Source organism: Dromiciops gliroides, chromosome 6 (genome assembly GCF_019393635.1).
Source record: "Dromiciops gliroides isolate mDroGli1 chromosome 6, mDroGli1.pri, whole genome shotgun sequence".
Taxonomy (NCBI): domain Eukaryota; kingdom Metazoa; phylum Chordata; class Mammalia; order Microbiotheria; family Microbiotheriidae; genus Dromiciops; species Dromiciops gliroides.
The window spans coordinates 272,047,495-272,119,583 of record NC_057866.1 but is presented as its reverse complement, the minus strand read 5'-3'; the positions used below and the strand labels follow the sequence as shown (position 1 = coordinate 272,119,583).

The following is a 72,089-nucleotide window of genomic DNA, read 5'->3' as shown; positions in this document are numbered from 1 at the left end:
CCTCCTCCTCCTCCTCCTTTTCCTTCTCTTTCTCCTCCTTCTTCTCCTCTTCCTTCTCCTCTTCCTCCCCCTTTTGTGTGTTGTCATCACTCTTTAGAACTGGTCTCTTCAAGAGCAGGGATTGTATTTTTTTTCTGTTTCTATTTGTATCCCCAAAATTTAGTCCAGTGCCAAGCACATAGTGGGGGCGTAATAAATGTTTGTTGCTTGGCTACTTACAAGGTAAAGATGATTCCAAAGCAGGATATGGCAGTCAAGCAGGCTAATGAATTAATGGAAAAAAGAAAATCATGCATTAAAGTTTTATACAATTACAGAGAAAGAGAGAGACAGAGAGAAGAGAGACAGAGACAGAGAACTAATCTCAAGGAGCAACAATTCTAGAAGGGAAAGAAAGAACATATAGGGGAGTAGTGGACAAGGATTGGGTGGCTTGGACTTAATGCATTCTGATCCAATCCAATCCAGGAAACATATAACTGCCTACAGGTAGGTGACATAGTAACTAGTGTGCTGGGCAGGGAGTCAAGAAACCTAATCATCCTGAGTTCCAACCTAGCCTCAGACACTTACTATCTATGTGACCCTGGACAACTCCTTTGTCCCAGTTTTCCCATCTGTAAAATAAGCTGGAGAAGGAAATGGCAAACTAGTATCTTTGCCAAGAAATCGCCAAACGGGGTCATGAAAAGTCAGATGTGACTGAAATGACTGAACAGCAATATGTGCTAAGCACCATGCTAAGTGCAGGGGATACCAAAGAAAAAGAATTCCTGCCCTTGAGAAGCTTGTAATCAAATGAAGGGGGAAATAACACACACAAAAGACAGGAAATGGGGGCATGAAAGTGGGTAATTAGTATGGGGCCATCTTGTCCTGTGGAGTTGAAACCAGGCAGGATAGCAAATGCAGAATAGAGTGAACCCAAAAGCCCAGTTTCTCTTGTCTATAAAGCAAGGCATTGAGATGAATTTCATACTCCACCCCCAGCCCTCCAATCAGAAGTTGCATTATGAATAAGGAGATAGTCCTTCTGTATTATTATGAATAAGGAGATAGTTCACTTCTGAGTATCACTGTTTAGGAACAACACTGATGAGCTAGAGACCATTCAGAGGAGAGCAACCAGATTGGTAAAGGGTCTTGAGTCCATGGCTTAAGGAACTCAGTTTATTTATCCTGGAAAGAAAAGGCACAGAGGGTGGCATAAGAGATCTGCCTGTAGTTATTTAAAGGTATGTTATATCCCCCAAAAGAGAAAAGGACCTATTTATACAAAAAGATTTATAGCAGCTCTTTTTGTGGTAGCTAGGAATTGTAAATCAAAGGAATGCCCATCAATTGGGGAAAGGCTAAACAAGCTGTGGTGTATGATGGTGATGGACTATTATTGTGCTATAAGAAATGACAAGCAGGATTTCAGAAAGACCTGGAAAGACTCTTATGAACTGATGTATAGTAAAGTGAGCAGAACCAAGAGAACATTGTGCACAGTGACAGCAATATTGTTTGATGAAGAACTATGAATGACTTAATTATTCTCAACCATACAATGATCCAAGACAATCCCAAAGGACTAATGATGAAAATGCTATTCACCTACAAAGACTGAAGCATGCTATTTTTCACTTTTTTTCTATTATTCAAGTTTTCTTATACAAAATGACTAATATAGTAATATTTTACATAATTGCATATGCATAACCTATACCTGGATGCTTACCACCTCAGGGAGGGTTAAGGGGAGGGAGCAAAGGAGGGATAGAATTTGGAACTCAAAATTTTAAATAGAAGTGTGTTTTTTTTAATTTCTAAAAATAAAAATAAAGAAATGTCATGTCCAGGTTAGAGAAATTCAACCTCCTATGCTTGGCAGCAGAGGGATGAACTGGTAGTAATGGGTAGAAGTTGCAAAGAGATATTTAGATTTGATATTGGGGGGATATTACAACCTCCCAAAGAAGAAAAGTAACCCATAAAGGAAATGGGCTTCCCCATAGGTTAATGGGTTCCCCTCACTTGAAGATGTCACATAGAGGAAAAATGACCAATTATTTTATGTGTTGTATTGAGAATTTCTTTTCATGTATGAGTTAAATGAGCTCACCTCTGAAGTCTGTTCTAATTCTAAATTTCTGAGATTCTGTTGTAACCTGTGAAACAAGGCCCCAAGGCTCTGGGCTCATGCTGACTAGGTCCAATCCAAGAGGACTAATACCAAGCAGGTCAATCTCCCCTCTTTAGTTTCTTTCTTTCTCTTGAAGTCTCATGAACAAAATGTCCTAATATGTGGGCCTCGGTTTCCCTAAATATGGGTAAAAGAAGTCTCTAGCTCCCACATAGCACTCAGGAAACAAAATGCATATTAGGTACAGGAAAGGCTTTATTTTACACACACACACACACACACACACACACACACACACACACACACACACACACACACAAACCAGCATGCCAAAGATGCATTGGATTCATAGACATACATAAACCAAGTAAAGTATAAAGCATTCAAATGGCTCATTGGCTCTGTCTGGAAGGAAGCTAGGCTTGAGGTTGGTTCCCAGGAGGGCAATCCCCTGGTATTCTGGTGAAACCCCTCTCCTTCATATGGTCAGTAACACTTCCTCCAAGACTCATAAGACAAATCTGTGGTTTAGACTTCCCCTAGAAGGTAAGTATAATTTGGGAGGTGCTGAAAAAGCAATTTTTTCCCCATCATACTTAAAGTGAGTAATTTCCTGTCTTTATTTTCCAATTAGGGTATTATATATGAATATAGGAAGAACAGAGATGATTTTTCATCTTTCTCCAGGAAGCAATGTATGGGTAAATTCATGTTGCTGTCTTTTTCATTCAAAGGTCCAATCCTAGAATTCTCAAATTTGGGAACTCTTCAATTTGGTCCCAGCATACATATTCATATCTGCTTCTGCTATGTCCCTCTACAAGAAATCTCATAGTGGCCCAGTTGTTATTGTCTCTTGAGCTGGGGAAATAGACTAACAGGCTTCCGATTTTCAACTTGTGCTTAGAAAAGGAAAAAGAAAAGCAGAAGGAAGCCAGGAGCCTATGATCCAATAACTCCCCTCTCTGAACACCTGGGCAAATGTAAGTTATTTGTTATGTGCTTCTGCAGCAAATTACTATTACTTGCTCCTGGGCATGGGGACAAGTCAGAATGCATCTCTTTACTGCTGTAAACCTTTTGTGGAAAAGGAAGTCTGCAAGTTCATTTTATAGGGGAATGGAGAAAACGGAAGCTATATCCTAGGAAGCTAAGCATAGGAAGATAGCCCTAATCTCTGAAAACCTATTAGTATAAAAGCAGTCAGCACGCTTTGTGAAGAGGCACACCTTAGATGCTACTAGACAAAGATCTATAACCAGTAATCTCATTAATTTGATTTGAGAGTTGTTCTGTTTGCTCAGGGACTACCTTAACTTACCCTTATCCGTGATGCACATTGAAACCTACATCCACTGATGTATATTTCCAGATGGATTTTGTGAATTCCAGTGGCTGAAAAAAATACCGTATGCCCAAATTTGGGGTAATGAACCTTTCCAAACAAAACTAGACTGGGCCCCAAATGAAAATGTACAGTCTCTCCCTAGATCTGTACTCTTAGTCCTTCACACTGTGTGGAACTGCCCAAAGCCTGTGCTCTGCTGGCATGTCTTTGAGAACTCTGGGTGACTTCTGTGCCATGGAGAAGGATTTCAGTAGAAGAGCAAAGTGTATAGACTTGAAAAAGGGAGCATTAATCACCACTCTGGTGACACCCTTTGCAGTGAGTTTTGTTTAGCATCATCTTTCTTGTCTCAATAGCACATTAGCTGAAGGCATCTGCTTTGGTCCCCAAATTCAGAATGTTCTGAGAAAACAACCTCACAGCCAAAAGAGCCCAGTGAAAGGCTTTCCAAAGGACAAGTCTAAACAATGTTCCAATGGGAATGAAAACCCAAAGGAATAAGGAAGTGTTGTGAAAGGGGTGCTTTCTCTTCTCTCCATAGGGGCCTTAATTACAGGGTAATCAACAGCCATGGCAGGGTAGCGCAGGAGTGCTGCCCATACAAAATAACACCTTGGACGGGAATGAATTAGAAAGCAATGGACTGGAAATGGTGGCTTTCCAAGCAATCAACAACAACTTGAAAACAAAATAAAAGAACACAAGAGCCTTTCATTTGGTTTAATTTTTTTAAAGTTCTGACCCCCCAAGTCAGTATCTGGGTGCCAGCATTGGTGGTTATTGTGTAGATGGGATTTGTATTTTTCCAATTGAAAGGAGGAAATGATCCATGCCAATGAGTAAGTTGGGCTTTATCTGAGAGATGATCAAGAGAGTCCCTGGGTATACAGGATGGAGAAACAACCTTCTACCATGAAACATTATAAACCATTGTGTACTTATGTACATTATAAACATTATAAACCATTATGTAACAGAGAGTATAAGACTTGCTCAACTCTCCATTGCTTTGAAGGATATTTTAGGGAATTAGATTTTTTTCTGAATGGTGTCGAAGAATGAACCCTGGTGGAGGAGTTGGAAGAACTGAGCACAAGTTCTAACTCTTAACTTACTGGTTAAGATACTAGGATGGTCACTCATCCTCTCTGAGGTTCACTTTCAATACATATTTAAAGTAAAGGGGGAAAAGAGTAATAATACTTGAACTACCTTCCAATTTCCAAAGTCAGTCCAATCTGTTGTCTTCTTCCTCTTCAACCTCATAGTTGCCCCACATGCATATTATCCCCCAATTGCATTTCCAGTTGAGTGATGATGGATCTCATTTAGTGGTATCCACAAGGTTTCATGATTTGATTGAAATAAGCAAAATGTCTTTGGCAAAGAGGAACTTCTAGAGGTTTCAAGAATTCCTCTTGGGGAAGCCAGTGGATAGAGCACTGGTGCTGGTGTCAGAAGTACCTGAGTTCAAGTCCAGCCTCAGACACTTACTAGCTATGTGACTCTGGGTAAGTCACTTAACCCCGACTGCCTCAAAAAAAAAAAATCCATGTTATATTCCAAACATCCTCCATGAAAGTTAGGAAATCTAAATTACCTTAGGAAATCATATATTGTCTGCTTTTATGCTTTGTTTGATTTTAATAATTATTGAATTTCTTTGGAGACCCACATGTATTTCTTCATCATCAATAGTCACTCTAGTCACACAAATCATAGTCCTTCTGTACCTTAGCACAAAGTCTCTGGGAGTCCTTATAACTATAAAATGTACTATTCTGTAGCTAATCTGGAGAGAAACTTCTTTAAGTTAAGGCAGCTAGGTGGTGCAGTGGGTAGAACACTGGGCCTGGAGTCAGGAAGACCTGAGTTCAAATCTGACCTCAGATACTTCCTAACTGTCTAACCCAGAGCAAGTCACTTAACCCTGTTTGCCTCATCTCCAAAATGAACTGGAGACAGAAATGGCAAGCCACTCCTATATCTTTGCCCCAAAAAATCCCAAATGGGTCACAAAGAGTCAGATATGACTGAAATAACTAAATGATAGTCTTCAAATTCAATTCATGGTCTTCAGATGACAGACATAGGTCCTTGAGCTCATACTTAAAACTTTGAGTAAGTCTACTACTATCCATGTGACTATTGAGAACCACTCAGCTTCATTGGTCCTCAGTTTTGTTTTGTTTTGTTTTTGTTTTTTGTTTGTCTGTTTGTTTGTTTTTGTGGGGCAATGGGAGTTAAGTGACTTGCCGAGGGTCACACAGCTAGTAAGTGTAAAGTGTCTGAGGCCGGATTTGAACTCAGGTCCCCCTAAATCCAGGGCCGGTGCTTTATCCACTGCGCCACCTAGCTGCCCCCTCGGTCCTCAGTTTTTTCATCTGTAAAATGAAAGGGCTGGGCTAGATCATTGCTCAGGTCCCCTCTTCTTCTAACTCTATGATTCTATAATTATATGACATACCAGAACTTGCCATTTACTGGCTTAGCCTCTGAAAGTAATGTCAACTCCACACAGTGATGAGGCATCAATCCATAATTATGAAGGCTCTAAAATCCCTAAAAGAAATAGTGTATGGTATTTTTTTCAGAGTAAGGGGTGGAAAAGGTCTGGGTCCTCTACTGAATTACAGAATTATAGCAGTACCAGAGACCTCTGAGGAGGAATTCTCTCAACAGTATTTCTAATAAATGGCCATTCAGCCTTTGATTAAAGGCTTCCAGTGATGAACAACTTATTGAATCCTATATTACACTTTTGAATAGCAAAAAAATGTTATGAAGCCAAATATGCTTCTCTGAAATAATATTCCTCCTCCCCTCTGTCTTTCCATTAGAATATGCACTCCTGGAGCAGCTAGGTGGTGCAATAGATAGAGCACTTACTAATACTACTATAATATCATATAATTATATTATATATAATATAATATAAAACTATACCCCAAACAAATCAAAGAAAGAGGTAAAGCATCTATATTTTTTAAAAAATTGTTTTTAGTTGTTCTTTTCGTGGTAGCCAAACATTGGCAGCCAGGGGGCTGGAGAATGGCTAAGCAGATTGTCATATATGAATGTAATGGAATATGAATGTGCCATACTAAATGATAAAATAGACAATTTCAAAGGAAACTAGGACGACCTCTATAAACTTATGCAAAGCTAAATGAACAGAGCTAAGAGAACAATGGTAATATCAGAGAGGGGGAAAAACAACTTTGAAAGACATTAGGAATATGATCAATGTAGTGATAAACCACAAGTCCAGTAAAGGTGAAACATGCCTCTCATGACAGAGCCATGGTGAACTCAAAAAGCAGAAAAAGACATACATTTTTGGACATGGCTAATGTGGGAATTTGTTTTGCTAAGCTTTGTGACTATGCACTGAGGGATTTTTTTTAATTTGCTCAGTGGGGGAGTAGAAAGGGACAGGTTAATTAAAAATGCTTAGTAATTAAAATTACAATAATAAGCTATTTTAAAAAATAATACAGGAGAGTTACTGAGAGACTCTCAAAACAAGTGATTTATGAAGTAGAATATATCAGAGCACTTTGTCACTCTCCAGAGACATTCAGAACAGAACTCCTTGTTCTGTTGAGAATCCCAGCACAGGAACAAAACCATTTTGTTTTGCTTTTGTACCACAACTCTTATACAGTATTTTCTGTACCTAATGTACTAGTAATTTATTGGGATGTTTATATGTCATTTATGCATTCACTATGAAATTACAAAAAAAAGAAAATAGAAAACAGAAAGAAAAGAAAAGATCTCATGGTCAATAGTTGTATAGCTCTAGCTCACAAAGTTGTCATGGGGCCATGAAATGAAGCGAGTAACTATGGTATCTGAGCATTTTTTTTTTAACCCGGAATTCATAAAACCCCTGATACTAAACTTTTCATTGTGGAGGCAACAAGGAGAGGGATTCTATCTCTTATTACTGGGAGATGAGACAAGGAGAAAGCTGCAGTAGTCACATTGGGGCCAGATCCACATCCTAGGCCACTCAAACAGGGATTTGGGTAAGAACTCACACCTGTGCCTCAGGATTGGCTGTATTGCAGTCCAAGTAGGGATGCCAGCAAAGATGCAAATATTGTAATATGGTGGTGGAAGCAGCAGATTTTGGATCAAGTTCTGAGTAGAATATACCAAGTACCTCACACCATTCTTCCCTTTTATAATGTCACAATTTGTGGGTGAACAACTCTCCATCATCTGTCCAAGTTTCCTTTTCTGATGCCCCAGTTGTTCACTTTCCATACATTGCCTATGTATGCATTCCTATTGATCTAAAGAAAAGTCAAACATCATTAATCCTAAGTGGCATGGTTAATGATGACAGAGTTAGAAAGAGAGAAAAGAAAAGATTTTTCTCTTTAAAGAAATAGGAATCATTTTCCCCCTTTTTTGGAAACTGAGGTGGAAGGCAAGTACAATTAAGTCCTCTCCAATTCTTTGTCTTTGTTAATATGAAGAAAGTTTGGGGGTGTTTTGGGGGGAGGGTAACTATTTAAATAATTTCTTTGTATGGCCTATTAAGTGAACTCCTAGATATTTTAAACATTTCATACTGATTTGAAATGGAATTCCTTTTGTCATCTAATGTAATGTTACTCCATTAACTATCCCATCCCACCTAAAGTAAAACCACTTCTTGATTGAACCAATCAATCAGAGCTGAATATGAACAGGATCTGTACACCTTCTTGAATGGGTCAAAGTCATTGTTTGAGGGACTTATTCATGCCCTGAGAAACAGGTATTTTTTTTTAAAAGAGTTATTTCAGAACCAGACGGAGATTCTGAGTTTCTGGAAGCTGAGAGGAAAAGTAATATAACTATATAATTATATTATACTGAGGTGATATATTATACTGAGCCAGAAAAATTCAGTAGTCCAGGAGTAAACAGAGAAAGGAGAAAGAAAAGGCAAAATTTTAAAATAAGGGAGATATCAAGGAGATACATTGGCTATAAATATCTTAGAGCAGAAGATTCAGGCCAATGCTGCCAGTGGATCAACACACTTAAGAACTGAGGGCAGTCCAGAAAAAACAATCTGCTCTGTCAGAACCCCCTTCCTGGTGTCTGTCTATTCTCAGATACTATAATATATAATCTTTTTTTTTTTTTTTTGCTACCCAAACATTTCCAGTAATCTGATTTTTGCCTCAACTACTGATGTCAGAGCTTAATTGGAAATAAATATAAATGTAAATGAAGGAACTGAATCCAACGTCTTCTGACACATTAGGCATTTTCTTAACAATGAGGACTCAGCAGTAAAAAGTAGTAACAAATCTTTATATAGTGCCTACTGTGTGCCTGGTACTGTGCAAAGTACAACTAGGTGCTATTGTTATCCCTCAATTTACAGTTAAGGAAACTGAGGCAAATATAGGTTAAATGACTTACCCAATGTCACATAACTAACAAATGTCTAAGGCAGATTTTAAACTAAGTTCTTCCTGATTCTAGGCTTTGAATTCTATGCACTGAACCACCTCACAGTCTTTGGTAAGTGAACTCATAGCTTTTCATCTAAAATAAACGTGAAGCCTCAAAGGAAGAAAGCATGTGAATCCTAGGGGCCATTATATTGCTTCGAGTTTAGAACAAGCTAATTATAGTAATAAGGTGATGCATAGCTCCTCTTTGGTTTGTTGATAAGGCACAGAAAGATTAGTGATGTTTGTGGGATTATTTTGTGTCCTGCTACTTTACTAAAGTGAGTATTTATGTTTTTTGAGTTAGAAACCAACAAAGAGGTGGAGGGATTTAGCAGTTTATCAGTAAAATTAATATTTCTAAGGAAATCTGAAAGAAACTTTAAAATGTTTGCTTAAAATCCTAAATCATATGAAATATAGTCTTTTTTAAAGAAATTGTTAAGAGAAATTAAGATATAAATAATCCCTTCCCCTTCAAATAATTGTATTAATATCCCTGTTAAGAGCTAATTTGGGATTCTAAGGTCTCAGGACTTCATATATGTGTGTATACATGTGTATGTATATGTATGTGTATGTGTATATGTATGTGTATGTGTATGTGTATGTGTATGTGTATGTGTATGTGTATGTGTATGTGTATGTGTATGTGTATGTGTATGTGTATGTGTATATGTATATGTATATGTAAATGTATATGTATATGTAAATGTAAATGTAAATGTATATGTATATGTATATGTGTATGTGTATGTATATGTATATGTATATGTATATGTATATGTATATGTATATGTATATGTATATGTATATGTATATGTATATGTATATGTATATGTATATGTATATGTATATGTATATGTATATATAACTTTTCTACTGGCCATCTTGCATTCCAATTCTAAGCTAAGGAGAAATTAGAATGTCAGTTTCTTTTCCAGGTTTGGTGCAGGTCTCTAAAGGATTTCTAAAATCTCATTGCACAGTACTAAATTAGAGATAAACTTGATAGCCATTTTTTTTCATTATCAATATGCTATTGATTTCCTTTCTTTTTTCTTTCTTTCTTTTTTTTCCTTTTTTTTTTCTTGTGGGATAATGAGGGTTATGTGACTTGCCCAGGGTCACACAGCAAGTAAATGTCAAGTGTCTGAGGCCAGATTTGAACTCAGGTCCTCCTGAATCCAGGGCCAGTGCTTTATCCACTGCACCACCTAGCTGCCCTCCATGCTATTGATCTTCAAAGAATTTGAGGAAAAAAAGTTAATGGTTTTGTGAAAAATCATCTGGGTTTATCCACATGGTGTTTACAAATCTCCAAAGAAGTCTTATTTTTTTCTGTTGTTTAACCATGTTTAGGAGGTGCCCTTGTGTACTCAAAAGCCCTCCCAAATTCTGTCTAATCCAACCCAGTGGGAAAGACTCATGTTCAGACATGGGAATAGTCCGGATGTTATCTAAGGAGAAGTGGATTGTATTTGTAAACTTTCACTTCTAGGTTGGCTGAATAAAGTAATGGTAAAGTACTGAAAGACCTGGGTTTGAATCATCCCTCAGATACTCATTAGCTTCATGATCATGAACAAGTCATTTAAACATTCTTAGCCTCAGTTTCTTCATCTGTAAAACTGAGGTATCAATGGACCAGTATTTCAGAAAAAGCCCTAGTACATTCCACTATACTTATGATGGTCTGGTCCTTGTCTCCTCCTTTCCAAATATTTTTTTCAGTACTTCCACACCCCATTGTCCCTTCACTTATAATATTCAAACCCTGTTTGCAGGAGCACTTGGTGGGTATATTGTAAAGGGGATTCTAAGTTGGGCATAGATTAGATCATATGAGCTCTGAGGTCTCTTCTAACTCCGAGCTTCTATTACTCTGTAATAAGATTTTCCACACTTAGCAAAACTGTTCTTTGGGTGGCAGGTATAAATTTAACCAACTTAATGTTTAGTGTAGATTTATGGAGTCAGTGTGAGATGAGGACTAGGAAGCATGGAGCAAGGCAGTGAGGATTTCATTAGTGAAGCCAATGAAATGTGTTTACAAATGGTGAAGCAAATAGGAAACAAATGGGAAAAGAAATGTTAACTAAAATATTGATGAACTTTTTCAACATGATTTGTTTCCATTGAGTAATTGCCCAAAACTAGAATTTTCAGGTATGAGATGTGTTTATATAAGATATGGCCACTAAACATATATTTTAACAAAAAGCACTGAGACACAATGACACTTTTTAGTAAATGATGTATGGGATGTTCAGGGAGGACTAGCACCTCCGGGATAAGGGATGCTGAGCACTCTTCAGGGTTGCTTATCCTTTAGTGTCTACCTGTCCCCCAACTTTCACCTGTGTTTCCAAGAAGGTGGAGCATGCACAGTGGCCACACCTTGGTAAAAGTATCTCAGCATATGAGCTAAATCAAATTGAGAATAACCAAGAGGCCCCAAACTTCTCAGTAATTTAGGGGTATGTTTACCCCAAATATGTGAAGTCTTCCCCTCAGGTAAAATGGGCAAATGAGAACAATTTGTTCCAATGGCCATGAAAGAGGCTGAAGCAGGCACCGTGGAGTGCTTAGAGCCTGGAAAGGCATCAAAGATGCAAACACCATCCACCACATCCTGGGTCACCTCCAGTTGTCCTGACTTTTGTCTTACCACTGGACTTCAATGGCTCTAGAATAGAGAGTGAGGCTGCTGGCTTTGTGGAACTCTGCCCTGTTCAAATCCAATTTGTGAACAAGTCAAGACATCACCCCATGATGGCATTGGTCCTCTTCAAAATGAAGGGTGAACAACAGCCAGTTCTGGAACCATGAATTGTAAACAAACAACTATATTATTGTTCCTATGCCAACCTCAATGGCCCCATTCACCATTCCTTTGACAGCAAAATTTTCTTCCCTGAACACTACTCTTCTTTGTGTCTTGTTTCTCCCATTAAAGTGTAAACTACTTGAAGGCAAAATTCTTTTTAGTTTTTATAATTAAAACACTTAGGATAATATTTAAAACATGGTAAGTACTTAATAAATGTTTTTATTCATTCATTTTCCCCATTCATTCATTATCCATCCATCCATCCATCCACCCATTCAGCAGTAGTATCTAGCACTGAGTTGACATGAAGATCAAATTATATATGGTATGTACAATGTTTTGCAAGCCCTAAGTGATTTTGGACATGTGAATCTTCATCATTATCACCATCACCACCACAACTAAATTATGCCTCTATAAAACAATTCAGAATCTCACTCTGATGGACAATGATGGACAATGGCTTGTTTCTGAGAAAATTCTTAGAGCTAAATTATCAACATGTAGAGTAAATAGCTGGAGTCAAGTCTTCTGCATTTTCGGCTCCTATGATATAGAATTCTAGAATTCAGGAACTAGAAGGGACCATGATCATCATGGCCAACTCATTCATTTCACAAAGGAGAAAAATGGCCTTGGCCTTCTCACTGTACTTCTTGGGCTGCTAAGGACCAGCTAGTAGTAGAGCATGGGCTAGAACTCAGAGGGCAAGAGCTTATTCCATTCCCAGGAAATGATAGGTCCAAAAGTTCAGACTGGGGAAAAAGAAATCTGATTCTCAAAAAGTTTATTATACCTAGAAAAGGCTCCTGGGACAAGGTGGGAGAGCATAGATCATAGATCTAGAAATGGAAGGGTTCTCTGGGGTCATCTACTCTGATTGTCATATTTTACAAGCAAAGAAACTGGGCTTAGAAGAATTAAGTGACTTGCCCAGTGATATATAGTTTCAGAAGTAGGATTTAAGTTCAAGTCCTCTAATTCCAAAGCTGTTCTCTTTTTACTGCTCTTCAGTGTGAGGTAGAGAGACAATGAAAGGCATTAAAATTCATCTTTCTCAAATAATTTCTTCTATGTTTATATGTTTTGGTAGTGCTGTCCTAATGCTGCTCCAATTCAATAAATTCATTTCCAAGGTCGCCAAGTATTTCAAACTCTTCATGAGAATAAAGTTCATTAAAAGTGAAACCAATCATGGCTCTTATTTTCATTATGAAGTATGACACTGACAGAAGTATCATGGACTTTGGGTATAGATTGCTGGTCAATTATTTCGATCGTGTCCAACTGTTTGTGACCCTTTGTGGGGTTTTCTTGGCAAAGATCCTGGACTTATTTGTTACTTGACCCTTCTCCAGGTCATTTTACAGATGAGGAAAACAAGACACATGGTTAACAGATTTTCCCAGGGTCACATAGCTTATAAGTATCTGAGATCAGATTGGAACTCAGGAAGATCAGTATTACTGACTTCAGGCCCTGAATTCTATCCATTGCTCCACCTAAGGACCTCTAAAGATGATATACATAGTCAAGAATTATCTGAAGACCACCTTCGGTAGTTTATCATTTAGTTTAGCTTGAGTTCCATTTGGTGTCACAGGATTAAGAAGACAGGATTTTGGGGGAAGCTAGGTGGTGCAGTGGATAGAGCACTGGCCCTGGATTCAGGAGGACCTGAGTTCAAATCCGGCCTCAGACACTTGGCACTTACTAGCTGTGTGACCTTGAGCAAGTCACTTAACCCTCATTGCCCAGCAAAAAAAAAAAAGAAGAAGAAGAAGAGGATTTTGGGGAGCTGAAAGGGACTTTGGAGATGAAACAAGCCTGTAATTTAATAAATAAAATGTGAAACAGGGAGGTGGAATGAATTGTTTGTTATAATGGGGCACTAGTAAGTAAGAGAGCAGCAGGAATTATTAACACAGTTCATTTGACATGAAATCATTAGGGAAATAAATATTCACTCATGCAGTAAAATGGTTGATGCTACCTTGTGAGATCCAAGCTTTCAGACTATTTCTTTTAACAGATGAAGAAACTGAGGCCCAGTGAAGTTAAAAGACTTACCCAATATCACACAAGTATCATAGTGTCAGGTCCTATTTACTTAATAAATCCATGAAAGACACCTAATTTGTTGTTGTTTTCCATAGCTTATCTTTAGGAAATGCTATCTTTTTAGAGGTTTTTGTTTTTTTTTTTATTTCCTTCTCAGAAATATGTCCAGATTTGTTCGCAAAGTCTCTCTAAAGTCACTAGTGTTTTGGACAATGTTGAACAACTTAATGACCCACTTTTAAACAGTTTATTATAACCTCATGAGGCTGCATGGAGCCCCATCACGATTACCCTTATACATAGTGGAGGAATCTTTATTTATTTGACTCCATAACTTCCTTACTCAAAAGTTTTCAATGTCTCCTGTTAGAATAAGAACTTAAATTAAAAAACCTCAGCCTGACATGGCTCCCAACTACCTCCCAATTCTTATATTGTATTCTTACCCTTCCTACCCTAGCTTTCTATTGCAGTCAGACTAACCTACTTCCTGTTCTTAGACATTCCATTCCATTTCTTACCTCCATGTTTCTGAACAGGTGGTGCCCCAGGTCGGGTGTGCCCTCCATCCTCACCTTCACCTTGTAGACTTTCCTTCAAAACATAGTGTAGGCACCATCTCCAACACAAAATATCTCTTCATCTCCCCAGATTTTGAGTGCTCTTTTCCTCTTGGAATTACAATGATTACCTTATAGTTACTCATCTATATAGATATTCTATCCTTTCCAATCCCCCAAACCCCAAAATTCAATGAAGCCCCTTGACAAAAAAGGGCCATTTAAAAAAATCTTCACTCCTAGAGAAAAAAATTGTTTTGCACATAGTGGGGCTTTAACAGATGGTTCCTCAATTGAATCAATCAAAGTTTCATAGCTGAGCTACATGACAGAGCCCAGATTCAAAATCATTTTTTTTATTCTGAAGGCTAAGGTCTTTTCCACTTTCCACACCATTTTGCTTCCTTTGAATGAAAGTGATGAATGGCATTAATGATGATGTGTTTTGTTTTGTTTATTTATCTTGGACAAGTACGGAAGGTAAACTATCTCAAATTTGCTACCTCTCTCACAGTGTGTATGTAGGTTGGGAACCAAACCTGAAGGCACTGAGATATTCTCACTCTACCATATAATATGGCATCTGGTGGTACCATAGGATGTTCAATCTACCATCTGTGACTTGAAGGTTACATAAAATACTCTTTCCATGGCCAGTACTATAAAATAATCTACCATGAAGGGATTGTACAATTAAAGAAAACCATTCAATTACAATGATTCAGCATTTGGAATCAAACAATATTAGAACTGGGGGAGACCTTAAAAAATATGTAGTCTAGCTACTTCATTTTACAGAGCTAGAAATTGAGTCCTAGAGATTGAAAGACTTGTTTAAGGTCCAACAGCTAGATAATGACAAGACTGAGGCTATAACCCAGGCAGCTATGTGGCACAGCAGGTAGAGCTCTAGATTTGTAGTTAGAAACAATTGAGTTCAAATCCAGCTTTAGAAACTTCCTACCTGTGTAACCCTGGGTAAGTCACTGCCAATCTGTCTGTTTCAGTTTCCTCATCTGTAAAATGGAGATAAAATAGCCTTTACTTTCAAGGGGTGTTGTGAAGATTAAATGAAATATTTGCCAAGTGTTTTTCAAACCTTAAAGTAATATTAATGTTTTGTTATTCAGTTGTTTTTTGGTAATATGCAACTCTTTGTGACCCCATTTGGGGTTTCTTGGCAAAGATTCTATAGTGGTTTGGCATTTCCCTATCCAGCTCATTTTATAGCTGAGGAAACTGAGGCAAATACGGTTAAGTGATATCTCCAAGTAAGCATCTGAGGCCAGATTGGAACTCAGGAAGATGAATCTTCTTGACTCTGCGTCAAGCACGTTATCCCACTGTGCCACTTAGCTGCCCCAAATTAATGCCCCGTATTAATGTCAACTATTGTTAACTCCCAGTCTAGTGTTATTTTAGGGTTCCTTATATTCAGGGAATCAACTGTGTGATTCCAGAATTTTCTTTCTCTATTGTAAGGGCCCAAATATTGCTCTCATCCTAATCTATCTTCTTCTTCTTCTTTTTTTTTTGTGGGGCAATGGAGGTTAAGTGACTTGCCCAGGGTCACACAGCTAGCAAGTGTCAAGTGTCTGAGGCCGGATTTGAACTCAGGTCCTCCTGAATCCAGGGCCAGTGCTTTATCCACTGTGCCACCTAGCTGCCTCCTCCTAATCTATCTTCTAAAAAGTCACTCCAGAATTACAATAAAATGCTATTTAAAAATAAAAGTAATACTAATTACTGTAATTTTTCCCCATTATTTAGCACAGGCTCAATTGGAAGTGACTAAATTGTTTTATCCAGAAATCACAAAAATCATTTTGGCTAATATTTAATTAAGTAAATGGAAATGCCTTTGAACTTTTATACATTGTCCTTAAAGACAGATGTTTAGGGTGGGACCCATTTTAAGTCCTGAGCGATATTTGTTTAATGTTTGTTGAGCTATGGTGTCTGGCTGACAGGTCCGGTCCTTTTAACAATTATTTGGGAGAGTTCTCAACTTCCACAGCAGCTGGCTTCTGTTCAACGTCAAATTACACATCTTAACAGCTTTCATTAATGCATCCTTAACTTGAGGGAGACTTTACATGCCTTCTTAACTAAAAGGAAAAGCCCTTTGAGGTGCCACATTACCGAAAGGGCCAGAGTAGAACTTTCATTCTGCCAGGAGGCTCTTTCTCCTGCCTAGAACACAATGAGAGGAGGAGGAATGTATAATCTAAGATTTTTAATTTTATGTACAGGAATATAAGATATGTCAGCTTTGTACATAGTATAGCATTTAAACATTGAACTCAGCCAGACTGGAATTTGGAATTGTGATGAAGGCTACCAGAGTACAGGCTGATTATTAGGTGGGTAATTAGACATGGCAAGAATTCAATACTTTACAATCATCGAAACACTGACATTTCAAACGAGACTTTATAAAATAATTTACAGACAACCTAGGCTCTACAGAGAGTGTTTGCAATTGTGTGTGTGTGTATGTGTGTGTGTTTATGCACCTAATGAATGACATCTTTCAGAGTTTGAAGTAATAACATAATTTAGAAGCAGTTCATGCAATGTGAGAGCAAAGGATGGCAGGAGATTCCTTCCACATTTCCTGCAGCTGTTGATGTAAACCAAGAGTCCAGTGGGGAGCTGGACCACCCTGTAATACATCTTCCAGATGCCATCCAGGAGCACCTGGCCCAGTCCCATATGACAATGGCATAGGTAAACATAAATATACAAGTTGATATCTTGTCTTACACAGTACAAATATGAGCCACAACTTCCCTCAGCTGTGCGATAGTCAATTGTTTACACATAAAGTAGGATAGTGTTCACCTTGAACTTTCCCAAAGTTTCTTTCTCAAGGCAAAGTCACTAGCAGAATTTCCTTGTTTTCACGACTTTACTCATATATTTCACTGAGTGCCCCCCGTGCCCAATGACATAAACATCAATAAGGTAAGATCGGCCAGGTTGGAGGCCTTTAATTGTTTCAGTGGTCACTGCCTTCTGTAAGTTCTGACTGTGGAAATACTTACAGAGAACCTTCTCTGATTTCTTTCTTGTTTCTGGTCCTAGGCACTGGTTCTGTTCTCTTTTCTTTTGGTTTTCATTGTAGTTATCGTCAACTTCCTTTCTATAGATGCAAAACTTGTTTCTTTCCTGAGTGCCCAGCCAGGCCACTGTGGCTGAAGAACATGTGCGGAGTTTGTCAAAGGCCTTGATTCTGGTATCTTCCGGGAGGGAGGGAAATGACTGCTTATGGAGCCGAGTGGTAGCCAGGATCTTCAGCATGGAGGCCCCCTTCTTGTTTCCTTTCAGTCTAATGAGATACTTCGCTTTTGGTTTCCCCCTAATCTGAAACTGATGGACACCTTCCACGTTTTGGGACAACAGAAGTTTCCCATCTCGCCTGACTTGGATCTGAATAACGTCCAGGCAGGAGTGGACAAAGAAGGTGACTTTTTGATGGGACGAGACAGGAGCAAATCGGAGAAACTTGGTGCCCTTTCTCTTGATGAACACATCTGTGACTTTCCCATCTTTGAGGTCCACTGTCTTCTGTTTGGCTTCCTCCTTGGTTCTGGCAAAGGTGCCAATGTAAGCAGTGCTTGTGTTGCTGGGCACTTTGACCACAAACACATCAAAATAATACTGTGTGTCGGGCTTCAGGTCAGAAACTGTATAGATATTCTTGTTCCCAATGCAGATCTTTTGAATGTCCACCTTGGTTTTGGAGTAGATATGTCTCCCCAGCTTGGGAACTGGCTTGCTGGAGAAGCCCCGCTCTCTGCCAGGACCATTTTCTGAAGGAAATCCAAAATGGGCAAAGTCAAATGGGCTGAAATCCAGGCCAGGCTTAGGAGCCATCATAAAGGCATCATCAGCAGTCATCTTGGCCTCCACAGCACAGAGACTTTTGAAGTTGTGCTCTCTGTTGATGACCACACAATACTGAATGGGCTGTTTGAGCAGGGAGGCTGTGGGGCTGGGTTTCCATACCAAAGTCACCGTGGTGTGTCCTAGAGAGGTAACATCCACTCGTGGGTCATAGGGCAATTCAGGGTAGGGCTGGTCTGACTCTGGTGTTGTAGTGGCATAGACTTTAAAATGGGTATCCTTCTCAGTGGAGAGAAGCTCCAACTGGTACAAGCCAGATGGTGAACTTGAAGACAGAAACGATTCCACATCATTTCCCTTGTAGGAGAATAACTCAGTGCCATCCTCATTAATTATCTGCTGCTTCTGCTGCTCAAGTGGCTCTGGTTCACCTAGAAAAGACAAGCAGAGACATTCATCCATTTATTTATTTGGTTCTTTATTTGTTTTTGCTTACTCCCTCAGTTATTTATTTATTTTGCATGTGAAAGCAATTTTAATATTTCTTTTTAAAACATGAAGTTCCAAATTCTCACCCTTCCTCCCTCCCCATCACTATCAATGAGAAGGCAAGCAATTTGATATAGGTTATACATGTGTAGTCTTGCAAAATATATTTCCATGTAACTCACTTTAGGAAAGATAACAGACGCCAAAAAACAAAGCAAAACAAAACAGAGACATTTTATAAGGCAAGTTGTCTCATGCCTCTTACAGGACAAGTTAAATTGTCCATCTTTGGCAGCTAATAGAAAGACAAATATATTTTAAAAATAGCTAGAGCCTAATACAATAAACTTGAGTTTAGACCCCAGCTCTGGGACTAATGGACTGAGTGACTTTAACCAAGTCACTTGACTTTTATTTTACTCAATTCCCTGCTCTTCAAAATGAAGGGAGTTGGGGGCAACTAGGTGGTGCAGTAGATAGAGCACTGGCCCTGGATTCAGGAGAACCTGAGTTCAAATCCAGCCTCAGACACTTAACACTTACTAGCTGTGTAACCCTGGGCAAGTCACTTAATCCCAATTGCCTCACCAAAAAAAATAAATAAATAAAAAGTTATCAAAATGAAAGGAGTTGAACAAAATGATCCTTACCACCCCTTTCCAATTTTAAATTCTTAATGATTTATGCCAAATGTTGACAAACTATAACTCACAGGCCAAATCTGGCCCACAGACTCTTTTTTTTGTATGGCCTGTAAGTTAAGAATATTTTTATGCTGACACCTGATATATACATCAGTTTCTATGGGAAAGACTTCAACAAGAACTAATAAGAGAAAGAAACAATGGTTTGAAGTTGTGGCTTAGGCATTTTTTTCCAATGAAAACTGATTTATTTATTAAGATAGATGATTGATAGATATTGTTTTCCAGTCATGTATAACTCTTTATAAGCCCATTGAGGGGTTTTCTTGGCAAAGATACTAGAGTGGTTTGTCAGATCCTTCTCTATCTCCTTTTACAGATGAGGAAACTGAGGCAAAAAGGTTAAGAGACTTTGCCCAGGGTCACACATTTAGTAAGTGTCTGATGCTGTATTGAACTCACAAAGATGAGTCTTCTTGATTCCAAGGCTTGTGCTCTATCAACTGTACCACCTTGGTACCCCGGATCAGAAAGAGAGAGAGAGAGAGCGGTAGCGGGAGAAAGGAATGAGGCAGCTAGGTAGCACAGTAAATAAAGCACTGGATTTGGAGTCAAGAAAACCTAAGTTTGAATTCTGACTCCAACATTTCCTCAGCTGTATGAATCTTGGAAGGTCATTTGACTTCTCTCAGCCTCACTTTCCTCATCTGTAAAATGGCAGGGGCGGGGGGGGGGGGGATGATAGCACCAACCTCACAGAATCAAATGAAAAAAAACTATGTAAAGTACTTTGTAAGCCTTAAGTTGCTATTTCAGTACTATTTATTAAGCAATTATTTAGTGCAGTGCATGAAACTTCTCTGGGTTAGACTTGAAGATAAAATCCAAATCATAAAATCTCTGATTTCAAAGGATCTCAGAAGAGATCTTGTCACACTTGTACATGAAACAGATTTGCCTCCCAGATAAGTGGTCAGTCAGGGGCTATGATGCAAATGATCACTAACAAGGAGACATCAGACAGGTAGGTGGATAACCAGGAGAGAGAAGGGCCATGAACACTGAGAGGAGAGAAGATATCCAGAATGAGAAGATGATAAACAGTGTCCAATGCCCCAGAGAGGTCAAGAAGGTTGAGGATTGTGCAAAAGCCATTGGCTTGGTAATGAAGAGATCCCTGGTTATTTGGGAGGGAGTCATTTCAGCCAAACAACAAGGTCAGAGGCCAAAGCTCAAAGAGTTTAGAAGAGACTGAGAAGAGATTAAGTGGAGACAGCTTTCTTAAGAAGGAAAAAGAAGGGAATATGCTAATTTCCATGGATGCTTGGATCAAGTGAGGGCTTTGGTTTTTGTTTTTGTTTATTTTTTGTTTGTTTTTTTAAGGATAGAGGAAATATGGCTGTGTTTGTAAGAAGGAGAGAAATGGAAGATGGTGGGGGTGATAGAAAGAGCAATATGCTGGAAAGGATGAGCCACCTCTTCAAGTGATATATGAATGAAGGAGAAGTGAAGTAGGATGTCTGAGTGATGTGACATGAGGAGGAGGGGGGAGGGCCTCTTGGAGAATGGACTCAATTTTGACAGGGAGGTAGGGGTTGTAGTCCTTAGCTCTGAGGGTAGTAGGAGAGGTATCATAGGAAACCTGAAGAAAACAAGATGTTTTAGAACAGTCACCATGGTGTTGGGGGAGTGAATGGATTAGGAATGAGGGGAAGAGTTGTCTTGTTGCAGTGAGGGCCCATTTGAGATTAGAAATCATAAATTTGTCATCAACTCAGCATACACACACACATACATATACACACGTACTCACACACACACGTACACACACAAACTCATCCTTGTAGGGTAATATACAGCAGAGTTGCATGGTTAGAGAAGGAAATAATCTAATATGGAAATTAGGGAAGTAATCTAATAAGGAAATAATCTTCATTTGTGTGAAATGGCCCTATGAATACCTACTCTCCACCCTGGAGAACTAGTTTCTATGAGTTGATAGTATAAGTCTATAGGGTATGAAACACATAAATTTATATAATTAATACAAGAATTTACTGAAATAATAAAGGAATAGCAGATAGATACTGGACTTATGATTTCAATGAGAAAGATAACTCAGATGAAGGAATGCCTTCAACTAAGGGTGGTTGGTGTTGACTCTACATGAATCACACAGCTAATATGTGTCAGAAGCAGTATTTCTAATCAACAATGAGGACAATGAAAATAACCAATTGAAAAGGGCCCCTCTCTTTCAGAAAGACAGACATCATACTACCCTGCTAGAGCTGCAAATTGGTCCAAACATTCTGCAACATCACTTGGAATTGGGTAAACAAAGTGAATAAAATGTCAATTTTTAACTCAGGGATTTCACAGCTAAGCATAAGCTATAGGAAGAGCAAAGAGATATAAAGGTCCCACATATATCAAAATAGGGAGAGCTGGGTGGTGCAGTGGGTGGAGTGTGAGGCTGGAGTCAGGAAAACTCTTCTTCCCAAGTTCAAATTTGACCTCAGACACTTACTGGCTCTGTGACTCTGAAACAGTCACTTAACCCCATTTGCTTCAGTTTCCTCATCTGTAAAATGAGTTAGAGAAGGAAATGGCAAACTGCTCTACTATTTTTGCCAAGAAAATTCCAAATTGAATCACAAAGAGTTGCATGTGACTGAACAACAAATATAGCAAAATATTCATAACAACATTTTTTGTGGTAGCAAAGAACGAGAAACAAGATAGATGTTCCTAGATTGAGAATATCAAAACAAATGTGGTAGACAAATATAATAGAATATCTTTGTGCTTTAAGAAATTATGGAAACAGAACAAACTCTTGCCGTAGCTGGAGGGAGGTCTGAATACTAATAGGAACATGAATGACCTCGAGGAAGAAAAACAACAGAGCTGGGCTCAATGCAGAAGGGGTCTACAAGGCAGAAGCCAAAGTCACAGCCAAAGCCAAGGCAGAGGAAGGAGCCTTTGAGGCAGAAGCCAAGGTCTGTGAGGTCAAGGGCACCCCTATGCCACAAGATCCAGGCAGCACATAGTGTGCCACTGGATCGGAGTTAAATAGGTTCCCTTATTGTCTCGGGGTTGAACCATAAGGAGACTGAGCAGCTCACCAGCATACATGTAAGCATTAAAGCAGAAGGAAATCAATATTCCAGTTACATGCACAGAATCTAAGAAAGGTGTAGAAGAGGACAAAATGGGATGGTATGTGCATTTGGTTGGTTCCAGCCTGCCCTCAAATAATATGTACTTGTCTGATGTTAAGGAAGAGAAAATACAGCTGCCACCAGACAAATAAGGACTATCTCACATTTTGTCCCAAGTTGCTCCATCCCACTAGCCATTCCATTTCAATCTTTTTCAATTTCAAGAAATGTCCCTTAATGACCTACTCAATGCTGGGCACTACTGGACTTGCAAAGATGGACACCTCACATCGACTTTGCTCCTAATCAATGCCATGACCAACTTTGATCCCAGAAGACTAGAGGTGAAGAATGTTGCCTACCATTGACAGAAGGGGGTGGGAGCTAAATATGAACACTGAAACTTTTTGTGTCATGAACTAAGTGGGCATTTTGTCCAATTAGGTATATTGGTTTTAAAGGGATTGTTTCCTTTTTTTCCCCTCTTAAAGAGAGGGGGGTTGGGAAAGGGAGATAGAAGGGAGAACAAAATTTGGTTCATTAAAAAAAAAAATGAAATCTATTTCTTAAAATGATCCAAACAGGGGCAGCTAGGTGGTGCAATGGATAGAGCACCGGTCCTGGAGTCAGGAGGACCTGAGTTCAAATCCAGCCTCAGATACTTAACACTTACTAGCTGTGTGACCCTGGGCAAGTCACTTAACCGATTTGCCTCAAAAAAAAAATGATCCAAAGAAAAAGGTTATCAGTGAAGAACACGGAGAACTGTATTGTCTTTTAGATTCATAGAAGCATGGGAAGACTTCTATGAAATGGCAAAGATTGAAGTAAGCAGAACCAGGAAAAAAGATGCAGTATAAATGAGAGAAAACTAAAATAGAGGAAACAGAAAACCAGGTAATTAGAATTAGCGAGCTTATCCCCAATAAAAAGACAATAATAGGCATATCCCTCCATTCTTTGCATGATGGCTAGGACTATTGGTGGGGAATACTGATTAAGTTGTCAGTCTTGCTTGGTACATTGGTTAGTTTTGATTATTGGCTCCCCTCTCTTTTTTTTTTCTTTCGTGTTATAAGGAATGTCTCTCTGGATGGGTGAGATACATGTGGGAATGATAGTAATATAAAGACATATACATATTTACACACATTTATGCATATAATGCAATGAAAATGCACATGTGGATATGCATGCTCCTTCCCTCCCTCTCCTTTCTTCCTTCCTTCCTTTCTTTTTTATTTCTTTTTTCTTCCTTTCTTTTTAAATAGAGAACAGAAAGTCCCTCCTTATCCCTGGAGCGCTGACTGGAATTTTTCAAATTCAGTGGTCCCTGACATCTGGGAGCCAAGTACACTGTCCTCTTTTTAATGGGATGCTGGTGGCCCAAGGTCCATCCAGGGGGATAACAGTAGCAACATGGCTCTTCTTAATCACCTGAGCTTTCTCCACTGGCTTCCTCAGGTAGTTCTTGCAGGCTCAGCTTCCATTCCAAAGGTGCATCGCATGGTGTTACTGTAACAGATAGAGGGGTGTTGTCTTCTTCAACCACAAAGAAATACCTGGGGAGGGATAAAATAATAAGAATTTATTAAGTATCTACTATTAGACAGGGACTATATATCAATACAATAAAAGAAACCATTTCCTACTTGCAAGAAACATACACTGTAAGACATATATTTTGCTAACACTCACAAGGAAAAGGGATTACAGATACAACTGGTATGACACTGACAGCTTCAGCCTAGAGGTAACATGCCTGCCTTCTGCCAACAGGTTGACTGAATTCTGGGAGCTAAATCAAGCATAGTGAGAAGCTCAACTATTTCTAAATAACTGGCGAGTTAGACAAAGTAGATTTTGTATTTGCAAATTGATCCTATGTTAAGAGTTCAACCAGGGCCAGGACTCATTATCAAAGGCATTGGTCAGCAGAGTCAACATAGTGCAGTGGAGAGATCACTGGATCCGGTTTCAAATTCAACTTAATTTAAGCTGTGTGAGAACGGACACGTCACAAGCTCTCAGAGCCTCATTGGCTTATCTAAGATGACTATGATAGCATCTACTACTATTTAACTTGTTTAAAGGATGAAATTAATATGTATAGATAGCACTTTGTAAACCTTAAAATGCTATAAAATTGTCACCTTATTATATTAGGCTGTTGCTTCTTCATAAAAGTGGTAAGGCTAGCTAGAAGGTATTCTAAGAGAATGCTGCCATTGAAATTTTTTATGCTACCCAGTTGGAAAATAGTGTTATTCTAACAACATAGTTCTTAAAATTATTGTTTCTTTTTGACAAAAGGCAAAAGACAAAACAACCCAAAGCAAAAACAACTTAAATTATGTGTTAACAATTTTTTAAAATATATTTACAAGTGATTTTCTCAGTGTGGAAACTCCCTTCATTGATGCAGATAGCAACCCCTCTCCAAACTAAATCATCGCTGTTTAGAGCTGGAAGGGACCTTAAAGTTTATCTAGTCCAATCCCCCCATTTTGGAGATGAACATAAGCCCTCAGAGATGAAATGGGACTTTTGTTCAATGTCACACAGGCAGGAAGCATCAGAGTTGGGCAATGTGGTATAATGAAGTACTGAACTTGTAGTCAAGAAGGCCTAGGTACAAATTTCAACTGAGACACAAGCTGTGTGACCTTAAGCAAGTTGCTTAACTTTTCTGTATCTCAGTTTTCACAGCTGCAGAATACTGGACCTGATGATCTCTAAGTTCTTTTCAGCTCCACACCTATGTTCCTGTCTTGCCTGAGTAATATATCAGAGAGTATCACAATAGTGCTTTTGAAAAATATAAAACTGTAGGGGCAGCTAGGTGGCGCTATAGTGGATAAAGCACCAGCTCTGGAGTCAGGAGGACCTGAGTTCAAATCCGACCCCAGACACTTGACACTTAACTAGCTGTGTGACCCTGGGCAAGTCACTTAACCCTCATTGCCCTGAAAAGAAAAAAAAAGAAGGAAAAAAAATATAAAACTGTTCTCTGAATTCATCTTTAAATTAGGCTAAGAATATGCATATTTGTTACATGGGTTGGGCTTTTCTTTTATAATTTGGGAAGGGCTGGAGGGGGAGAAAATGTGTGTATTAATTGAAAACAATCAAATTTAAAATATTAAATAATAAGCAATGAGTCTTTGTATTCTTATGCCCAGTTCTCAGATGGCAAAACTAAGGAAGAAGAGTTTTCAATTCTAGCCTTATTTGATGCCAATTCAATAGAAATGGTAGTAGAATACCCAGACCCTGTTTCTACCTTCAGCCTTAAAGCCCATTAACTCTATGAAAACACAGTTTCTAGGCAGTAACAATGGTACTGCGACTTTTTTTTTCTTGCAGGCTAGAGGCAATTTTGTTGTTGTTGTTGTTGTTGTTGAGGCCATTGGGGCCAAGTGACTTGCCCAGGGTCACACAGCTAGTAAGTGTCAAATGTCTGAGGGTAGATTTGAACTCAGGTCCTCCTGAATCCAGGGCTGGTGCTCTATCCACTGTGCCACATAGCTGCCCCACTAGAGGTAAATTTAACAAAGAAACTGGTTAAATGTCGTCCCCACTGACATTCCAACCTTCACTCCAAGCCTTTCTAGCTTAGTCAGAAGTTGAACAATCTTTGAATTATCTTTGAGGCTTCAAAGTCAAGTTTATGATGCTAAGGGTTAAGGCATTATGGGCTAAGGGCTATGATATTTTTGCTAAGGCACTGGCAAAGTAACTTTGAGGATTTCAAAAGAGAGACCCTTATAGGCCAAAGGGACATATTTAGTCAAATCAGAAACTGCTATAAGTCTTACTGCTCCAGACCATCTATTTTATCCTTGACTAGCATCATGTTTAGAAAAAAAAAAAAAGAGCGAGGAACGAAGAAACTGTAGCCCTCCAAGTTCATTTTTTGCAATGGGACCCTATAGCAGGATGCCATTAATCCTGTCAAGCAAAGAACTCCTGGGCTTTTCACAGCTTGGTGTCCAAGATCATACCACTCCATAAATTTAAATATACCATCACATTTCATTATAGAACTACTAAGAAAGAAGCATTTTCTTCCGTTTTTCAATAAAGAGGTTCATCCTACTCATAGGCATCATGTATCAATAGTAATAACAGCTAACATCCTATAAGTTTAAGATTTTCAAAGTACTATTAGATAGATAGATAGACAGACAGACAGACAGACAGACAGACAGACAGACAGACAGACAGACAGACAGATAGATAGATAGATAGATAGATAGATAGATAGATAGATAGATAGATAGATAGATAAAATTTAGGCCTCAGAACAACCCTAGGAGGTGGGAATTATTATTATTCTTCCCATTTTGTAGATGAAGAAACTGAGGCTGAGGGAGAAATTATTTGCCTATGGTCATATAGTTGGCAAGTATCTGAGGCTGGATTGAACTCAGATCTTCAAGACCATGAGTGCCAATGCCCTTTCTGCCATGCAATTATGCTACCTCAATCAGTCAGTCAACAAGCAAGATAGATGAGAAATTATAGATGTGAATATATGTAAATTACAAATGAGTTATATCTGTAAATTATAGCTAGATGAATAAGTAGATGTTTAGATGGATAGATAGGTGAGAGATAAATAGGTAGATAGAGATGATATAGGTATAGACAGAAGAGATAAAATGAGAAACAGATAGGTGATGCAGCAAGCATTTTTATTAAATTGTTTGCCAGGCACTGTGCTAAGCTCTAATGATACAAAAAAGGCAAACGCAGTCTATGTCCATTCAAACCAAAGACAACTAGGCAGCCCAGTTGATAGGGCTCTGGACCTAGAGTCAGGAAGACCTGAGTTCAAATCTTGCTTCAGATACTTACTAGCTATGTCACCCTGGCATCACTTGACCTCTGCCTGCCTCAATTTCCTCATCTGTAAAATGGGGGTTATAATAGCACCTTCCTGTGAAGATCAAAAGAAGTAGCATGGAAAAGAGGTTTTCAAACTTTAAAGCACAAATGCTAGCTGTTATTATTAATATTAGATCAAATTTCAAGTGCAGTATCTTATGGGTGCTTTATGAAGCTACAAGGACAGAGAGAACCATAGGGACAATACCTTTTTGATGTGTCTCTAAAGAGATAGCTGCTGATCTCAGCTCCATCTGGTAACATTGACGAATCATGAAACTGGGCTTTATCCTGGATCTGCATCTGGAACAGCTCCTCATCACGAGTTGGTAACTTCTGAGCCCAAGCAGTAAGGGGTAATAGCAGCCAGAACACACCCCAGTGAAAGAGCACCATCCTGCAAAGAGAGAGGGATTTCTGTTGTTCAGACCCCATTTGGGGTTTTCCTGGCAAAGACACTGGAGTGATTTGTCATTTCCTTCTCCAGCTTATTTGATAGATGAGGGAATTGAGGCAAATAGATTTAAGCAAATTGCCCAGGGTCACACAGCTAATAAGTGTCTGCAGCTAGATTTGAACTTAAGACAATGAATCTTCCTGACTCCGGTTCCAGCACTCTATCCACTGTCCCACATACTTGCCCCAGAGAGAAAGGAGAGGTCTGAATGAAGAAAGAGAATGAACCCCTGAGCAGATCATGATGACTACAAAGTGCTGAGATGAGAGACCTTATGAATTCAGTCCCAGAAATCCCACAGAGTCTCTCGATTTCTGTTCCATCTGTGATGAGTACACAGAGAGCTGCAAAAGGTAAACTGATCCCATACCTTTGTGAACACAGCTATCTGTGGGATTCAGAATCACATCCACAGAACAGTAGAGGAGTCCACCATCCAATGTTTAAGCATCTGTAAATCTTTCCTGGGCCCCCAAGTTGGACATATAATACATTGTGTATTTCCCCTTGCTTTATGTTTTCAACCAGTTTAATGTTTCTTCTCTGCCTTTATCCAAGTAATTGATAAAGTCTGGCTTTAATTACAATGAGGTCTCACAGGATCATGGATTTCAAGCTGGAAGCGTCTTTAGAGATCATTTGTTCACTCTTCACAGTTTTACAGATGAGCAAACTGAGTTAGATACAGGCTAAGTGACTTGCTCAAAGTCCCATCACTAGTTAGGGTCTGAGGCAGGATTTGAACCCAGTTCTTCCTTACTTCAAGTCCAACACTGCTCTAACAGTTCTTCATTAATCCAATGGGGAAACATTTTCTTAGAGAAACTGCTTCTTCCAGATGAAAGAAGCTTATAAGATTAGAATTGTAAGTACTTTTGCTCTGAAGATATTGCCCAGGGGTGCATTTAATTGATTAGTGAGTCAATTTGATTTTTAAATAAAATTTTATTTTTAAAATATAAATATTTAAAATATAAATAAATAAAATAAAAACTTAAAGATCTGAGCTCTCTGATAATTATTTTAATTAAATTTTACTTTTTCAATGAAAATTCCTTCTTCTTTTTCATCTCCTCTTCCACCCCCATTGATGAAACATAAGGACCCCTTTTCAGAATATCACAAAATGTATAAAATGAAATACAAAAGATTCCAAAGGAAAGCAATTATATTGAAATAGAGTTATCATTAAAAAAAATACAGATCCCTTGAAAAATATCCACCCAGTCCACTAATCTACATAGTAATTTCATTACTTTACAGATGTGATAACTGAGATTGACACTTGCCTGAGGTTACCTGGGGGAGAGTTGATGTCTTATTCCTTGGGATATTCTTGATATTGCCAGAACCTAACAAGACTTGAAAGCAATGGATACCATAGTGGGGAGAATGTTGGACCTACAGTAAGGAAGAACTGAATTCAGATCCTGCCTCTGACATACACTTGCTGTGGACATGGGCAAGCCATTTAAACCTCTCTGACCCTTTTTCTGCACATGTAAAATGAGGGAATTAGACTATAATTTTTTTTGATGTCTGTTCCAGCACCAGAATAATAATCTTGCAATTTCTCTCTATCAGTTAAACTTTTAAGGAAAGTGGTGGTAGTCTATATTTATGTTTTTGCCATTATCTTTTTCCAATTTTTTTTGCATCAACAGCTGGTTTGAAAGGGTAAGGTTAGAACAATTAAAATTGAAGTTTGTTACATTGCTGTCTTTCTTTTTCTATCTAATCTGATGATTGATTTTGATCTTTGCCTTAATAATTTAACATTTTACACACTTAATGTCTCCTACATTGGTGGTCTCTAAATTTTAAAATTATTTTCTTTCTTCCTTCCTTTCTTTCTATTGCCCATTGTAATAGACATTTTATCATATTAAATTACAATTTTACAAAACTATAAAAAGCTCTCTTGAAATATGTTTAATGTGATTGTACCTATTTAACCTTATATCAGATTGCTTTCTGTCTTGGGGAGGGGGGAGAAACATTTGGAACTAAAAATCCTATGAAAACCAATGTTGAAAACTATCTTTACATGTAACTGTAAAATAAAAAAAAATACTTTTATGACTTAAAAAATAAATTGATTTTTAGGTAAAAAAAATCTCTTGAAATTTACATTTATTGAGAAAATGTATTACTCTGCCTTCTGCATCAGTAGATAATTAATTACTTAATTAGGTCAAAGGCTGATTTGTTCTTTTTATAAAATATATCTGTGAAACTGTAAACACTCCTCTTCAGAAACTAATTATTGCCTATATAGATTTTATTCAAAATAAAACCTTACTTTGATATTCTTTGAAAGCAGATCCATATACTGAATTAAATCTTTTTTTTTCTACAAAATGAAAATGTTTTCCTGCTATTAGTCACTAAATGTAACCACCGGAAGAATCAAATACTAAATGTAAGCACCGGACACTTTAAATAACCATCTAAAAGCATTTCTTGTTAAGAACAACCAAAGCAAAGTGCAGTTTTCTTCTCTAGGATTGCAAAAGTGCCCTCTAATGGTATACACTTGCCTCTTTCTTGCTTTTCAGTTTCCTCTTGGTTAGTCAAGAGGAAAATGGAACTAGAGTTTATTTCACTTTTAATCCATTTTTCCCTCTCCCTTTTTTTTTCTGTGAATGCAGAGGGCAAAGTGGGAAATCCAACAGTGATGGATCCAAGCATTTTTCCCCCTCAATAGACATTGCAGAGCTATGTCAAATATAATTTCTAGTTAAGCTTACTGGCCCTGATCAATTTCCAAAGGTCCAGTAATGAAAGGGACACAAGTGTTTCTCACTATGATCTAATATATCCTCTGGTGAACTGCTCAGATAGAAAATTATGAAAGAATAGAACCCCGAGCTGAGTTAAAATCCCATTCTCCAGCACAATAAAAAGTGTTGTCTCCTTTTTGGAAATTACATTTAGATCCTATGAAAGCTAACCTTCCAAAAGCAAGATGTTAGACTCGTAAGTATATCTCAGGAAAGTCCACTACTGGCACACAGAGGGAAAAAACTATCACTTCATCTTAAAGGATTTTACTCCTCACCAACTCAGTCTACATGATCTATTTTTTGTCATCCAAGTAGACAAATGGGCTAAAGCTTGGGATAAAAAGACCCTGGGCTTCTAGAGACTGGCTCAAGTCCAAGGAAGTGATATGGGAAGGGCCCTTTACATAATGGTATTTACAGTAACCTTGTCAGTTTCCTTTCAGGAATATGCTGTTGTAAACATGGCAGCTCAGGATATAGGAGAGGGAATAAGGGTCCTTGTTCTTTGAGGCAGACACATGGGATTCACCACAGACAGGAAGAATACTTGGGACCAGATACTATAGGCATAGTATAAGAATGGTACATAGTACATGTAAGAATACTAGGCACATACTACAGGCACAAGAATACTAGAAGAATAAAGAATCAATAGACACCAGGTCATGGTAGCCAGATGATAAATTGAGTCACATAAATGTATATGTAGGACTATTACCAGAACAATAATGCCTCCCAAAGCCCAGATGGAGGTGTTCTTCCCCTCCCCATGATGAAATTTTGAAATTATTTTTTATTTCACTTATTTGTGCATGTGCTGTCCCTTCCCCCACCCCCACTACCCCACTACCTCACCAACCTTTATAAAAGGTAAACTTTTTTTTTTTTACAGGGCAATGAGGGTTAAGTGACTTGCGCAGGGTCACACAGCTAATGTCAAGGGTCCGAGGTCAGATTTAAACTCGGGTCCTCCTGAATCCAAGGCTGGTGCTTTATCCACTGTGCCACCTAGCTGCCCAAGGGTCAACTCTTTAGGGGTAGGGCTCTTTCATTCTCTACTCTATATCTCTACCACCTACCACAGCACCAGACACTTCAATGCTTCCTAAAGAAAGGAAGGAAACAAGAATTCATTTATCCACCTACAATGTGCCAGGCACTGTGTTAAGTGCTTTACAAATATAATCTCATTTGATCATCACAACAACCCTAGGAGGTAGGTGCTATTTTCCCTATTTCCCAGTTAAAAGAAGCTGAGACAGAGAGAGGTTGTCACTTCCTCGGAGTCACACAGCTAGTAAATGTCTGAAGTCAGATTTAATCTCAAATCTTCCTAACTCCAGGTCCAGCACTCTATCTACTCCTCCACCAAATTGCCAGTGAATTGGATTGAGCTCAGATTGAGGAGATGTTGAATTTTGCTGATGCCCACCAGTGATATTCTAGAAGGATAAAACAAAACAGAAGAATGATGACACTAATATTTGGGTGACATTTGGAAAAGGGGAAAAGAGGAACTAACCCTACCAGTATCATGGGGAAGTCAAGTCAGCAGGACCTGGCTTGCTCAATAATGTCTTGAAGCAGGAGATAAGTAGGATTCCAACATTGTATCATGAGCCATCTTGGTCACCATTGGTTTTGGCCAAAGTTATACTGAGTCTATAAAGTACTTAGTGAATTCAGATATTCTGCATATTACTCAAGATCTCACTGGCTACAAAATGGGGAAGCTCAAGGTACATTACTTCTACTCTCAAAGAGGAGGAAGGAAAACTATATCTTTGAAATTACAATGGTCCAAACATCCACTGCCTCTTTATACCTATGGTTCCTCAGGAGCTGCAAGAGACATTGACACTTCAAAATCAACAGGTTTTAAAATAGGGGATGCCAGAGGGCAAAAGAAAAAGGCATATAGTGGAATGAAGAAGCTGCAACATACCACCAATAAAAATTATAAAAACCACGGAGGAAGGAGCAGAAAGGAAATCACCAGAGACATATGTGAGGAGGAAGGAAGATGGCCAATTACAATGTAGTGATCCCAGGTTAGGTGACTTGCCCAGGGCCATATAGGGAGTACCTGTAACTGGAAGCCATGTCTTCCTAACTCTGAGGCTGGCTCTGCATATATAACTGCTTCCATTTATTATTAGAAAATCTAATCAATTTTTAAAAATGAATTGTTATCCTTTCAAAATACACAAGATTAAGGAAATGGTGGTGCAGTAAAAAGGGACTGAATTTGGAGTTAAAGGCTTAAATACTCCTTCTTGTACTATCTGTGACCTTGGGAAAATCACTTCCTCAGGACAAAGAGATCAGGGTCAGGGCAGGGAGGGGGTAGGATCAATGGTGGGAATGCCTCAAGTCTGAGCTGTTGCTTATGTTAAACCTTGATGGAAGCTAGGGTAAAAGAGCTGGAGGTTAAGGAGGGCATACCAGGAGGGGTACACAGCCAATGGAAAGATGCAGAGATGGGAGGTGATAAAATGCTGTGTTGATGTTTCAGTTTATGATAAAAATGAAAATGTGTATAACAACAGAAAAGACAAATAATTTTATTTCCAGTATAAAAATGGAATATTACCATATAACCATTGGACTTGACGGTCATATATTTACAATGAAAGAGAAGTTTAAAGGCCACTGACTTCAACCTTTCATTTGACAGAGGAGGACAATGAGGCCCAGAGAGGTTGTAATTTGCCCAGAGTCACACAGTTAGTAAGTGTCTGAGGCAGGATTTGAACTCAGGTCTACCTGACTGCAAGTCTAGGACCGTACCAAATATGTGACATAGCCTCTTCTACATAAAGGATCTGAGAGATAAAGCAATATGGTGATAAGAGCATTGGACATGGGGTCAGAAAGACCTGAATTCAGGTTCTGCCTAAGCCACTTGCTAGTTGTAATTTTGAGAAGTCGTTTAATGTCCCTGGGCTCCAGTTTACTCATCTGTAACATGAAATGAATGGATTCTTTGGCATCTAAAGTCCACTCAAGTAAGTGAGAAATTGATGGTACCTATGATCCACATGAATATTCTTGCTGCTACAAACAGAGATTTGGAATACCCCTCTCCCCCCCAAAAAAAATCTGCCAACCTACATCTCACTTGGGAATGAACATCTCTAAACTTAGATTGTAATTCAAAGGACAGAAATACAACATCCCTTCTATTTTTCACTGCCACTTCTTATCATCGATAGCATTTGTCAAAGCACAGCTCAGATACTACCTTCTTCTAGAGACTTTTCCTCATACCTCTCCCTCTCCCTCTCCCAGTTAATAGCATTCATTCCTTCTTCAAATTATTTGTTTCTTTTTATTTATTTAACTACGTATAAGTTGAGTGTCCCCAGTAGAATGTAAGATTCTTGAGAATTGAATGCTTTTTTTTTTCACATGCTCTGTAAGAGCCACTTAGAATTTTCCTCTAATGGCTTGATCTTGGGGAATGGAAGGCCACCTCCCAAAATGCTAACATATCAGAACAAAGTTTCATGGGACATATATTGTCACCAAAACATTTTGACTCTCCTGGGCACTCTCAAATTTTTTACACTAATGCAAAATTTCACCCTCCAATAATTGTGACTATTCTTTTTTTTTGGGGGGGGGGGAAGGTGATGAGGCTTAAATGACTTGCCCAGGGTCATACAGCTAGTGTCAAGTGTCTGAGGCCAAATTTGAACTCAGGTTCTGGTGTTTTATCCACTGCGCCACCAAACTGCCCCAATTGTGACTATTTTATCTTGTGGATAATGAGATCAATATAAGCATGTAAAAAAAAATTCTCCTTTTCTTCCTCTTCCATCTAATTCCTTGCAGAAGCCTAAGTATATAAACATTACATATAAAAATGTCATTAATATATAAATAACATATGTAAAAATGGCAACAAGTTCCATACAGGAGTTTTATTTTGCAAAATGGGACAAGGAAGGGGTTTCATTATTGCTATTTGCTACCTATGTGACTTTGGGAAAAATAATTTAATCTCCATGGATATTGTTTTCTTCATATATAAAATAAGGGGTACTTTCCAACTCTAAATTTATGTGCAAAATTTTAAGATGTAATTAAGATGAAATACATAAGTACTCGATGATTTGCTCCTTGGAAAACATTTGGGTTTCTTGGGCAACAATTTTCAATTTATAAGGACTAGAAATTGAGCTAAAATGCACAGTACCTGGCACATAGTAGGCATGTAATAAAGGTTCATTGACTTGATTTATTTTGACATAACCCACTTCTGTCCCTTGGGGGACAGGGGAGAAAAAAACTAAGCAGCACAGAGGAATCAGAATTTACTTGCAGCAAATCCATCTGGAATAAATAAAATGGAATGTTTAATTACAGGGAACAGTGAGTGCCTGTCTATAATTCACTGAGGCTGATTCCAAGGACCCACCTGTCACAGAGATTGCTGGGCTATATAGTCCTCTTCCTTTCCTGAAGCATCCTTAAAATTATTTAACTCTTTTCAGTGTCTGTTTTAAAAGTTCTAGAGCATTCCTTTTTTTTTTTTACATTCCCCATTCTGCAACTGATAAGAAATCTGCAACAATTGATCTGTAACAACTGATCCAAGATATCATCACCTTGTGAAGGGAACACAAGTATTTGGGCACTTGTCTACTCTCACAAGTGAATGGTCTAAGAATTTCACCATCTTAGTCCTCCCCACCTTAATGAAAGATGATAAGGTATGTTGGGTAGAGCGCTGGACTAGGAGAGAAGAATCACTGGCTTTCCATCCTTCCTCATGTGTTTAAGACCTAAGGCACCCTACAACTGAGCCTCAGTTTTCTAGGCAATTCATATAACCTCTCTAACACTCGTTTTTCTAATTAGTAAGATGAAGACAATAATATATCATGGTGTTATTATGAAGATCAAATTGGTTCATGCATGTAAAGACTTTTCCTATCATTTCATGATTTAATAACATATACTTAGATTCAAATAGCATAATCCCAAAATAGCAATTCAAATGAATTCATTTTAAGTGTTTGGGGTTTGTATTAAAAACAAACAAACTTGAAAATATCTCATTTATTAGTCATTCATCTAACTTCCCAAATGACTTCCCTTTAACACGAAATTTTGAAATTGAATCTGCCATACCTTTCTGTAGTTGAAAGTGTTGAGAGTGCAGAGCACCCCAGAATTTCTCTGGGGCACACCAAGGAATCTTGTCCTTGAGAAACTAAACCAGAGGACAGATATGCCTAGAGAGATAAGTGGAACCAGATTGGACTGAGCTAGCTTAAGGACCTCCATCCTTCATTCTGACCTCCCTTACCCCTGGGGAGATAACTTTGGGCGTGGCTTTTTGGGTGTGGCTTTGTGTCCTGAAGAGAGAGATGGCTTGAGAGATCTATCACCACCCCTCACCCAGTTCCCCCAGCTACCACCAGTGGGGGATGGTCCTCCCTCATTAAAGGAACTTTCCACAGGCAGATGGTCCACCTATAAAAGTACCTGCCAGTCTCCTGCTTGAGGAGATTGGTACCTCAGAGCCACGTGCTTTGTTCAATACCAATCTCCCCATGAGAAATCCAAGGATTTCTTTCATGGCTTCCCTTCCCTCCCCCCTTCCCTTCCCTTGTCCCTAAATAAATTACCATCTTATTCTGACTGCTTTTGTGGGCAAGAGGGTGTAATTCTTTAAAGAGGAATTCCTAAGAAGCCCAACCCCTAACCCAACCCATACCCCATTTCCCCCATAACAAAAGGAAACTAGAGAATAACAAAATAGCATGTCTGGCATACATACAGGGTATGCCCTCTTCCAATGGGCTCTTGGGAAGATGGGGAGTGATTGACTGGGTAACTATGTGTAAATAACATATTAGCTTCCATTGGCATGACAAAGTGGTACTCTGGCCACCTCTGCATTATTGAGGTAGCAATGCACCATATGGCACTTCCTAAATATGCATGTGTGTATGTGTGTATGTATGTATTATGCATGTATGCTAAGCAGTTATAACCATGTATGTGCATGGCTGCAAATCTGAGTATGTGCATGTGTGTGTGTATATGTGTGTTTGTGCATATGTGCATATGTGCATATACACATGTGTATATATACAATACGTGTATGTATTGTGAATATGTGTTTATTTATTTATCTATCTATCTATCTATCTATCTATCTATCTATCTATTTATTTATTTATTTTGGAAGCTGGGTATTTCTATCTTGCCCAAGTCAGAAGTTCAATAGTCACTCCTATGTTGATCCCATAACAAATCAGCATGATACCAATAATGATCTGCACAAAAGTTTTGACTGCTCCATTTTTTCTGACCTGGGTCAATTCATCCCTCCTTAGCAAACTTGGTTGCCCTACATGCCCAGGGGCTCACTGTACTGCTGTCACACTTAATATAGGCCTCCCATTGGTTGTAGTGCTATTGTAGCTCAGAATTCCCAAGCTAAAGTGGTTCACTACCCTCAGCTACCTCCCACAATAGGTATTACCATTGTGTACCACCATTTCCAGCCTCCCCAAATACTTCTGACATAGTACTTTCCTGCCCACTTTGAAGCTTTTAGGATGCTCCATGCCAATAATCCACCAATTGAGGGACCTTCCTATGGAACTCAATTTCAGTGATCATTTCCCTCTTCCCCTCCCCCCTTTTCAGCTTACTATTTTTTCCAAATTACTACCCACTTTCAGTCTTGAAAGAAAATGAATTAAAATGAAAAAACTATTTCAAATTACAATTTGAATAGCTTCCAGCCTGTCACTCACTCCTACTTGCCCCTTTGGTACAATACAATTCAACCTTAAACCATCTAGATTGACTTTTTCATTTTACAAAGGAGAAAATTGAACCCTGGAGGATGAATGACTTGTCCAAGGTCACAGACTTCGCTAGTAGTAGGAGAGATAGGATTTGAATACAGTTTCACTGACTCCAAGTTCCATTCTCTTTCTACTCTACTACAATGTCTCTTCTCAAAAGGGAAGTCTAGGAAATTCTCATTTTCAAAGATGTTCTCAGCCATCCTTGTGAGAAAGGTCAAATCTATAGGGTAGGAATGATTTAAATTCATAGGAAAGTTTTCTGGTGGTTGAGCAAATTTTGCTTGTATCATTCGCTGTGGTTTGTTGTTGCTGGTGATGATAGCGGTGATGAAGACTGTTATTACTATTATTATTATTTTATTTTAGGTAATATTTAAATAGCACTTTAAAATGTATAAAGCACATTACCTATGTTATCTCATGTGATCCTAACAACAATCCTGGGAGGTAAGTGCTATTGTATTTTTACAGTTTTAGAAACAGCATTTTACCTATATATTCCCTTTTACAGATTAAGAAACCAAGACTGATAAAAGTCAAATGATTTACCTAAGGTCACATAGCTAAATAAATGCCTAAGTCAAGATCTGAACTCATTTCTTCCCAGTTTCAAGTCGAAGAACCTTCTTTCCCTTGGCATAAGTTTTTATGTAAGTATGAGATATGACAGAAATGGCCAAAGTGAACACTCTCTGAATCTAAGTAGGACACTGATCCCAGCAACCAGAAGGGCCCACTGGGGGCCTCCAAACAAAGGCTGGATTGGAGAAACACTTTTCAGATAGATTAGAGAGAAAATTCTTGTTCTGGCTTGGGCTGATGTTTCCTATCAACTCTGAGATTTTCTAATTTCATGAAAGGAAGCTGAAATCTCCCTCACATTGCCACCTTCAAATGTACAGTGTGAAGTACACTGAGAATTGGCTCCAGATCTTCTTCATTTTTAGGCCAGCTCACTACCACTTTATGCCACCTCTCAAACAAGTATTATCCTCCCTCCATTAAAGCTTTGATGCAAACATTGGACCAATTTAAGATAAGGAGCTTTTCCTGGATGCTGTGCTCATTCATGATATCACTAATGATCACTAACCTAGGAATCTAAGTAGACTTCTAAAAGACTTCAAAAATGTTATCAATGCAATGACCTATGATGGCTTGACAAGAATGGTGAATTGTGTTTCCTATTTCTCATCAGAGAGATTGTAAATTAAAAGCATGGAATGATATATACATTGTCAGACAAGGGAAACTGTCCAATGAGGGAAAATAGTTGCATCAAATATCTCCAATCCAGGTCTGATATCAAAGATATATAGGAAATTAACAGTAACATATATAACCCTCCAAATCATTTCCCAATGGATATGAACAAAGAATTTTCTATAAAAATGAAAATTATTCACAGCTATATAAAAGAATGCTCAAAAATGCCAATACCTAGAAAAATGCAAATCAAAATAACTCTGAGGTTCTATCTCACACCAAGGAAATCAACAAATATAAGAAAAGATGGAAGTCCTCAATGTTGAAGGGGTCATACTATTAACAGAGACTCTAATACACTGTTGAGAAATTGTCCCAGAATTCTGAGGGGGGGATGAATTATATTTTTAAAAAAATAATGGGGGCAGCTAGGTGGTGCAATAGATAAAGCACTGGCCTTGGATTCAGGAGTACACCAGCTCAAATCCAGCCTCAGACACTTGACACTTAACTAGTTGTGTGACCCTGGGCAAGTCACTTAACCCACATTGCCCTGCAAAAATAAAAAAAAAAAGTAATGAAAAGTTCATACCCTTTGCTCACCACTAGGCATGTACCCCATGGGGGTTAAGGACAGAAAGAAACATTCACCAAAACATCCATAACAGTACTTTTTGGTAGCAAAAAATTGGAAACAAGGCAGATGCCCATGAATTGGACAAATGGAAAATATAAACCATGTAACATGAATGTAAAGGAATCTTATTGAACTATGAAAAGTGGTAAATAGAATTAATACATAGAAACACAGGGAGAATTACATAAACTGATACCAAATGGAGGAAGCAGATCTAGAAAAATGACAAGAAGTAGAATTGTGCTGGTAGGTGCTTAACAACTGACTCTCTGAAAGGGAAAGTGTACTCATTAGGTTTAATCTCATATTATTAATCTTTTCTTTATCACTTTCTTAAGTCTAGACAGTCAACAAAACAATTCCAGTTAAAGAATTCAGCAATAATATCCCTAAAAAAAGGAAATATGACATCGCGTTTGGGATTTTGGGGATTTTTTTCATAATACAAAATGAAATGTTTCCAGGAAGTCTCCCCTTATGCAAACAACCTGCCCCCTGAGACCTTGCACAGCTGTATTCTCTAATTCTCTAACACATTTATCTACTACACACAAAATTACAGGGTCACTGTATGGGTGTCTTATCACCCTACTAGACTGTAATCTCTTGGAGGGCTGGGCCAGAGTCATGAACAGGGTCAGTTCAGTGTTCTGAAAATAGTGGATGCTTAATATCTATGTGTTCATTTGTTTTGATTTGGTGAAATCAGAGTCAAAAGGTATGCCCACCCTCTCACTTCTATACCATACCATATTCTGTGAACCTTTGACCAATATAGGCATATATATGACAACTTCAAATATGGTAGATGGTAGAATAAGGAGAGTGGCAAGATAAGGTGGGAAGGAGGTCAACAATACAGCTGGAAGACAAGGATGGTTTGGAAATTGAGGAGCAATTTAGAGGGAATGCTATTTTCTTAGGAAGGAGTGAAAATATAATCAAACAGTGTCAAGATAGGAAAGCATCAAAAACAATAACTAGTGGGGCAGCTAGATGATGCAGTGGTTAAAGCACTGGCCCTGGATTCAGGAGTACCCGAGTTCAAATCTGGCCTCTGACACTTGACACTTACTAGCTGAGTGACCCTGGGCAAGTCACTTAACCCCAATTGCCTCAACAAAACAAACAAACAAAAATAAACAAACAAAAAATAACCAATAACTAGAGAGATAGTTGGCTAGGTAGAGATAGACAGGCAGATTTACAAAGCATTTTTTTCTCATCATAGCCCTATGATTGAATATAAAGGAAACTTCCTCTGTCTCTTTAACTTTGAAGCTTCATTCAAGTTGTTTCATGTGCTCCCTTCTGTAGAGATTTGTCCCTGCTCCCAGTTCTAATTGGTCTTTTCCCCCTCCTCAGATTAGTGTATTGACTTTCATCTGTTTATAGGTTGTAGTCCTCCCCATGCCCCAAGTAGATTTGCAGCTCCTTGAAGACAGGGACAGTTTTGTCTGTTACCTTAGCATCCAGCTGTGAGCAAATAATTATTAATAATGCATTTTGGGGGGACCCAGAGACCCTACCCCCACTCAAAAACTCTGGCTGGTTTCTCAGAGCCAGCCTCAAAGGTACATTAGAAATCAGATTAACTCAGTAGACAATGGAAACCACACCTACCTGAATGCCTTTGCCCTCAGAGCAAAGCTCTGACCTTGAGCTCAGCAAGGTACAGCTCATTTTAGTATGGACCACCTCAGGTCCTGTCCACCAATGGATTTGAATGATGCTAGCCAATTAGCTTTAGAACAGTGTGTAAGGGCCACCTCTCCTTTGGTCTCCAAGAGGATTACACTCTCTTGGACTGGGACGCTGAAGGAGGTAGCCACGTGTACAGCCTCTCTTCTCTCTAGCTCTAGGTAAGGTAGGACCTCTGAACCTCTGGAGCCATATGCTCTCTCTCTCTCTCTCTCTCTCTCTCTCTCTCTCTCTCTCTCTCTCTCTCTCTCTCTCTTTGTCTCTCTCTCTCTCTCTCTTTGTCTCTCTCTCTTTCTCTCTCTCTCTTTCTCTCTCTCTCTCTCTCTGATGCTGGGGGCTTTCAGCTTGCCTTAAATGTGGTCAACTCTTTACTAATATTTAATATGATTTAATAATAAATGCTTGCAAAATTTTTTTAAGAAAAATAATATAAAATATTTTATAAAATAATATAAAATAATTTATAAGTAGTAATATATTAGAAATACTAGCTAAGTTCCCCAATAACTTACAGGCTTCCCCCAATATTTCAAACAGTACACAGCACAATGCTTTGGGCTTAGTAGACTGTCAAATGTTTGTTGGCTTGGTCTGGACTGGAATTTAGACATGTATAATGCAAGGTTCAGACATGGGATTATACTTTGTGAACATGCTTAGATTTGCAAAAAAAAAAAAGTAATAAAGAAAACCCATCAGGACGCTATTTCACATTATCTTAGACTCAAAGTGCCTTTTCCCTCTGAGCTTAAAGTGGTATATTGCTAAATTCTAAAAGTACAAAGGGAGAATTTTCCCAGCACCAAAGGACAGAAGGTTACAAGTTCAAAGTGCCATCTGGGCAGATGCTATTTGAACCTTTGAAGAAACAGGATCTCTGGGAAAGGGGCCTTTGGAAAAGTCCCTTTGGTATGAGATGAAGATGTATTAAGATGGGATGGAATCAAATCAATGAGTTTCATCTCAGGCTTTTCAACCAATACGATCATCTGATTGCAGGCTGACTGAAGTGCCTCTTTTTTTTTTCCCCTCAATAGTTTAAATTATGTGTGTCCTTGAAGATTGAATTGTGAAGACATAGCAAAGGGATCTCTGTTTGCAACATGGGACAGAAGGGCTTTTCCAAGTGACCCTGGTTAAAGAGGAATGGGAAGATGTGAGAAGGAGAGCAAGCCAGAGTCAGTTTGTCTGAGGGATACATTTCAGTTTGATCCTGCTGGAGATTGAGGGTTTATTTGCCCAGCAGATCAGGTGAAAGGTTAGGTCCCTATTAGATTAGGGGTTGGATAAAAACAGCAGGAATATGTCCCAGGAGATATCAGGCTGTTGGGGGTGGAAGGGTTGGGTATTCTTTCTCCTATCTGTGATAACCTTGATGTGGTCCATCTAAGCTCAGTCATATCCTTTAACAGACAATGCTGGTCTTAAATAGGCTGAAGTTTTAGGATTGCCATATTTAGGAACTCTAGTTAGGGATTAAAGGATCACAGCATCACAGATGTAGGGCTGAAAGGGCTCTTTGAGGTCATTGAGTCCAACTACCTTATTTTTCAGCTGAGGAATCCAGGGCCCAGAGAGGTTAAGTAATTTGCCCAAGGTCATACAGCTTAGGTAAGAGTCAAACCCAGGTGTTCCTGATTCCAGGTTCAATACCCTATTGATTATTGTGTCCTGTTTCTCACTCTTCAAATGAACATGATGAAATAAGGGAGAGGGAGAACTAGCTTGGTCCCTAGTATTATTTCTGGGTTAAGGAATGATTCAAGAATGACACAACAGAAACTGTTAACAATCACTTTAAAAAGGCTCAACCTTAATAAGAAGCAAAAAAAAAAAAATGCCTATTAAAACAACTTAGAGGTACCAGAGGACTCCCATTCAATGAACAAACACAGTGGAAAGCAACAAAATTCAAGGGTGAGGCTTATTGCCAGGTTAGCCTGAAGATGGTGGCTCACTCAACCATTCCTCTGTCAAACAGAGATAATAATAGCCCTTACATGAAAGAGCTGTTTGGAGGAGAAAATGAAATCATATGTTTAAAGCCTTTTGCCAATATAAAATGGCTCTAACATTTGTTAATTATTATCAACATCATCATTTCAACTGCAAATTTGTTGGACAGAAATCTGGCAATGCACAGTAAAAGATACAAAAAGAATCATCTCATTTGAACCAATAATTTCATTGTTACAAACATCCCCTGAAAGTACTCCCTTTTTTGTGACCTAGATAACTGACTTAACCTACCGGAGCCTCAATTTCTTCATTTATAAAAGGAGGCATTAGACTAGATGGTATCCGAGGCTCCTTCCAGCTCAAGACCTAGGATGCCATTATATTATTATCAAAAATATTTCCCCCTCCCCCAAAACAATCTTCCCTTAGCAGAAAAAAAATTAAGCTATATATGTTCAAAGATTTGCAGAGCGATGTTATACATAATAGACAAAAGCTCTTAATAGTCAAATGTCAATTAATTGTGCAAAAGTTAAACAAATCCTGATACAATAGTGAAATGTACAAAATATTAAGGGGGGGGTGAGGTATACAAAGAAATCTGAAAAGACCTTTAGGAAATAATGCAAGGTTATGGGAAAACTAAGAAGAAAAGATTACTCACTATTCACAAGCATAAGAGGAAACCTGGATACGAATGAATGATCAAAGAATTCTAATGAGGACTTATTGGGGCTTATGTGGGGGGATACTATGATCTTTTATGTGCTGGAATTAATTTAGATATAAATATTTATTTAACAAGTTTAGGTGGTTACAATTCTCATTCAATGTTAATTTTTAATATTTTTTTAATAAAGAAAAAAATTATTGAAGTTTGCAGCAAAGGGATTTCATTTTTTAAAGTAGGGAGATGTAGGAATGTGGATTGTCCTTTTCAGTGAATAGCTCAAGGATAAATAGGATGAAATTATGCAGGCACAGAAGCAGCAAATGGGAAAGTCACAAAGTCACAAATTCCTATCAGTCCATGGAGGGAAAGGATTCAGTTCTGGGCCTGCCCAGTCCTCCTTCCAAACCATGGAAAGGATAGATTGAGTTTTAAACAAACCAACAAGTAAACAGAAAGAGGAGGAGGGGAGAAGGACAGGCTGCAGCTGGTCAACGTTCAGGTCAAAATAAAGTTGCTCTGGTCGCTATACAGCACAGCCTTCCAAGGAGAAAACGATTATGTGAAAATTGCCTGTCTGCTATTACTTGGGCAGGCAGAGCATTCCTGAAACCTGGAGAGCTGAGTTATGATTTGAAATTTGTGCCTAAAATATATGCATGGACACAGATACTTCTGTTGCTTTACTAACCAAAAGCTGAATAAATGCATTTTACGTCTATTTCCAAGTGGATTCCAATGATTTTTCAATGTCAACCTCCTTCTAGTTCAGCTATAAAACTAGTTCCATTTTTAAAATATCCATTGATTTTTTAATAAAAACTAGAGATTCGCAATGTAATTTTATTGAACATTCTTGAGGACAATTTTCTAGGAACCTTCTGAAATTTCATTTGTCAGTAACCTCAGCAATGCCTCCATGATGGAAGACATAATTCCTGCACATTAACAGGAATCCAACACTGGGATTCTGTCAGTCAAAAAAAGGCAGGATATGCTACAAATAATTATTGATGAGTTATATGGCAAGCAACTTTGATATGACAGGGTTGCCAAATCACATTTTGGGGAGAATGTCATAGTGCACTATATATACACATTGTGACATTGATTGTCCTCAAAGGATTAGGTCAGTCTCTCAGGAAATGGACAATCTAAATAGACTGATAGGAATCAGAAAACCTGGAAATCTCCATATTGACTGATTAGACAAAACCTTTGGTGACCTGACCAGATCAGATGTTTCAGGGAGGACTTGATTCTGCAGAATGTATATAAATGCAGCCATCTTGCCATCATACAGTTATTCAAAAATGCTTCATGAAAAATAAAAGTAATATTTAATAATGATGAACATCATTCACTCTTTTTTTTTTTTTTAGTGAGGCAATTGGGGTTAAGTGACTTGCCCAGGGTCACACAGCTAGTAAGTGTTAAGAGTCTGAGGTCGAATTTGAACTCAGGTCCTCCTGACTCCAGGGCCAGTGCTCTATCCACTGCACCACCTCACTGCCCCTTCATTCACTCTTATCCCAGGAGACTGGCCAAGTAGATATTGTCCTGCTCCTTTAGAGAGTAGTAATCACACAAAAGTTCAGCTGTGGGCATTTTCATTCCAAGCAGTGCCAAGGATTCCAAATGGAAACCACTCTAGCCCCTTTATATTTTCATTGGACTCAAGCAATACAAGCATACATACAAAGATTCACAAAGTTGATGGGCCAAGCAGTCTGTTCTGGCCACTTCCTTTTCTGATTTTAGATTGATTCAGAATAGTACAAATTTAAGTTGAACTGGCCAGTTTCTATGCCAGGTTTATTCAAAGTTAAGAGTTTGAAAACTGTATATGTGTATGTGTATTTATATATACATACATATATACTTATATATAAATATATACACATATATGGAATGTATATGCATGTATAACATACTATAAATTCATATTCTAAAAAATCAGTGATGATAACTACAGTACTACAATTTCAACTGCACTCTTTTTTTTTAATTGTTTATTTGCTTTGGAAAACTACCTAAAGCAAGCTTATTTCAATGCCAACTCTGAAAATGTAAATACTCTTTATCAGCATTTGTTCAAAACAACAACTTAATGGAGTTTACTTTCCCTTTAAACTAAACTGGCTTCTTTTAAAATCTCAGCTGAAATCATACCTTCTGCAAGAATCTTTTTCCTGATCCTCCTTAATTTTAGTGCCTTACCTCCAAGATTGCCAATTATGTATGTTTTCGTGTGGATGTATTTGTTTGCATCTATCTCTCCCCTTAGACTGTGAGCTCCTTGAGAGCATCTTTTGGCCTTTCTTTGTATTCCCAGTGTTTATCATAAGGTTGGGCAACAGTAAGCATTTAACAAATGCCTATCAACTGGACTTGAATGGCTGGAACCAGAGGACTCAGATTCAAATACCAGTTTGCTTATTAGCTGATTTCCTGTATAACTTTAAGCAAGCCATAAGCACTCTCAGCATGTTTCCTTATCTAAAAGTTCCCCACCTACTCTGTTTCCTAGACTCTATCATCATTCTGAAAGATGAAATCAGCTCTGAAACTTATACCTCCTCAGAACCCCCTGCCCCATAGAACCCCTTTTCCCTTTAGTTGGAGAAGGTGGTAGACATTTAGGAGTTTCTCCTACACTCTCCATCAGTTAACAGGGAATTCTCCTCATTTTTCATCTACCCTATTTTCCTGGACTTCATCATGTCCAGAAACTCATCATTCTGCAAGATGAAATCTACTCTGAATTTTTCCCAAGTTGGCTGCAGGACTTCATCATGCCCTGTCACTCTGTGTCAATCCCAACTTCTGTGTGTGTGTGTGTGTGTGTGTGTGTGTGTGTGTGTGTGAGATCTTTCCCCATTGCATTGTGAGCTCCTTGAAACCAGGGACTGCATTTTGCCTTTCTTTGTATTCCCAGCACACAGTGGGTACTTATTTGACTAACTGACATAGTGTTGGATAATATGGTTTCTAGGGTCTCTTCCAATTCTAGATCTAAGGTCTTATTTAATTAAAAAAAACTGTCAGGAAGATACTACTTTTAAGCCTGCTCTGCATAACTGTAAGTAACTTTTTTATTTTTTATGGAGGGGGTGTCTCGATTATGCAGGTTCACTGTCCATGCCAAGTACATAGGAAAAGGCTTCATATAACTTTCATTTTTTTACGTCTGTCATCTATCTGCCTTTTATATCTGACCTTAAAAAAGAGGTATAATAGAAACATTCATTTTGCATGTAAAATAATATTCAAAGAAGTCTCCACTGTTACTCTTGGAAAGAATCAAAATATTCTAGTCAAACGTTTTTTTACAACTTTATTCCAAATATCCTCTATTATCTTACAGGTAAATTCTTGAACTCAGATACAATTAAATGAATCAACTACTGGGAAAAGGTGTGTTTTTTAAAACTTAGACTACAAAAAAGACTGGCATGCTAACTATTAAAGAAGGGAAAGGGATCCTGAAGAAAGACAAATTTAATGATCCCATTGATTACACATCTTTACTCAGAAATCAAAATACTAAATGAAGGAAAGACTGCATGAGTTTTTAAAAATAATTATTGTCTTGGAATTTGAGAGAACATCACTGTGTTCAATGACTAAAAGTCCAATCATTGAAATGTCATTTTTTCTCAGCTGCAGAAATGGAAATGTGAAAGTTGCAGCTGAACTCCATAGAGATGAACCAGACAGAATGGAGTGTGCATTTCAAAGAGTTGGGATTGCCTGTGCATCTTTACCCTGATGTTTCTAATGCACTAGAACAATAAGAATCAGTCAGTCCAATGATTAAAAGATTAAGGAGGCTGACACAGATTTTACCCAGAAGAGATTTCTAAATACATTTAAATACTGGTAAAAATTTTGGTCTTTAAGGACATAGCATTTTTTCCCAAAACTGCAAGTAGAATTTCTAGGAATACCATTTCCCCAATATCTATAGATGACACTTTTTGAAAGTTGAGGACCAAAGGTAGGAAAGAGAGACACCCAAAGTGGCAAGGTGAATTGTAACACATTTCTAGCAACATCATAAAGAATATCAACAGAAAGAGATTTCTGGCTAGAAGGGATGTTGGGGGACTGCTGAATAAGTTGGAGATTGTCATGGGCCCAGAGGGCCACCGCTCCCGTGACATTCACTAGAACAATGATTTAAAAGAGTTTCAGATTTTAAAAAATCAATAAAACAAAAGAGAAACAATAGTAAATTCTTCCATTCAGTCAAGAAGTGAACAAGAAGATGGCCAGAAATCTATGGACACTTGAAGTGAGGCTATATTGGGGGGGGGGAGGGGAAGGTGTGAAGTCATCTTAGTCTCTGATGAGGCCTGAAGTTTATGGGCATTGTGAATGGGGAAGCCACTGATGGGGGTAAAGCCAACCCAATCTCAGGTAAATGGGGCCTGAAGTCAGATGGATTAGAGCCCAAGCCTGGTGGAGCTCTGGGAGGGTTTGGAGTCAGGCCTCAAAACATCACTGGGAAGGGATATGGAGCCAGACAATATATACCAGGGGGCCTTATAAAAGGTATGAAAATAGGGATTTTGTTTGAGGAACATTAGGAGACAGAGTCAACCCAATGCCAAGGCAGCATGTATACAATAGGACCTATATATGGAGACCTGAAACCAGCATGATCTCCAACATCCAGCTGTAGCCCATGAAGTCTGCAATAGAAGATGGCAACTACTCTATCTCCTTAGCTGGGTAATGCATGAGGGAAAAAAAGTCAAAGATAAGGCCAAAGCCAGCACCCATTATGGACTACCAGGAGATGTAGGCAGAAGCCACCCCATTCACCACTGTAGTGCAAGCAGCATCTGTATTATAGGGGGAATAGGACCTGTCCACTGCATCCAAGAGTGCAAGAGAAAGAGGAACATGGTACTGGACAAGGTCCCATAGCAGGAACTAATATGAAAGCTCAAGTACAATGAAGAAATCTCACAGGTTATGTATGAAAACACCAAGAGCCAAGTCAAAAATAAAATAATTCTACAATAAGTACAAGCAGATTTTTAGAAAAAGAGAATACCATGGCCATTAGGATTCTAAGAGCAGGTGAAAGAAAGGAAGCAAAAGAAAATGGAATTAGAACACTTAAGACAAAAAAAAAATGGGAGTAATAAATATCTTAGAAACTAAGATGGAAAATTGTACCCAAGTAGTAGACTCTATGAAAAATAGAGTGGAAAATAGAATGGAATAGATAAAATTAAGTGATTCAATGAGGCAAAACACAATGTTAGAACAGGGAGAAGGAAGGGACTGAACAATTATAGAGCACTTCCTAGGCACCAAGCACTGTACTGTTGTTTTCATAAATACTCTCTCGACTATTCTCACAACAACCCCAAAAGATAAGTGCTATTATTATCCCCATTTTACTGTTAAGAAAACTGAGCAGACAGAGGCTAAGTGACTTGTGTAGGGTCCCATACCTAACGTAAGTGTCTGAGGTCAGATTTGAACTTGGGTCTTCCAGATTCCAGGCCCAGCACTCCATATACCGTGTCACCAGGTGCTTCTCATACTGTTACAACACTGAAAAATTAGAACGGGTAAAGTGTCTACTACCAAATATAGCTGACCTGAAAAATGAGTCAAGATCTATTATAGAATTGCTGATAACTGTGGTTGTTGAAGTTGACATCAAAGAGGAAAATGGAAAAGCCACGACAACCAGTCCCAAACTTCTCAAAGTTTATATTCTACTGGAGAAGACAATAAATAAATAGACATATAGATAGATAAATCAACAAAATGATGAATGAATAAACAAACAAACAAATGAATAAAAAATCATTTGGTGAATCTCTCACCAACAGTCTCTCACTAACACTTTTGGGCTAACAGGGGAAACAGAAAAGGTGTTCCATGGGAAGTGAATATGAAGAAAGTCTTGGAGGCAGTTTGGGATTCAATGATTTGGACGTGAGGAAAAACTTCATCTCTAGCACAGAGCATAACCTGTGCATAAGTATGGAGACCAGAAAGGGAACCCCTTTTTGCAAAGGGCTTATTGACAACCCAACCATGAGGAGTCTGGGATTATATTTTTCTTTCTGATATCACAAAAAGCAAACATCTCAACCTCTGGAGCAGAATGTCTTTCTGTTTTGAGAAATAGCTGAAACATCCAATGTATCCCTTCCTTCAAAATGAGAATGTTTTTAACACAGTATCAAATGCCAAGATGAAAAGGGAGAAGTCATACTAATCACATTTTGTTCAAAAAATGCCTAGCATCTAGATATCTGGAAACATCTGGATGACTTTTTTTTTCACACACTTAACGTGATCGTATATGTGACCTATATTTCTTCTCTCTGAAAAAAAAAAAAGTCAGTTCCAAAAGAAGCTCTGAGTGAACTGTCTCAGCACAAGGAAACTCATTGTGCAATAAATCTCAGGACAGGCTTATTTTCCCTTAGAAACATTTATAATTGGTCTGACTTCATTTTTCCCCCTTCTTCCCTGTTTCCTCATAAGCCCAGAACTCAGCTTTTATCAGTTGGGAATCTAGCCTCTCAATGACAAAATCATCACCACTTTTGTAAATCAATATTCCCATCTGTAAATAGCTCAGGGGCCTTGCTTTCCTATTTCAGAATCAGTCAGTAACAAAGGAAAGTCAACTGGAGTTGTCAGTGAAGTTATCAGGGTCACAGAGACCAATTTGAAATGCAGAAACCCAAATGAAGTTCTGATCACGTGATCGGTTTGAGTTTTGTTTGTTTGTATTTTGTTTGTGTTTTTGTTTTTAATGTCGTGATGTTCCATCCTAGGGAACTTCTGCAAAAACCAGAGATTCAATTGACACAGTATAGTCATTGGAAAAATACGGCTCATTCTGGGATTGAACTTTTCAGGAAATGTGAATCAGTTGCAGTTTTTAAAAAACAGATTTCTGAAAGAATCACCCTCACTTGCGTCTGCAAAAGCTTGTTCATGAGTTCATCCACAGATCCTGAGGATTTTCAAGTGTTCTTCACATTAACCCTGTTTGGAGTCGGTCATAGACTGGAAAGAAGTGAGACGAGGGTGAGGACAATCTCCCTTTTACTGGCCTAATGTAGTGCTTGGCTGGCACCTAGTAATGACACAGAATGATGGTTGATGGATTGAGATAGGGGATGCAAATGGCACTGCCCCTCTTTGACAGATGGAGTAACTGAGGCTGAGAGGGATTACGCCAAGGTAGACTGACATCAAGTCAAAAGCTTTTTTTTGCCACACCGAGCTGGCTCTCCTTGTGATGCTTCATACCAATAAAAAGACAAGAGCCTTGTATAAGTTACACAATAGGTAAAATTTGTCCTGGAGTTCCCTTTTCACTGCCGGTCTAACCCTGCTGGGTGCCCCAGGCCTCTTCAATGCAAGTCCCAAGGAGGGCTTGCTTATGCAGTGTTAATTAAGGAGGCCAGACATTCCTTTACAAGGGATAAGCCTTTTGCTCCACAATTAGAGATAAGGCATAAAATGGAGATACCCCTGGGAGAACTAACAGTGGGACTTAGATGCGCATTAAGAAGTAGCTGACAAGTGGGTATAAAGGGCAGAGAGCTGGTTTTGATGAAAGGAGAGGGAGCCAAAGGCCTCTGAAGGGGGTGGGTGGGAATTTGATACCATGGTGGAGGTTGGGGAAAGCCTCCTCAGAAGGGAGCCTAGGTGTACCAAAGACGAGTATCTCCCACTTCATTATTTTACTCAAGTCTAGTCTTCATCCTGGATTTTTTTTACAAGCAGGGCTATCTCGGCTAGCAACCAAGTACTCTTCCCTTCCATTTTTTTTTTAATTTTCAAAGTAAACTCCTGAAGTCTGAAAAATGTTAGCATCCCAACAGAATGAAATTCTAAAGGGGGGGATGGGGTGTATTTCAGGAACCAATGGTAAAGTGCAAGAAGAGAATTTGAGGGACTTCTCAAATTCTACCCCCTTGGATCAGTCTCAAGTCCAGTGAAAATGTTATAGTTAATGGGTTCTTATTCATATGTGTGTGTGTGTGTGTGTGTTGGGCTCTTTTGACACTGATGAAATCTATGTACTCGTGAAAGTAATGTTGTTAAATGCAAAAAATAAAATAAAATAATTTAAAAATAGAATTATAACGGAAACAAGGAAAACAATTATTTTGAAATCAATACTTATTCTTTCCCCAAGGACCATTCCTTCCTTCCAAAGTGAGTAAATCCCAAGTAAAGAACTCTTGTCTTAAAATGTTAATTATATGTAATGAGGTATTATTATTATTATTAAGCTAAAAACTATTATTCATGATTAATAGATTCTGGAGTTCACTTGTACTACTGACATTCCCTTTTGGGACAAGACCCAGATTCGGGAAATGTATGAAGGCGAAGAGGCAGAATAAGTATCAATTAAGCCCCTACTATGTGCCAAAAAGTATGCTCAAAGAGCTAAATCATTGTTCCCCCTTTTCCTATTACCAGGAGTGCTTTAGCTTGGTTGTGGAGTCTGACCCTAGTCAGTCACTGTATCTGAAAACAGTTGTGTACCCAGTGATCAGATCTATTTATACCTCAATTCAATCTGAAAAAATCTGACCACAAAATGAGATAATATATAAAAAGCTGTGCAAACCATGAAGTACTATATAAATGTCCACTGTTATCATTGCTAAGGGAATGAGCACACATTAACTTAAAATATAAAATCTGACCATCGATTAAGTCCTTTTGACATATGGATGAGGTAAAGATGTAATACGTATGTGCATCTATACACACATACACATGTGCATAATACTACATATTTTAGAATGCAAACACATATATACTGTTGAACACACAAATGGCTTGGGACATGTGTAACATGTGACAAAAGATCATAGATATATAGCTGGAAGGGTCTTAAGAGGTCATCTGGCCTAACCCCCCCCCATTTTACAGATGAAGAAACTGAGTCATGGAAAGTCTAAGTGACATGCAACCCACATATAAAGTGTCAGAGCTGGGATTTGAACCAAAGTGATTCCATTCATTGTTTCAAGTGGATCACACTGCTATGAGTACTTGCCTATACATATGTCAAAATGCCAACGTAATTTCATCTTTTAAAGAGGAACCGATGGAATTATCAAAATGGGCTAAGTATATTTTATTCTCACTTTTGTGTATGTGAGAGGAATATAGAATTCAATAATTCTATCAGTTTAATTGGAAATTAATTTTGATATAAGCCTGAAGAGCATAAAGTGGTGGTACCAGCTAGCAGGGACAGAATCTGACCTGGGCCAGGAAAACGACCCCAGCTATACCATCACGGCAATCTCATCAACTGTATCTTCAACATGCTCTTTATGAACCAGAAGATAATGGTCACACTGCCAGTATCTAAGATGGAGAGAGATCCTGAGTGCACCAGATCCCTTGGACTTACATTCACCTCCTTGCTCTTCTGAATACATTTCTGAGTCATGACTAGACTTCCTCTACCTACATTATGTTTCTTCCCTCAAAGATACATCATTGCTATTCGTTGGATCTGTTCATTTTTAATCCCAGTTCATTCATCAATATGGGCAAAAAAAAAGTCTCCAAATCTCCCACTGATTCATGTGGTGACAATTTCCAAAGACCAGAGAGCTCTTCCTCTCTGGCTTTGTAACACCAGGGGCCAATCTGACCCCTTCAGAGTGTGTCTTTTTATACTTTTTTTTTCTTAGAAGCATAAAAATTGCTTAAAAAGACATTTATTTGAAGTAATTATGAAAACTACATTTGTATTGGCTCCCTTTCTTTTATGGCCTCTTTAGAGAGCAGAAGATTATGGCAGATGTGTTCTTTGGCAACAGCTGGCAGAGGTGAATGAACACTAGGCTCAATTTCCTCTTAAACAAAAAGGACAAAATCAAGGAGAAAACCTCTCACTATTCCATCAGCTCTCCTGTCCTCAGATCTCACATTTCCTAATATAAGCACCAGACAAAAATGATTTGAACCATGTAACAAATGCAGTGTGTGGGTGTGAACTTTATCTCCCTCATTTTGCAATGACATCAACAAGTTTACTCCTGACTTCGAAGGAAAGTCTCCTGAAAATTGGTTATGTTTTGTCAACTTGTAAGTTGTCTTTTACCCAGGTTTCTCCCTAATGCTACAGCACCCCAGCATTAAAAAGTCTTTCTGTTTGTTCTGTTTGCAAACATACAAAATATAAATACAGCCCGAAGGCAGCAGTCATTTGGTTTTTCAAGAGGAGATTCTGAGAACTTCAGTTGTTTATTTATATGTATTCCACTATCTATTTTCTTGCTTTAACAAAATGGTAATTTTCTAAAAAATTTAATTCTAAAAAGTAAATGTTAGTGAAGATAAGGGTTTGGAGCATGAAAAAAAAAAGCATCATTAAATCCCTATCATGCCCAGTACTGACCATAGTACTTAATTAAAAGAAAATTAAGGGAAATTAATCCAATCTTTACAAATTTTTTTTAAAGTTAACTTTAGAAAGAGTTCAGTAAAGGATTGAAGGGTTGCTCCATGAGATCCATGCTTGTTATAAAGCTGAAAGACTTACATGGGAGTCCCAAATGAAATTTGGAATAGGAGGGACATTATCTACCTTGTAACAGAACCCAGTGCCCACCTGTTCTTTGGTTAAAATCGCCTTTCCATCAATGAAATGAAGTTCGTTACTGAAACATTGCACTGCTTGTCTTTTTTTATCCCATCTTCAGGTTTTTTGCTTCTAATATTTTAAGATGTTAAAACAAACTGTGGGTTTTGTTTGGCAAAATTAAAACATATAGTCCCTCCATCATGTTTTGCAGATGTCATCTGGAACAAATTCCTCTGTGATTTCTAGACTAGAACTCCAGCAAATTATTTTGTTCACACTAAGATGAAGGAAAGAAAAAATGGCAGTCATATCTTCTTTGGGCCATACATTTGGGAACTAAGGCCAGTGAATGCTTTGGCTGCTCCTGGCACCGAACTGCCTGGATTGCATCAAACCAAATGCTAGGTATGTTCTTGGAAGCTGAAATGTATCCAGGGCAGGTTTTGTTAACTTGAAATTTAACTGAATTCATGGATCTCATCCCCCAAAGTGCTGCAGCCACTCCACAATTCTAAGAACAGTTGTACTTGCCTGTGGATCGTGGCATGACATACATCCATTACTTTTGTTTGTTTGTTTGTTTTGTTTTTTGCAGGACAATGAGGGTTAAAGTGACTTGCCCAGGGTCACACAGCTAGTAAGTGTCAAGTGTCTGAGGCCGGATTTGAACTCAGGTACTCCTGAATCCAGGACTGGTGCTTTACCACTGCACCATCTAGCTGCCCCCTCATCCATTACTTTTAAAGGGAAAGGTAGGAGGACCTTAGTGTTTTCCTTTTAATGGGCAATTAATAGAAGGATTCTTGCTTATCCTTCTGTGCTTGATAATGCTGTGCAGTAATAAAGTAGAACTTACTTTGAACAACTGGTAGAATCCAAAATCTATTTGGAAAAAAAATCTATTCTTGAAAGCAATGCTTAGTTAATGTAGGAGGGAGAGTAGAATGTTGAATATTAATTTTCAAAGCAAAGATTTTTGTAGAACCTATAGAGATTTCATTTAATTATAATCGGTGGTGACCTCTGCTTCTAAAAAAAAAAAAGATTATAGGGTATGAGATGAAGAAAAAAAATCAGATTAAGGGGAAAAAACAAAATGACTATTCCAGGCCCTGCCCCAAGTCCATATAAATTGTTGGGGTGATACTACTTCTCAGTTCTGACACAGTATTGGCCAATAACACTCACTCTTCTCTTCTTCCTAGCAGCTAGCAGATGGCAATCCACTGCTGGCAAAGTTCACACTTTCACCTGCTGCCAGGGAGGGTGTCTGCTGCTTACAAGAAAACTTGACAAGGGGGAAGGGAAGATGTTGGAGCTCCTAATGGTACAGGGCCCACATCTTGCCCCGTGATACCCCCTAGTGAGTTCTCAAGGAAAACTACTAAGAGAGTTAACCTTCTCAAATTCCTCTATATTTCTAGCATGGAAGAGTCTGATGATGGCCTCTGAAAATTGTGTATTCACTCACATCTACTTTGTAGGCAGAATTTTCTCCTCATCTATTCTGATTCCCCTTTCTCTGGACATTATGGATCAATGACACCCATCATATGAAGGAAGGGAAGTGTGTGTGTGTGTGTGTGTGTGTGTGTGTGTGTGTGTGTGTGTGTGTGTGTATGGGAGAGAGAGAGAGAGAGAATTTTTTTTAAAGTTCGATTTAGCTCTCTAGACACGAAACTGTTAATGAAGTAAATCTTTGAACATATGGAAGAGGAGAAATCCACCCTATACTCCCCCTTCAAACATTACTTGATTAAAGTTTTAAAAATAGCACTACCCCCTTGCCCTCCTCCATTCTTCTCCCCTTTACTCCTTCCCCACCCCTCCCAACACACAAAAGGAATCTGGGCAGGAAAGGAGCTAAAAGCTGAACGGCCAGGTTCCTCAACCACTGTGGTTATCCAGAAAGTTACATTCGCCTATAACAATAAACTGCCCAGCTTTGGGAAAGCACCATACTTTCCCACATGAATGTTAAATAGGTCCAGGACAAATAAACTGGGGGATTCCCCTACCCCCCCAACCTTTTAAGACGAAAAGACATCCTTCAATTATATATTTTGTTACTGTCTTAAGAGATAAAAGCTGTATCTGCAAGTGATTAAAAGATGTTTTATATTCACAGCCTTATTTCTGCTGAAATAAAGGCATAATTTAAACCACACATAATTCTAAGTAATTTGGGTCCATTACAGCATTCTAGCTTCTTCTTCTTCTTCTTCTTCTTCTTCTTCTTCTTCTTCTTCTTCTTCTTCTTCTTCTTCTTCTTCTTCTTCTTCTTCTTCTTCTTCTTCTTCTTCTTCTATAATAGTTACTAATTAAATCAGAGTGTTATTGCAATGCTTAGCCTGGTGCTTTGACATCCAGGTTTAGTGAATAAAAAGACCTGACATCAAAATGAAAACAATATCCCAGACCAGGCTTTATGTAAGTTGTTATGTTTAGAGAGTGTGGTACGGATTAAGGACAGGCATTGAAGTTAGGCTCACGGGAGGGTGGGAGTCAGAACCTTAAATGGGCTTTTTTGGTCTTTTCTATGGATATAGAAACTATTTTTTTGAGAAAAATGTGAATTAGTATTCTTTTGTCTGGCTGCTGAATCACCTATGGCTAATTACTCCACTCTCTTGCCCCCCAAAAGCTAGGAGAAAAAGACTACTGAAGGTTAAGTCAAAGGACATTTTAACACAGTTCCAAATATATTCAGATTTTTAAAATGGGAATCTGGACCCTAATTAATAATGTTGTCCTATTTTCAAATTTTGAGGAGAGACTGAAGCAAATGAGAGCAGTTTATAAAAACTCCCACGTAACCCTGAAATCCAAAATTGTGTGCATTTTTCACTTTGGTAAAGCGATAATATTTTTCTTGGAGGTTGATTAATCCCTTATGAAAGATAGATGTCACAAAGTGATACCTTCCTGGTATTTTCACAGAAATCATTTTTAGAAAACTTTGCAACAAACCCATCGACTGAATTTAAAATGCAGTCCCCCTTAAAGGTTACACTCCCATTATCACTTTTACTAAATCATTAATAAATTTTGGGTGTGCTCACATACACACTTCCTCAGTGTCTTTCTCTCCAGTCTCTCTGGTCTCGGTCTCTGAAGCTTTCGGTCTCTGTTGCGGGGTGTGTGTGTCTGTGTGTCTGTGTGTCTGTGTGTCTGTGTGTCTGTGTGTCTCCCCCACCCTCCAGTTTTCCTCCCTTAAATTCCATCTGCATTAAGCGCACCTAGGATCCGCTCTTTATCCGCACCTCTGCCAGACTGGGGAGGGTGTGGGGAGAGGAGGCAAGGAGGCTTGTCTTCTCACCGAAACCTCCTAGGCTTTCTTTGAGACTCTGGGTGGGAGACAGAGGAGAAGCCGAGGTCAAGGGACTGGGGGGAGGGAGGAGAGAAAGAGGAAGACGAGGAAGACAATTCAAAAGTGGTGCGGCGCTTGGGAAGGAAAGCCTTAGGAGAGGCGGGAGGAGAGAAAGCTTTCCCGGTGACCTCCGGCAAGCCTAAGAAGCAAAGTTGCCAGAGAGTACTGAGATAAGAAATGCAGACTAGGCCAGCTACCCCCGGAGATCTGTTCCCGGGATGGTGACTGGGCGCCCCCTGGGCGCCCATGACGAGAGGAGGAGGAGGAGGAGGAGGAGGAGGAGGAGGAGGAGGAGGAGGAGGAGGAGGAGGAGGGAGGAGGAGGGGGGGAGGAGGAGGAGAAGGAGGGAGGAGGAGGGGGGGGGGAGGAGGGAGCTGCCCTTCAGTAGGGGTGGTGGGGGAGACAAGCGACTGTCCGATTCCCTAATATCTCACTGGCCTCCTCCTCCTCCGGGGCGGGGGAAAGGGAGAGGGGGTGGGGGGACCCCGCAGGACACACTTTCACACCCAGTTTCGGGACACAAGGCAATAGCAGCCTTCAGTCCAGAGCGTCTCTTTGCTGAGTTTCCCCTGGAGCTCAGCCCGGGTCTGGGAGCGCTGGATAACTGGAGGCCGAGATCTCCGGGGACCCGAAAACATAAAAGGCAGCAAGAGACAACGTGGGGGCCAATGGGGCAAAGGGGGGGCACGACCAAGAATCTGACTAGCTAAACAGCCTAGTAACGGAGCTGATGGATCCTTCCCCGAAGGGTCCCGTTAATGGGGCTCCGGGGTCTTTGGTCAGGCTCTGCCCTGCTGCCCTGCCCTGTTGCTCTGCCCTTGCGAGCTTGGGCAATATATAAAGGAAGAAAGAGTCCAGACAGGCACGTAGACTTCTTTTGCAACCCCTCCCTTCTCTTGACCCCATCGTCCTGTGATTCCTGCCAGCGTACCTGTTCTGTCTAGGCTAGTCGCAGAAGGGAAGGATCCTAGCAGGAAAAGGGGATCCCCTTCAGAGCTATTCCCTCCCTGCCTCCTCCATGTGACTCCGGCACCTAGAGAAGACCCCCAAGAGCAGCTTACCCCTCCCCTCCTGGGGGCATCACCAGACACTAGCCCCGAGCTTCTACGGCAGACAGCTACTAGTTACGTGGCCCTGAAGAAGGCACTGTTTCTAGTTTCTAAGCCTGTTTCCTCATATTTAAAATTAAGTTGGACCCGTTAACATCTAAGGTCCCTTACAGTTCTAAATCTATGACCTTTTCCTACCTCACCTCAAGGCATATTTGAACCCTACCCCTCCAACTTCAACATCACTTGTGGGAAAAGAAGGGCACAAGTTCCTGGAGAAAGGGAACGGTTTGGTTAGTGTCTTTACAGCCCCAAAGTGGAGCACTGCTCCTTCCACGCTGTATGCCTTTAATGAATGCAAGTTGTTTCATTTGGTGAATTGTAAGAGTAAGCCAGCCTAAACCTGGAGAGGGAAGCGGCAGTCCGACTTCCCGAGCCACCCACCTTCTGCCCTTTGCAGCAGGCACAAGCACCCTCCCTGTCCTTAGAGTCCCAAAGGGGCGTCTTTCCACTCTCTCAACTCGATTCACTAATCCAAATCTTCCCAAGTTCTTCCCCAGAGGATTCCGCCTCACAGCCAACACGTCTAGTCCCCCTCCCCCCAGCTGATCGCGCTGTGACCCTCACCCAACTAGGAGCCACCTTCTGCCTTCTACTGCGCCTTGAGCGCCCAAGTCATTCCCTTCCTTTCCTTAGCCCCTCTCTGGGCCCAGCCAAGGGAGGGGTGTGGGCCTCACACGCACCCCCCCAATCGAAGAGTTCACTTTTCTGCGCCCACCATCCACGGGACCCTGACGGCTCCAAAGGCGCCCTTTGCCCCAATCTCTCGAGGGACGCGCCCCGGGGGGAGGAAGGAGCCTGTGCGTCTGGTAAGATTTGTCTGTCAGCGTGTTTTACGAGCTTCGCTAGGGATGCGACAGGCTTCCCTCTGCTTGGTACTTACCTCTTAATGTCTAGGGGGGGGCTTGCCCTGTGACGGAAGGAAACAAAATTCTCTCCAAGTAAGGTGCTTCTTTGTGAGAGAGCGCAGGTTCTTTCGGTGCGTCCGAGCTGCCAAACTCCAGTGCCCAGGCCGACCCTGGGTCCTGTTGGGGCTCTGGCAACAGCAGCCCCAGAAGCCGCGTCCCAACTTTGCTGAGGACGCTGCAAACTTCCACCGCCTCTGGGCCGGGGCTCCGGGATGGCCCCAGGAGGGAGGACACGGTTCCTGCAGCGGCCGCCGCGGCTGCTACCTTCCGAGACCAGGGTCCTGGGCAGCTGCGGCTCCCTTTACATGTCCCGGGCCCCCCCCCGGGCCGTCCGGAGGCTCTGCGGAGCGTCCAGCCTGAGCCCTAGGCTGGATGGGGCTGGCGCGGGCGCTGGGGCTGCAGAGGCAGAAGCCGGGGCGGGCGGCGCTGCTGACCCGACCGGGCACCTGGGGCTCCAGGGAGCGAGGAGCCAGCTAGTCAGAGGGTGAGGCTGCGGAGCCCGCGGGCGGAGGCAGGCTGCGCGGAGCCCGGGGCAGCCGAGGCAGCGGCGGCCGCGGCGGCAGCCGAGCAGGAGGCAGAGGTGGCGGCGGCAGCGGCGGCAGCCTGGGCTCCCGCGCCTCCAGACAGATGCTCGGGACCGGACGGTGCACACTCACAAACACCAACCGCCGCGGGCCCCGCCGATCGCAGGCGCTGGGGCAAGCTGGGCTTCCCAACTGTGTGATGCGCTGGTGCACCGGCAGCTGCGGGACTGGGCGCTCCCTCTGCTGCTCTCCTCTCCCCTCTGCTCTTCCCCTGGGCGGTTCGGTGCGGAGCGCGAGTGTGTGCGCTCCCAGTGTCACTCACTAGTGAAGCTCAGAGACGCCCTCCCTCCCCCTCCTCTGACTTGGCCGCCCTCCCCCCCCCCCCCCCAGGCTGTCCCTCCTGCTGGCCCAGAGCGCGCGCGCACTTTCTCTCTCTCTCTCTCTCTCTCTCTCTCTCTCTCTCTCTCTCTCTCTCTCTCTCTCTCTCTCTCTCTCTCTCCCTCTCTCTATCCCTCTCTCTATCCCTCTCTCTATCCCTCTCTCCCTCCCTCCTATTTCCTTCCTCTCTCCCTCTTCTTTCTATCTCCTCTGTTTCTGTCTCTCTGTCTCTGTCTCAGAACAGTGACACAACACACTCAAACTTCTGGTGTTGTTTCCAGCATGCTCAGGAAGATCTCGAGCTGATACCTTCTTTACCTTCTTTAGCTCTCAGTTCTCTATTTAAGTATTTAAGACAGCCAAAAAGTAACGAGAGAGAGAGATAGAGACAGAGACAGACAGAGACAGAGACAGAGACAGAGTCAGAGTGCTGTCATTAGTTGATTCCGGAGGAGTGGGGAAAATGGGTGAGTAGTGTAAGGGATTTTTCACTCATTCCAAACCTGAGAACGAGGAAGACAAACAGTGAAAAAGTGACAGAAAGACAAAAAAGTGAAGCGGAGAGATCAACAGACACAGAAACGGAGAGGGAGAAATACAGCAACTGAGCCAGACAGAAGCGGGAAGACCGAGATACAAAGAGCCAGAGACAGAAGTGGAGGACTCAACTAACTGTTATTTGCTCTAGGAACGAGAAGTAGTACTCTGGGCCAAAGCTGACAAACAACAGAGAATGTGAGGAGAGCTGATTAGTTCACTCATTCCCACATTAGAAGTTACCTAAGTGCTCCAGGCTGAGGCACTGATGAAAAATGCCTGATATTTTTTTTTGAGGGACAGAGGGGTAGGTTTAAGTATTTATACAGGGTCTACTATGTGCCAGTCACTATGCAAAATGTTTTATGAATACTATTGGATCATCACAACTCTTCAAGGAACAGGCTGGTATCATCCCAATTTTACAGATGAGGAAATGGAGGTAGAGGTTAAATGACTTGCCCAGGATCAGATAAGTATCTGAGGCCAGATTTGTACCCGAGTCTTTCTGACTCTATAGGGGTCCAGCTCAGTACCCAATGTATCATATAGTTGCCTGTGTCTCTCCCTCCAGTCTCTCAGCTAGCGAGGCAATGAGAATCCCTCCCATGCATAATGCTAGGATGGTTTGTTAACATGGAGTTTTTCAACCTTGAAAGTGAAATGTTGAAAGTAAAGGAGATAAAAACTTCCAATTTATCTCTCCTATATCATCAGCATGCCCTTTCTGACCTCATGTCTTGTCAAGGGAGAAATTCCCGTGTGCGTGGCCTCCAGATGGTTTTCTATTCTAGCTCCAAGCAAGGACCTTGTGCACCTCACTTTATGTAGTTACTGCATTGGTATTTGTCAAATCTTTGTAAGGGTCTCCGGATTTCTAGAGGTGATAACGACCACCAAGGACTGTTTTGCTATGCTAAAAGGAGAACTGGAGTGAGAAGGAGGAAATCTGGGATCTATTCCCAGCTTTATCCCTTGGATGTGACCTTGGAAATGGTATTGCCTCATCTGTGAAGAGGACATTGGCCTAGCTGACCTTTAAAAGTCTCTTTCAGCTCTAAATCTATGATCTTATAACTCCACAATCCATAAAGTCCTTCCTGTACTTCCTTTGATTCCTTAATTGTTCTGTGAGATAAGGGATGTTGCTAAGATTCATCCCTTTGTTTGATGAGTGAGGAAAGCTGAGGCTCACAAAGTCACACCAACCAGTCTGGAGCAATTCCAACTCAGGACTTCTGAGTCCCAAGTCTAGAAGCAAATAGAAAGCCACAAAGAGAGCTGGTATCAGATCTAGAACTAGACATATTGATAGGGTTCTAAAGGGAATTTGAGGTGCATACTTTTGCAAATCAAATAATCTTTCTAACTTGTAAATTAAAGCACAATTTAAAAAATAATTAAGTGTTCTCTTATAAGTTTACACCTTTACTCAAAGGTAAAATTATTATTAAGATCTGTAAGCTCAGTGGTTACATGTAAGTGAATATACTATATGTAGATTTTCAATATAATAAAGAGAATGAGTCTTTAAAAGCATCTGTCTCATCTTATGTCACTTAGTTTCTCTAAGCATTCAATTTCCTCATCTATAAACTTTAGAAGTTGGACTGGGTGATCTTTATGTCTTTTTGCAACAGTGCAGTGTGGTGGAAAGAGTAAGGGTATTCATAATAAAATAACTTATTCCCTCAGTTGTTCTTAAAATAATATTGTTGTTCCTATATACAATGTTCTCTTGGTTCTGTTCACTTTGCTCTTCATCATTTCACGTAAGTCTTTCCATGCCTTTCTAATATCATTAAGCTCATCATTTCTTATAGCACAGTAGTATTCCATCACAATCATATACCACGACTTGTTCAGCCACTTCTGCAATTGATGGGCTTCCCTGCAGTTTCCAGTTCTTTGCCACTGCAGTGAGAGCTGCTATAAACATTTTCCTTTTCCCTAATCATCTTTGAAAATAGATCTAGTACTGGTATTGCTGGGTCAAAGTACAGAGGCAGTTTAATAACTCTTTGGGTATAATTCCAGATTGCCCTCCATTATTGTTGGATCCATTCAAAATTCCATGGAAATGCTTGTTTTATTCCGTAAATTAAAAATAAATAAGTGTGTGTGTGTGTGTGTGTGTGTGCGTGTGTGTGTGAAAGAGTAAGAAGTTTAAAATCACAAGTCCTGACTGTGATCATATCCAGTTTGGCTGCTGGGAACCTTGATTCTTTAAAGATCTGCAAGATAAGGCTATTGAACTAGAATTAGAGAAACCCTAAACTTTTACCCTGCTTTGAATGTTACAACTGCAATAATCCTTGCAACATGAAGGTTCCATTTGCCCTACCCTCTTCCATACCTTAAAAAAATGCAAGTCATAGGACTACTCACCTTGGCTGGAAGGGACCTTAGAAGTTACCTAATCTGAATCCTTAACTTTGTTTTGTTTTCTTGTCAGTCAAAAAAAAAAATTACAACTTTTATTTTTTCAGAAGAGGAAACTGAAGCACAGTGACTTGTCCAAGGTCACATCAGTAGCAGAGACAGGAAGACAGCCCAGGTCTTCTGACTCCAAATTGGCCTCTTCAACTTTTCCTGAAGCACTTTGGCTCTCTCCTGTGTAGCATAATTTAATGAAAAGAGCCTGGGATTAAAATTGAAAAGACCTGGGATTCAGCCTCTTCCTACCTATGGAATAACAGTCAAGTCAAAAGCCTTCTGAGTTTCCATATCCTCCTTTGTTAAATGAGTGGGATGATCTGCAAGGCCCATTGTACCTCTGTATGCTATAATCAATATCTGTGATCACACTCTATTTGGTACTTTACTTAGTTATATGTTAGGGCAGCTAGGTGGTGCTGTGGATAGAACACTGGGCCCATAGTCAGGAAGACCTGAGTTTAAATCAGGCCTCAGATACTTCCTGGCTGTGTGATTCCGGACAAGTCACTTAATCCTGGCTGCTTCAGTTTCTTCATCTGTAAATTCAGCTGAAGAAGAAAATGGAAAACCACTCCGGTATCTTTGCCGAAGAAAACCTAAAATGGGACCAAGAAGAGTTGGACATGAATGAAAAAGACTAAACAACAACCACAACTTAGTTATTGACACCCTTCCAATATAAATTCCTTAAGGGCAGGAACTGTCTTGTTTTTCATCTTTATTTCCTTGGTGACAAAGACTTCATGGGTGCTTAACATATTTTGATTGAATTGAATTAAGTTGAAGTAGAGAGAAGAGATAAAGCCAGGATTTTGTGATTTGGCTGGATCAAGTTTAGGGTGATATTTGCAACCAGATTTCACTGGGTCAAAGAAGAATAATTAAGTCCTTAAGGCTACTCTTTCCTCCCTTCCTTCTTCTTCCTTCCTCTTCCTTCCTCTTTCTTTCTTTCTTTCTTTCTTTCTTTCTTTCTTTCTTTCTTTCTTTCTTTCTTTCTTTCTTTCTTTCTTTCTTTCTTTCTTTCTTTCTTTCTTTCTTTCTTTCTTTCTTTCTCTTTCTCTCTCTCTGTCTCTCTCTCTCTCTGTCTCTCTCTCTCTGTCTCTTTTTTCTTTCTAGACAGAAAAGTTTTTAACCAAAATATATTCTTTGGTAATTTCCTTATAGCTATGCCCTGAGATTATATTTAAGTTTACACACACATCCACTACTTACTCTAAGTACTTTTCTCATACAAGTACACCCTTCAGTGGAATGCAGCTTCTCAAGGGCAAAGGCTATTTTATCTTTGATTTTAAATCTTGCAGTCTTAGCACAGTGAATGCATCCAGTAGGCTCTTTTTTTTTTTTTTTTTTGCGGGGCAATGGGGGTTAAGTGACTTGCCCAGGGTCACACAGCTAGTAAGTGTCAAGTGTCTGAGGCCGGATTTGAACTCAGGTACTCCTGAATCCAGGGCCAGTGCTTTATCCACTGCGCCACCTAGCTGCCCCCCATCCAGTAGGCTCTTAATATTTGTTGAATTAAATTTAGTCAATCAGGGCCAACCACTAGCTATTTATATTGGAAGGCAAGGGCGGGGAGGGGGGGGGATAGCCACCTTAACAAGCTGGAGTCTATAATTTTTTAGTGGAAATAGAGTAAATGGATTTAGCCAATCATTTTCCATGTTACAATTGAACAGTTCTGGCCTCCAAAAGAAAAGAAAGCCAATAAATTCACATGTCACACTTTTGCCAACTTATCAAGACCTGGCAAAAGGCATCGTGGTTTTGTATAGGTCTTTAGAAGTTTAGTGATTGAGAAAGACCTCAGAAACCACTGAAACATTGCTTCCAGTTTCACAATTAAAAAAAAATTCAAGCATGTTGACACAATCTAAGCAAGCGCCTCACAACCTTCTCTTAACCCAAAAGCCCAGAATATGTCCTGTAGAGAGCCATGATTTAAGTGAGCTATAAAACCCTAAGCTGTGATGATCCTTTCCTGAACATGAAAGCTGAGAACAAAATAAGGGAACGAGTCCGTACATTTTGGGTAAATTATTTCCACTTTCCTTCACCTGCAAACATGGATTACTGGCTTAGGAGATGAATCATTATTGAAATGATTGTTTATTGCCTATCCTCCACAGATTCTTAAGAAAGAGGGGTGACATGGATCATTCTGAGATGATTCTGATGTCATCTCTCCCAGAGGCAAGGCACTGGATAGAATCATATTTCAAGGAATTCCCTCCTTGAAGATAAGAACAATTTTAAAGTTATATCTTTCTTTTTATCCCCAGGTCTTGATTTTTCTTCAAAGCCATGCACACAATAAATACTCAGTGAGGTACACTGAATTATTTGTACATACTCCCCCCCCCAACCCAGCAGAATGTAAGTTTCTCAAGAACAGGAATTATTTTTATATTTGTCTTTGTATATCCAGACCCAACAAATACTATGCCTGTCACATAGTAGGAGCTTAATGAATCCTTATTGAATTCACTATTCATTTAAATATGTCTTTTTATACAAGTCTTCTATTTGAGGTATTTTTCTAATGAATTTTAATTGAGAAATGACTTCTCTTGATAGATGCCACCATTATTTTCAGCTACCAACTCTTCTAGGGGTGTTATCAAGTTCCAGCCATTATAATAATGCACTTAATTGGTTTGGATAGATGTGGACTAAGGCACATCATTTCTTTTAAACATTGTGTTCAGAGGGTGGAGAAAAAGACAATGTGTTAGTATTTACTTCAGTGTGACAACTTTGATTATATCATAAAACCAGATCAAAGACAAATTGCTTTACTGTAAAATCCCAAATCTGCATGCATAGTGTAATGAGAAACAGGGGCCCTTCTGCTTTCCAAGCACAACTGCTCAGCTCTCATTATGGCTGTAGAGAAAAGAAGAATCACATTATTTTGGGTCATTTAAAAAGGTTAAGCTATTTTATGGATAATAAATTGTGATGGAAACACTGAAATGATTTGGGGGAATTAGTGCCCAATGAAATACAGTCTTCTGTGAGTGGGTGATTGCTTAATGCGTTAAAGGTGAAAGGATATGAATCTATGTTTTTTCTCCTTATTTGGCAAACATTTATTAAGCACTTGCTGTGTGCAGGGGAATGTGCTAAGCACTTGGAGATGGGAATAAGGACAGGTTCAGGGATTTTGTTAGCATAGGAAACTTCCTCAACTATGTAAGTTGATGCCTTCTTTCCAACTTGGATTCTTGGGTACAAAAACAAACAAACAAAATCAGCAGTTGTTTTTCTCCAGGCTAATATTCTACTATACTGTAGAAATAGAAAATGACATATGTAAGTAAATGTAATATAATTTGAGGAGGAAGAGAGCATTTGCAATTGGAAAAATCAGTGAATGTGTCATGGAGCAAATGGTACCTGAGGGGAATTATGAAGTAGAATGAAGATGAGGAAGGAGTAGATTGTAAGTATACCATAGAGCTGGAAGATGGAATGATAAATTCTACTGCAGGCTAGCTCAGTTGGAAGACATTTTTCACGAAGAATAGGGTGAACTAAGACTTGAAACGTCTATAAGAGGATTGTGGAAGTCCTCAAATACCACAGTGAGGAAGTGGCATTTTATTCTAGAAGTCATAGTATGTGAATGAATATTTTTTGAGATTGTGGGGGTTTTTATTTCTTTTTCTTTCTTTTTTTTTTTTTTTTTTTGGTGAGGTAATTGGGGTTAAGTGACTTGCATAAGGTCACACGGCTAGTAAGTGTCAAGTGTCTGAAGCCGGACTTTAACTCAGGTCCTCCTGAATCCAGTGCTCTATCCACTGCACCACCTAGCTGCCCCAGGGGTTTTCTTTTTTAAACAAATACAAGTTGAGGTTTATTTGCCCTTATCGATCCTTGTTTTTAGAGTTTTGTCCAGGTATAATGGAAGTCCAAAAAAGGAGTTTCTTCAAAGGTACTCTCTTATTTTTCTTCTTTTCATCTTCCTAATTTATTAGCAACTCTTCTAAATCTATACATAGTTACTAATATTATTATAGCAAGGCAGTGTGGCATAGTGGACAAAGCACTGGCCTTGCAATCATGTAGACTTGAGTTGAAAACTTGTCTCAGGCACCTACCAACTATGAGATGTCATACAAATCACATGACTTTTCTGTTACTCAGTTTCCTGATCTGTAACATGAGAGGTTGGACTCAATGACCTCTGACTTGCCTTCCAGCCCTAAATCTATGATCTTTTATTATTCTCTACCTATCCTCTATTCATATACTTTCTACTTTGCCACCTCTATTAAAGTTGATGGCAATTATAGGTGCATGAAACTGTAAACTAGAAAATTTCACTCCTCAACTTAGAAGATGAAAAAGACACAATGGATATAAGAGCAAAAAAATTTATCTTGGTATCATGTTAAAATAGAAATCCTATGTAACTAAGGGGCCAATAAAGAAACATTTACTGCAGAGTCTAGCCACCCCACCACCCCCCCCCCGCCCCAAAATAAAAGAAAATCACCTTTGTAAATTTTTGAGAACCTGGAAAATTCATTCTGATTTTGAAGGAGGAGGTCATTTAAAACACCTTAATCTGAACAGAAAATTCCACTCATTTATAATGAGGTCCATTCCTCAGAGTTACTTTTTTTTCTTTTTTTTTGCTAGGAGCTGGCTTAGCACTTGAATAACTATTCATTTGACTCGGTACCAAAGTCGGGGCACTATGAAATTATAAAGTGATCCCCTTTTGGATAGTGAGCCAATGAAACTGAGGAATCATTGGGCCCTTAAAAGAGATAGATATCTCTTCTCCCTCTACTGCTCATGCTATTCTGATCAGTGAAGGGGTAGAGGCCACTCTCTTTCTCCTTATTCTGCATCTAAATAAGCCCTCTACTAGGTGAGCTTGGGCCTGGGCCTGGGCCCTGGCTGCTCTTTCTATTTTGTGTTTACTTTTCTGTGTACATAGTTGAACATCAGTCTTGAGATGAATGTGTCAGGTGTTGGAGGTGACCTTGCAAGTCTGAGACATCTGAAAGTCCATTGGGTCCGTGGAGTAGAATTGACTGTTAGGAATGGAAGTTTCTCCAATGTAAAAGACAAACCACCAACAGAAGGAGCCCAATCTCATGGTCTGGCTTGTCAGACAACGCAACCATTATAGAAGACAATGAAGCTTCAGAGTGAAATGTAAAATGACTAATTTGCAATCCCACAAAATATTTCATATGAATATGGTTTCAGTATCAATCTGATAGAGAATGTAGCAATAGTTATAGGTTATTTTAAAGTATTCTGTCAATGTTCTGGATGAGTTGTTTTTCTCTTTTAGGAATTTGTGTGTGTGTGTGTAGGAAATAAATAGCTGTCCCATACCTGATTCATATTATATATTAAGTGCCTTTTAAAAAAAAACTTTTTCCACTTTGGAGAAACCCTAGAAATAATCCAAAATCTGATACTTAAATAATATTTACTTGGGATGCTGAGATGGAAGATGTGACAAGCTAAAGAGTATAGTGACTTCCGTTAGAACCTAGGTACCCCCAGGATTAAATCCAGTCCACACTACATGCTTATGCACAGAGCAGAAGGTCCCCTTAGGAAGAGCAAATAGATTCAGTGGGCTATTCCCTTGGACCTGACAGTGATTCTATAATGTTAGCTATTCAGTCACGTGTTCACTCATTCAACACAATTCTGGAACACCTACTGTGTGCAAAATCACTGTTCAGTGCTGATTATTTGTAGATAATATGATGTCTGACCAAGGTCAAGGTCATGTATATCAAGGAACCATGCAGAATCATGAAAAATCAGGGGAAAAATGCAGAAAGATAATATGTCAATGACCAATGTCTTCCTTGGTTCAGGTCATGCATATAAGGGCACCGTGAAGAATGTAATTTGAAAGGGCATTCAAGACCATCTTGTCACACATATTCCTGAAAAGAATCTCTTCTAAAAAATTCCTAACAAGTAGTCATCCAGCTTCTGCTTGAAGATGTCCATTAACAAGGGGCCCTCTACTTCCCAAGAAGGAAAATTGAATCAAATATAAGTATTGTTTGACATGTCTATCCTATTGACCATGCCTGGCCGGTCACCTTCTCTTCTAGACTTCATGTCCAGTAACTGTAAAACAAAAGGTTTTAATTTAATTCCTCCTAAGGTGCCTTCTAGTTCTAAATGCTGTTTTATGATCCCGTGAGCTAAACTAAGCAGAAACCAGGAACACTTCTGACCTCTGACAATACTTACAGTGCAAAGCAGGGAAATGATCTGCTCGAAGTAAGTGCGAAAATATCAGGGACAAGAAAAAAGAGTTGCTCAAGGGGTCACAAGAGAAACAGTGTAGAGTATTTGGATAAGAAAGATATGATAAAAGTGAATCAATCACTCTCCATTTGTAAAAAGACCCAGAGGCTATGGAATGGAATCCACCCTTTCCCTGAAAAATAATGTTATTACATTCGGAATAAACATCTAGTCAGCCTTGGCTTGAAGACCTCCAGTAATGGGAAGTTTACCATGTTAGGAAGTGGTCCATATTAATTCTGAATAGTGCTCATATCTAGGAATTATATGCTATTTCTTTGACTAAGCCTAAATCTTCCTCCTGCAATTCCTATGCATCATTCTTTTTCTTTCTTTCTTTCTTTCTTTCTTTCTTTCTTTCTTTCTTTCTTTCTTTCTTTCTTTCTTTCTTTCTTTCTTTCTTTCTTTTTCTTTCTTTCTTTCTTTCTTTCTTTCTTTCTTTCTTTCTTTCTTTCTTTCTTCCTTCCTTCCTTCCTTCCTTCCTTCCTTCCTTCCTTCCTTCCTTCCTTCCTTCCTTTCTTTCTTTCTTTCTTTCTTTCTTTCTTTCTTTCTTTCTTTCTTTCTTTCTTTCTTTCTTTTGCAGGGGCAATGAGAGTTAAGTGACTTGCCCAGGGTCACACAGCTAGTAAGTGTCAAGTGTCTGAGGCCAGATTTGAACTCAGGTCTTCCTGATATTTTGCTTGCCTTAAAAACCAACAACTCTGCTATGTGCTGTGAGGATATTAAGGAGTTCCTCAATGAGCTTGCAATCTAATTAGGGTGAAGGCTGGAAGGCACAAAGGTTAAGATGTGATAGATAAGTGATATAATCCAGATGTTCAAGATTTATTAGGAATGACCATGTAAAGGGATTCTCAAGAGGCTGGGGAGTAAGGTAGGAACACATATTGAGAAGTTCCATGTCTGTGTAGGTGTCTATTTCCTAGAGACCTTAAGTTTCCATTTCTTTTTCTCTTAGAGATGATTATGGCCAGGGTTTTCTTCATAGACTAGGACATAGAGGAATGATAGAAAAGTTGCCTTCTGAACTGAATGACTTTTTTGTGCCAACAGGCTGGAAGTGGGGAGAAGGACTTGTGGGTCACTGTCCTCCCCTCAGATGAAGTTTGAGAGTGAGGAATGAAATTATACTATGAAGATATTCATGGACTCAAAGCAGACCAAAGGAAACAAAAATAGAAAGGGAGTGAACATGAAATATAGATTAGATAAGAGTAAAGTTGGCAACTTTCATCACTATAGAAGCAAGTGGAACTTCAATCCCTCGCCTTCTCTGGCTTCCTTCTTGATTCTTTGGACTTTGTCACCATCCCTTAGCTGCCATCTCACCCTGTAAGTTTTCTCTGTCTCTTTGGCCCCCTACCATTGATGAGAACCTCTTATAACTTCCAAGTGGAGGAAGTGCACGGACCAACCATCTCTCACTCTTTCTCTCCTCACACTCCCCCATCTCTTTAGCTCCTTGGCTGTGTTATCTTTTCCCAGCCGCAATTAGGAAATAAGCTCCTTGAAGCAAAGGGCTGTCTTTTTCTCTTGTGTTTAGCATAGTGCCTGGCACATAGTAAGCATTTCATAAATGTGTGTTGACTCGAGTAGATGATTTCTTTCTCCCATTTCCTTAGATCTTGCTGAGGAAGACCCCCCTGTAACTTCCTGTGTAATGTTTTTCCATTACATCCAGCTCCAAGACTAATTGAGAAGAGGGTTAGAAGAAAAGAGCAACTACATCCAAGATGCTAAGTTTCTGAAATTCACTATTTGAAAGCCTGTTTCCTTGAATTTCCTAGGCTCTCTGGCTCTGCTTCCTAAATCATGTTGGGGTGGGGCATCATCATTAAGGGACTGAATCCAGCCCATCATAATTAAGTTTCAACAAGTTGGAGAAGAAAGGGAACTTGTACTTTTAGTAGTTTGGAAGATGTTCCAAATCATATCATGATATATTATAACATAACTAAATATATCACAACATGCAATATATCATATCACATCATATCATATATCATGTTTTAAGCTCCCTGCCCTCAACCATCATCCTGGGAAGCCACCTCTATAGAGATGCAGTTTGAAAGGCTTCTTTCTGTAGGTGCTACAGCCACAATTATTGAAGACCCAGAAAGAAAAGTTCTTATACTAAAGTCCTTGGCACAGTCACAGCATCAGAAACTGAGATGATTTTATCTATTTAAATGTTATTAAGGAAGCAGTGTTATAATCTTCTTTGTTGCT

At 39.4% G+C, this 72,089-nt stretch overlaps 1 protein-coding gene across 1 annotated transcript; it reads right to left on the bottom strand.

The window, feature by feature from the left end:
- Positions 1 to 16,613: 16,613 nt before the first annotated feature.
- NDNF (neuron derived neurotrophic factor) lies at positions 16,614 to 60,086 on the bottom strand. The gene is made up of 4 exons (XM_043971199.1): positions 59,658 to 60,086; positions 27,637 to 27,825; positions 23,976 to 24,100; positions 16,614 to 18,672 (listed from the first exon to the last, which is right to left on the bottom strand). The coding sequence occupies exons 2-4, from the start codon at positions 27,822 to 27,824 to the stop codon at positions 17,276 to 17,278; spliced, it is 1,710 nt and encodes a 569-aa protein (XP_043827134.1). The 5' UTR covers position 27,825; positions 59,658 to 60,086; the 3' UTR covers positions 16,614 to 17,275.
- Positions 60,087 to 72,089: the final 12,003 nt, after the last annotated feature.

Excerpts from the sequence above, each read along its gene's own strand:
- NDNF (XM_043971199.1), bottom strand. The coding sequence starts at position 27,824 with ATGGTGCTCTTTCACTGGGGTGTGTTCTGGCTGCTATTACCCCTTACT. Across the intron at positions 24,101-27,636 it reads TTTAGAGACACATCAAAAAG|GTATTTCTTTGTGGTTGAAG; the intron begins GTATTGTCCCTA and ends ATCCCTCCCCAG. Across the intron at positions 18,673-23,975 it reads AGCCAGTGGAGAAAGCTCAG|GTGAACCAGAGCCACTTGAG; the intron begins GTGATTAAGAAG and ends TGTCTTTTCTAG.